We start from the raw sequence: 72,089 nt of genomic DNA on the forward strand, positions 1-72,089 counted from the left end.
AAGCATTTATTATTTGTGTGATCGATAACTATGGAGTTTTTCCAATCATACACAGAATGCGTAATGCGCAGTCGCACGTTCTACTGGACTTTGTACCAAGTTTTGTGTGCTGCCCAAAGTAGGACTGGTTAATAGTTTTTGTTTAGAAAATGTTGGGTTTTCTAGCACCAGCGCTTTGTTGCGCTCAAATTTCTGTTTTCTTCTAGGATTTCTAGGTTCTGTGCAGGGAAGGACTAGGTTTTAAAATTTAGCAGTTGGTAAATTATACTGTTATTTGGAGTGTGCACCCCTTCTTCATTTGAAACAGTGCAGAAATATCAGGGTCCGATTATGACCTTAGCAGATAGAATACTCCAATGCAAATGTGACAGATATCACTTTACCTGTATTACAAGTACCATAGGATATTATGGAATTGTAATTTGTTTGACGGAATATTAGTCTTGTTTGTGCCTGAGTAACCTTGTCCGCCAACATCGTAATCAGGCCCTTGGTAAAGCCAAGAGTGGGACTGTCTAGCATTTGTAATGAATCCCATAGCTGAGAATGGGGCTACTTTTTAGAAGAGTGAGGCTATATTGTGCAAGACCTGTGTGTAGAATAGTTCAACAGTTTAGCCTAACTCTACATCTACTTTCATTGAAGATATGTATATTGTTCAAGATACATATATGTGGAGTTACATATTGTAAATCTGAACTCAACTTTGTCTATTTTGGGTTCAATATTCTGCCTGCTGTGGCCGGAGGCCATCTTGAAATGTTATTTTTTCTTACATTGAAGATGACTATTGCAATAGGCTAGATGATAGCCAATTTGTAGCAGATTATTATTATTGTTTTTTTATAGTAATTGTTAAACCATTCCATGATGGTGTTACATTTAATCTAGGTGCAATGTGACTGTCATCCTAGACGTTCACAAAATAGCATTTCAAGATGCGGGAAAAGAACTGGCCTAATGATCAGAGCTTCCAGCATTGGAACTTGGGAAGCTGGTTCGAGACCAGCATTGGTTAAACATCCTGTGATTCTCGGGAAAACACTTGATCTCCCCGTGCCTTAAAAAAATGAATCAGGTGTTGTCTAATGCAATCTGGTGTTCAAGTAAAATAACCTATTGCCCTGAGGCGAAGTTTGTGTTACATGAAACAACCGAAATAAATGACCTACTACTGCAATTAGCTTTGCCAACGCTAGCACCAATCTTCTACAAGCATTTGAAAATACAGTTGTTGCAGCAAACATTAAATTTTAAAACAAGCCCCAATGGCTTTGACAATGCTTGTTTGAAGTTCTTACTTTACAGTCCCAAGCTCTTTTATTGCCAATGGAAAAGATGCCCTGTACAAATGAATTTACAAACTGCTGTTACCCATTGTGCCTGGGGAAACCTTTGGCTACTAATTCACAACTCATTTTGTTAGAGTCAGAAAGATCAGAGGCTCAATTCTGGATCAGTACACTTGAATTTATATTTGTTTGCATTCCACCATATTCCCAAAATTCGTACATGACCTTTTAATTCAAGTTTTTATTGAAATTAATATTCTTGCAACTAAAAAGAGATTTGTTGTAATTACCTAAAATGTAAGTTGGTACATTCCGTTTTCCCCCTCTGTTACTGCCCCGGTTGGGCTGACCCTTGTGCTGTCAACATTCCAAGACGCACTCCCTGGCAGCACCTGACTGGCAGGCTATGGATGTCGTCCTGTTTTCTATACTTGAATAAAGTGTTACTTACAAATGGTGTGTGTTCGGTCACTTACTACAAGATTCATCTTCTTTCCCAATAGAGCACTTAAAGACGCAACCATGGCAGATACAGGAAGCATTTCCAGTAACATCACCAATATTCTAGGTTTTAATGAGACAAAGGAAGACAATCTAGTAATTGAATCTGCCACCAGTTGCATCACTGCAGCTGGTTTCATTTTCCTTCTCCGCTTCTTTGGGATTATGGCAACAGTTTGGTCTTCTGGTATCTATGTTTTAAAATCTAAAGAACTAAGTACACCATATACATCATCAACCTTGCTGTCGCTGACTTAATCTATCTCATCTTCATCTCTGTGGTGATGTGCATCACAGTCCTTCTGTTTTAAAACAAAAATCAGCTGTGGACCCATTGACAGTAGTATTTGTGATGGAGCGAGGTGGCAAACACAAAATTTTGTTCACCCCTCTCGAAGTTAATGTCCCATAACGTTAATATTTACTAATTGCACTTTTTTGTGAAATTAACCAACCATAGAGTAAAATGCACACATTATTTTCTTTCTATTACACATGGGGATACTAATTTTGCTTGCATGTGGCAATAAAATCAGCTAATATGTATTGTTATCGTGTTGTGAACTAATGTGCAGCTTAGTCGTAAACAAACGCAATTTAAATGTGCTTGTTGTACACGTTTCTGTGTTAAGAGGTGGTCGAAATTGTAAGTATAAAACGCATTTATGTGGCTTATCTGCTAGGTAACAACTAATGGGAAATATTAGTATGGTGGGAGGTAAACAGAATGGGTTTTAAGTAACATGAATTTGTGTTTGTTTCTATTATAGTTCCAAAAGTGGCTTCTGAGGCCTATGGGTAAAATGGCCGCTTGGGTAAATTGTGAGCAAGAGTTGGACAGCGCAGGCGTGCCAAAACCTGCAAGTCAGAGTGAACTGCCTGTGCTCGAGGAGGTTCAAGGCTACCATGGCCCGGAACGTAGGATGGGTGCCAAGCATGGACGATGTAATGCTCAGAGCCTGAGAAAGTTGATGCATGTTTCAAATGCAAGGAAGCGCCTAGGCCACGGACTGACTTAAACAAAGACCCTTTATTTTCCCGCTGATACGTTGTGAAAATTATGCTGTAATGGTGAAGAGATGTTCACGCACCCCGATTTTGTCCAATCAGAAACCAAATAAGAGATGGTAGCTACATTTTAGATAGATTAAGTTAGGTATTTAGGGTATAAAAACCCCTGGGTTTGTCTAGTTGGGGTCGTCTTTTCAATTTCTATCGGAGATGCTGCCCGATTGCTGACCGATTCCTGGATGTAAGAACTTTGATGCTTTTTACTTGTTTGCGTTGCAGGATTGAAAGGATAAGATGAGGGTGTTAGGGATGTTAGGAGAGAATGATTTTGGAACTATCTGTTCTTTACTAAACTTTAACTCAATTCTAAAATGCAACTTTTTCTGACCTCAAAATAAAATGATCATTTTGAAATAAAGTTTAAGATTTTACTGAATAAAGATTGATTAATGCTTAAATGTCGGACATAATAAAGTTTTGCTATTAATAAAATTGGGAAAATGGAATTTTAAAAGCTGGTCTTGTGATTTTCCTACGCCTAATTTTCATTCTAGTAGATCCATTGCCACTATGGTGGTGTGTCTGAATAATTAAATATTTGAATATAACCATGGTTAAGTGTAATATTCTTCAGGTGTAAATAATAAATAGTTAAATAGGTTTAGACACTCCACCAAATGTTACAGCATTTCTCCATTGCGATTCACCAGAGCCTTGAAGCCAAGTGTAAGTGAACAGGGTAAATGCGCAGTGTTATGGGCCCCACTGATGCATGAGTTGTGTGTTTTAAGGTTTCAGGGAAATGGTGAGTATTGATTAGAAATGATTTCTGGAGCCACGCTGTAGCAGTTATATCTTGGTAGCAGAGTAGTGGTTATAAGGAAATTAGCTAGGGTTATGTATAAAGTACTATATAGTTTGATGTACAGAATTATGACTAACATCTGTTGAGTTTGTATTAATTTATATGTAGTCCTGGAAAGGCTTCCAAGTGTTGGGTGAAGCCAGTGCCTCCGTCTGCAGGTGGAGGAAGTGTGGCAAGGTAGTCACACAGTGAATTAGTCTGTTTCAAAAAAGGAGGATCTCCGAATACTGCGGTGGTATCGTCGTTTATCACTGTTTAGGGACCTTAGGTGTATAAGGATAAATGTATAGTGAGGACAGTCTCTGAAATTTCAGCCTTCAAGTATAGGGATCATTCCGTTCTTCCCGATTAAAACTTACTGCTGGGTGAGTAATAGGTCTTAACCCGAGCTTGATTGAAGGGTAAAGGGAGTGGCGTCTCTCTTTTGCTGACAATAGAGGAATTCTGTGGTGGGATAGATGGACGCGCTGCCTACTGATAAAACAGAGTTCATGTATATATGAATAGGGTTTTCCGTATGAACGTGTGTAAATGAAATTGCAATACGTGTTCAAGTGAAACTCTGGAATTGGCTCTAAGGAGGTGAAAAAGATCTCTGTATGTGCTTTCCTAGAGAAACGAGATTGTTATTGCCTGATAGAAGGGTAAAGCCAGTACTGTTGCTTTATCGGCGAGTCTAACATTCTGAGGAGATAAGCGCCGTCTACTCCGGTTACAGAATACTTGTGCGATTGAAAATTCTATCACTTTATTAGCGAAACAGATTAGTGGAATTGTTTTGTGTAAGTTACTAACTGACTTTGTAAAATATCTTGTAAATACGGCTTCTTGAAAAAAAAAGCTGTAAAGGAGGGGTCAGTTGTCGCTGCAGAAGCCGGAGCGCTGGTGACGTCAAAAGTGTCGCGCTGGGATTGGTCCACCTGACCGAGACAGAGTAGGAGCTGATAGGTTCATCGCAGAAAGCAGCAAAAGCTATTGGTTAAGCATTATAGTGACGTATCATGTTCTAACTGGTGCATTAGCGCGATCTTTTGAAAGGAAGGAAAAGTTATCAAAAATGTCATACTACTATTATGATGATGCCAAGAAGAAATCTTCGTGGTTCAAAAGGCTGAAAAACGTGTTTGTAAAAGACAAAGAGGTAGTTACGAGAAAGGGAAAAGTACTTCCTTCACCGAAAACACCTGCTTCCTATATGTTGACGAAATATGGTTATCATACGTGTGTTTGGTTGGAAAATTGGGTACACTATACTAAGGATGATGGTGTGTTAGATTTTCCAGAAGGAGGATCGTTTGACGTAGCAATTTTGAGAAATTTGAGACACAAAATGATGAAACTTGAGCCGAGACCCAGACCAACTCAGTTTGAAGCATTGGTTGAATGGGAAGATGAGATGCATCAAATGGAGAGTGAGAGGTTAAGCAAGTATCTTAGGCCAAGAGGTAGAGGTAGAGATTTGTGTAGAGAAACACATGAGACTAGAATGCGAAGATGGAGGGATGGAAGTATGTGTGATGGCATGTATCCCGTCAGATTGGTAGAAGAATATGAGGGACAGAAAAGTACAAAGAAGGAAAAAGAATACTGAATTAGGAAATCAAAGCTAGGGTGAAAGCGAATCAGAGGATGCTGCTTTAGAAGAAACACTAAATAGGAGACCGCCCCCATATCAGCTCTTTATGGACCACCCCAAATGCCCCGATGACAGAAGAAAAAGTAGATGAAACGCCAAGACAACCATCAAATTTCGGAGATTTCCCTGAAAGAGTAGAATCAAGATATATCCCGAGTACACCAATAGGAGAAGCTAGAATTACAGGTACTCCTGTACAAAGTAGTGACTCACACAGAACTGTGTTAAGTCCAGAAAGACGAGGTAATGAGCAGCCGAGTATGTCTGATTATGAGCGTTCAACACATGAATTGATTCAAAATCTTACTAAAAATATGGAAGCTGTAACTGTACCAGTAACGATAGGACCTGTGATACCAGTATTTGATGATCAGAAAATAAAAGAGCCAAGATTAACCAATCCGTTACAACAAAGCCTACAGAGAGCGAGAGAAAGTACTTATCTCGATTTGTGAGAAATAAGGCAGAATACGAGTGTAGATCCACCAGAGTTAACTTTTAATAAAAATTTGACATGCGGATTCCCGACAGGAGCAGAATCTGACTCCGTAACCCCAGAGAGGAGTGCAGACAAAATAGATTTAACACAAACGCCAATGGGTCCATCAGATAAAGAATTGAGTGAATGGATAAAAACGTTGAAATTAAAGGAGCAGGAATCTAAAGTGCTGGATGTGGCCAAATTAAAAATAGATATGGAGGAATTATGAATTGGAACAATTGGGACAGACAGATTAAAAACTTACCAGGATGATGAGCTCATGTTTTTATGTAAAAGTATAACATGGAGAGCTAAGACAATGTATGATCAACTAGAAGAAGTGGCAAGTGACTGTGGAATAGAATTTTCTAAAATAAAATCATTGCAGAAAATTTATCGAGTAGATTTTGCAGAAAGGGACATTGAAAACATGAACACTGCAGGAAGAATACTTCAGATAAAAGAATTGATTGTGTTGTTACGCAAATGGGGTGATGTAGGTAACTGGAGAGTCAAGTGGGCAAAGAAGAAGAAAATAGTGATAAATCTACTTTAGCTTTCCCAATTAGAGAAAAAGGAAAAGTGGCAACTGAATTCCCTATGAGAGAAATACCTAGAGGAGGGTATGTACATGTGCCCTGGAGCAGTCAAGATATATTGTCATTTACGAATGATTTCCCCAGATAAAGAGAAAAGCCAGTAGAATGGTATAGGCAAGTTGACAGATTTGTAAAGGTGTCAAAGGTACTGTGGATTGATTTGGATGGATTGTTTGACATAGTTTGAAAGCGCCGGGATGCCCAAGGGTAACTGCGCGCTATATAAAATTTTAATAATAATAATAATAATAGTAGTGCCAATGGATTTATGGACAGAATATAAAATATCTGTGGATTGGCCAAGGGAAGAGTATCCCAGAGATGAGAAAACAGGAGCCCCATCACCAGACATGATGAGGAAGTATGAACAAGTGATAGTATGGTTGAAAAACAAAATACCTCCAAAAGAAACTGATTGGGTAGAGATAGACAGGACTACTCAGGAGCCAAAAGAAACTGTGCATTCATTTTATGAAAGGTTGTTGTTAGTTTTCAAACAGTATAGTGGCTATGAGGAATTAAATGAGAAAGACATGAGCCACTTTGTGTATAGATTTGTGTATGGATTGAGAGCAGAAATTTTAGACATGATTAGACACAGCATGATGGATTGGCAGTCGAGTTCAGTAGACAAGGTACTGAGACAAGCAAAATGTTGTAGTGAGGATATTGATGCTAAACAAAAGAAATTAAAAGAGAAAGCCATGTGGGCACAAGTGAAAGTGGCAGAACAACAAGTAGCACAGATGGAGTGTGTTATGATGTGTATCTTCTCTATGACTCGTGTGTCCTCGTGGATGCACTGTGGTCTCGTGGATGCCTGTGTGCATTCTATGTTCTTTTAGACTGTTAGGCTGACGGCACTCGAACAGTGGCAGTTGCACTGGACTGTCGAGGTGGTCGGATGCCAGGTTGTGCTGTTTGATACTTACAAATAAAACCTACCTTCAATCAACGCTGATCGCGTCTATTATCTGCACGAACCATCACAACATTTTTGGTGACGATGTTTGAAACGAAACTTACGGCGGTTCCTGTTGTTTCTTCTTCGGTTGCTTGCACAGCCTGGTAATCCTCATAATTTTTGGATTTCCGTGTGGTCTTCACGTTCCGACATCTCCTGGGGTACTGTTTCTGTATATTTCGGCTTTTGAGCTGTGTTCCTCTTCTGGTTTGTGCGGAGCGTAACCAACGGCTGAATTTTATACTGCACGTCACCTCTTACGTCATTGGAACGCACGTTTATCGTGCAACGCAGCGCTCTTCAGCCATTTTATTTCTCTCAACTTGTGGCTGGCATGCGTAACGCTTCACGTCATCAACGTGCCTCCATTTTGTTTTCTTTCAGCGGTGACTTCACACGGAATCCAGTGTTCTTCGTTTGTTGCCCATCAATTAATTTGTGCAGTTGTTTCCATGTTTAAGGTACTGTAAATTTATTTCGCTACAGCGCTCAGTTCCTTTTCAAATTTTGTTCAATTTAGTTTTTTTTTGAACACCTATTTTCCTTTCGGATCGAACTTTGAACTTTGTTTGATTTACACGTTTGACTTTTTCATCGCTTCTCAAGAGACTGCCATTGTCACACTTCCTCAACACTGAACTTCGGTTTCTCACGGTGATTTGCACACCCTTATTTGTGCATATTTGAAATCTGGTCTCAGCACTAATTCACTCAGTAATTTCATTTATTGTACTTATATGCTGTAAATTTACACACTGAATTTGCTCATTTATTTTGTGCTCACAATTATTTATCCACACAAGTTATTTATCTACATGCTGCCAAAATTAATACTAATGTTGTTACCCCTCCCATGTTTTTATCTCTCCCTGGTACTCCTTCTATTGATTGGGAAGATTGGGTTGAAATGTTAGAGAATTACATTGTTGCACTGGATGGCAAAAATTTCCATCCTGAGAGGAAGAAAGCTTTACTGCTTAGCACCTTGGGTAATGAGGGCCAGCGCATTTTCAAGTATTTGCCTGTAGCTATGGGTCCAAACGGTCAACCCATGGATGATGTGTTTAAGGAAGCTCTTACAAGGCTTGAGACTAGATTTGCCAAAGAAGTCAATCTAGTTATGGCAAGATACAGATTTTACACACAACCGCAAGCTGAACACGAGACCATAGATGAGTTTGTCTCTAGGTTGCGTGAATTGTCTATTAAGTGTCGTTTTGGTGTCATGAATGATGAACTTATTCGTGATCAGCTCATTGTTCAATGCCGTCATAGAAAGATTCAGGAGAGACTCTGGGTGGCTAAAGACCCTTAGTTGAAGGATGCCATTGATATGGCAAAAGTCATTGAAGAGTCACAAAAATGCATTAAAGAACTTGAGCGTCGTGACAGGAATTCTTCAAATTCTTCTTCTTCACAAATTGGCAATGTTGAAATATCCTCTTCTGAAGACAATTCTGATGTGAGTGTAGTTGCAAAACGTACTAACAAAGTCTTTTCAAATCCGAATTTTACTTCTAAACCTAAAGGGAAAGAGTGTTGGCGTTGTGGCAGCCAGTTTCATTTGGGAGATTTTAAAAAATGTTATGCTATTGAACAAACTTGTAGGAAATGTGGCAGAAAAGGGCATTATTCAAGGATGTGCAAACAAAGCGATAGTACTGACAAGAGCAAATCTAAGGTTAACGTTTTACAGTCTCCTGACAATTTCCAAACTTCTAATAGAATATTGGTCATTCCACATCATGATCTTGTTGCTGTTGTTACTGATAATAATACTTGGAGACTCACGCGTCCCTCCGTAGAATTCACTGTATGCGGCCAAAAAGTGTTTTTGATGGTGGATTCAGGTTCTCTCTTCACTATCATTCCTGAGTCCTTATTCACCAGATTGTGGAAAGATGTGTGTTTGTCCGAAAAGGACATCAGTCCAGTGGGGTATCAAGGTCAAATTATTGATATTCTTGGCTACATGTTTGGAGTTATCACTTTTGGCTCCAGGAGTGTTGAAGGCAAAGTATATATTGCCAAAGATGGTCCACCAATTCTTGGTTGGATGCATCAATTTGACCTACACATTGTAATTAATCCGAGGTCTCCCAATTGTGTCATGGTTGTGGACGATGACTTGTCAATTGGAGATGTTTTAAATGATGCTTCTGGTGTTTTTGCAGACAAATTAGGTTGTGTCAAGAATTATGTCCACAAAATTGTCCTGAAACCTGATGCTACACCAGTACAACATAAACTTAGAAAAGTGCCTTTGTCAGTTAGGCAGGGTTTGAAAGAATTACTTTGTGATCTACTCGATAACAAAGTGATTGAACCAGTTGAGGTTTCCCCTTGGATCTCTCCTGTAGTTTTGACGCTCAAATCAGATGGCCGTCTTAGTTTCTGCATTGATGTGAGATCTCTCAACAGAGATATAATTGTTGACACCTTCCCGTTGCCTAATATTAATGAACTTTTGCAATTGATAGGTGGTAGGTTCTTTTCCAAAATTGACCTCAGAAGCACCTACCACCAGATCAGGCTACATCACGACTCAAGACCTCTTACCGCATTTATTACTACTGAGGACACATTTCAATTCACTCGTATGCCTTTCGGATTGGCTTCGGCATCGAGTGTATTTCAGCGCATGATGTCCAACTAGTTTGAGGGATTGGTGGGTGTCGTATATTTTCAGGACGACATTTTAGTCTCAGGAAAGTCCGTTAGGGAACACAATACCATTTTGCGTCAAGTGTTGTACAGGTTAGGAAATACTGGTTTGACTGTCAACAAAAACAAATGCACCTTTCTAGTAGAGGAAATTGAATATCTAGGTTTCACCATCTCCAGTGGCGGTGTTTCTCCTAAGAAAAACTTACTGTTGGCCATTGAGAGTGCTCCGCGGCCTACAGATAAAGATCAACTCAGGTCCTTCTTAGGACTTGTCGAATTTTATTCCAAATTTGTTCCTAGGTTTGCGGATATTTCTGAACCTTTGAGAGTTTTGTTACGGAAGGGAGCTAGATTTACGTGGCAGCAATCACAAGATGATTCCTTTTGTCATATCAAAAATGAAATTTGCAATGCGGGGATTCTTTCTCCGTTTAATCCCTCTTGTAAGTCCTTCATAACTGTGGATGCTAGTCTCATTGGTGTTGGAGTGGTTTTTTCTCAGTTACAGGCTGGCACCGAGAAAACCATTGCTTTTGCGTCTAGGACGTTAACTCTAGCGGAAAGAAACTATTCTGTGATTGAGCGGGAGGCTCTTGCTGCGGCGTGGGGTGTGGAACACTTCAGGGTGAATTTGTGGGGTGTGAAATTTGTTATACGTACTGACCACAAGTCCTTGATGAACATTTTGTCAGCTGGGGGTGCAGGGAAGGGTTCCGCACGTTTAGCCAGGTTCGCAGCCAGGCTTCAAGAGTATCTGTATGAGGTGGTTTTTATCCATGGTTGGGGTAATGTTCAGGCGGATTGCTTGTCCCGTTTGCCTCTTGATTGGAAGTGTGTTGATGAAAACTTGTTGGTGGATTTGCATAATGAGGAAGCTGTGGCTTCTGTCGGTGATGTTTGTGGGGGTTCGTTGGGTGTTTTCTCCAAGGCCCAGTGGGTATCTGAAATGGAGAAAGATTCCATCTTGCAAGGTCTCGTGGTTTTGATTAAGAATGGGGCTCCACGTGAGAGTTCAGTCCCGGTCTCTATCAGGCCTTATTGGAAAATTCTTGATGAATTGTCAGTGTCCTCTTCAAATATCATCATGAGAGGTGATCGTTTTGTACCACCTTCTGGTCTCAGGTTACACATTTTCAATCTTGTGCATGAAGGTCATTTGGGCCAGGGTTTGACCACTAGGAGGATCAAACAAGAGTTTTGGTGGCCAGGCTTGGATGGACAGGTCAAAGATTGGGTTCAAGCTTGTGGTGCTTGCAAAGACAGTGAGAAGAGGCTGAAGATTGGCAGTCAAAGCATTATGGGTCATATAGTTGATCCTGGCAAACCTTAGTGCAATATTTCTTTGGATTTCATAGGTCCTTTTTCTGATTTGTGCGAAGATATGCGTTTTGCCATGGTGGTTGTGGATATTCATTCGAGGTGGTTGTGTGTGGAATTCATGCGAGACATCACAACTAGGTCTACAATTTCTGTTCTTGAAGATCTTTTTATGCAGGAAGGAGTTCCTCAAATGATTTTGACTGATAATGGCACTCAATTAACGTCTAATGACATGAAGTGTTTCTTTGACAAATGGGGCGTTAAGCATTCTTGCACGTCTTTGTATAATCCCATGGGAAATGGTATTGTTGAGAGGACTAATAGAATGGTTAAAGGCACCATTCAATTGGCGTTAGCTAATGATTTACCTCCGAAGAAAATTGTTCTCGATATGGTGTGGGCCTATCGCACCACTGTTCATGGTGTCACAGCAAAATCACTAAGAAACAACAAATAACTGTGGGTCTAATGATACGTTCAAGACATGCTATGTATAGCTGGCTATGTGTCTGCTGCTACTGTTTGTGTAGAGGACAGACTGGACAATCAACCACTGTGAAAAATGTCCATCAGTTACTCATTTTCGGGCTCCCAGTACATCATTTGGTCTACTCCACAGTAGTATGACCACCACTCTAACCCCATAGATATATATCGGAGAAATATAGTGGTGGATGAATGTCTGGTAAGTTTTTTTATATATTTTTGTGAGTAACGGAAAGCAGTGCATAAAAAATAAGTGCGAAGGGAAAAATATAAGTATAAGATTAGATAGTGCATACAAACATTACTTTATTCTAAGGTCATGCACCTCCAATGTTAAAAACAACAATAGTGCAAAAAAGTCAGATGATTCAAACAAATAACTTCTGACTGGGCTATCTGGTCGACATGTTTCTGCGGGTAAAGGTCATATATTATACCAACCGCTTCCTCAGGACCCATAAACTTAATTGCTACTGCATAACGTGATAATGTGTGAAACAACAGGACATTTGTGAACAGAAAAAAGTGTCACCTGTACACTTCCATTTTCCTCCTTAATTTGTAAGGGGAATTGCCTCACCTCACCTGGCAAACAGCTCAGGAAAATGAAGCCCCGCTCTCTCCGTCGGTACTTCAAACAGTCAGCCGAGCCAGCAAAATCTCCTTTTCAGGTCGTGAGGGGACGTGTTCCTGGTTCTCGGATAGTTCCTGGTTGGCTTAAGATTTGGATTTCCTCTGATGGTGAAAGTGCTCCTGTTGTCATTGGAGATAAGATTGAAGTTGGTGATTGGGTGAAAGTCAAGTCTGGTAGGGTTCGAGCTGGTTTGTGAAAGTTCAAGGGTCCATATCGTGTGGTTAATGTTGGCAAGTTTTTTGTCATCTTGGATGGTGGTAACAGGTGGAACTTAAGGAGAGTGGCTTTGTATCAGAAGGGTGGTTCTGTCAAACAGGTGGTTGAGGATGAAGGTTGTTCTGGGGTTTTGTTAGAGGCTGGTGCTTCTTTGGATCCTGCTGTTCAGTTGTCTGATGATGAGAGTTTGGATGTAGGTGCTGGCTGTGGGCACAGCATAGTTATTCAACAGGATTCTCCACCTAGAGCACGTAGACCTCCCAAATATCTCAATGATTATGTTGTTTATTAATTTCTGCATTTTGTTTTCTCTAGTTTTATTTCTATTAGGGAAGAAGTTGTGTTATGATGTGTATCTTCTCTATGACTCGTGTGTCCTCGTGGATGCACTGTGGTCTCATGGATGCCTGTGTGCATTCTATGTTCTTTTAGACTGTTAGGCTGACGGCACTCAAACAGTGTCAGTTGCACTGGACTGTCGAGGTGGTCGGATGCCAGGTTGTGCTGTTTTATACTTACAAATAAAACCTACCTTCAATCAACGCTGATCTCGTCTATTATCTGCACGAACCATCACAACAGAGAACAAGAGTGCAGGGGATCAAAGTGGGTTCAAAGGCAAACCTAAATTGGTAGGGAACATTGATGAATTGAAAAAGAAAATGACATGTTTTAATTGCGGCAAGATAGGGCATTGGAAACGAGAGTGCAAATGTCCGCCTAGAGTTAATGGGGAACATACAAAATTGAATCCACAGGTGCAGTTTGAGGAAAATCAGAAGCAACCGCAGCAACAGCAGATAGCAAATCAGCAAAGTCAGGTGCCGCAACCGCCACTGACCTACAGTGGGAATCAGCAAAGATACAGTGCAGAGACAGGATTCAGCGGAGGTGAGCAGGTAAAAAGGCCGCAAATAGCAAATGTGTGTCCTCAATATTGGTTGCAAGAGGAGAATGGCAGTGAGCCGGATGAACGTTTCTGACGGTGCCTGAGGGAGGAAGAAGAGTGTGTGCTTGGAGCCACTCTTGAGGTAGATCAGTCAGGTCCATTTGTGAGCGGAAAGGTGAATGATGTGGAAATAACTTTTCTAGTGGACACTGGTGCTACCCGTTCTACTGTTAGATCAGTGGAAATTCAAAATCTTCCTCTCTCGGGTGAGACAATCCAGGTTGTAGGTGTGGCTAATATACAAATAAACACTCCTTTGACAAAACCAGTTGAAATAGAGATTGGGACATAAAAAGATATGCATCGGTTTGTGGTCTGTGACAGCAGTCCTGTTAATTTGTTAAGCAGGCATATATTGTGTAAGATGAACTGTGCCATATATTGTTCACCGGATGGCATAGAGTTGCAGACTCCAGATGAAGATAGTTTGTATAAATTGACAATGCTCATGATTGAGGCAGAACAAGATAAAATGTTTCCTGTTTTTGATAAAGAGAAAATTCCTGTTGAACTGAAAGAGGCAGTAAAAGAAAGTGTGTGGGACTTCACTGGGAAGGATATAGGTTTGATGAAAGGAGTTGATCCTGTGAAAGTATCCATTAAAGAAGGTGCAAGTTATCCGAATATACCTCAGTATAAAAAGACTGCAGAGGTAATTGAAGGAATTACTCCAGTGATTGACAAAATGATTGAGCAGGGAATTTTACGAGAAATTGAGAGCAGTCCTTGTAATTCACCAATTATGGGATTGAAAAAGCCAAACGGGACATTTAGAATTGTGCAAGATTTGAGAAAGGTTAATAAAATCGTAGTCCCATGTTGTCCAATTGTTCCGAATCCAGCAGTGATTCTGTACCAAATACCACATGATGCAGAGTGGTATACAATGAGTTCTTTAATGTTCCATTGCATCCAGAAAGCCAACCAATGTTTGCGTTTCGTTTCCAAAATTGTATCCTAGCATGGTGTAGAATTCCGCAAGGGTACACTGAGAGTCCATCGATTTTCAATCAGCTGCTAAAGAAATCACTAGAAAATGTGAGCATGCCTGGATAATCTGTGTTAGTGCAGTATATTGATGATTTATTGGTTGCATCAAAGACAAAGGATACTTGTGTAGCAGACACAGTGGCCTTATTGAATCATTTGGCAGAGGAGGGACATAAAGTGTCTCCATCAAAATTACAGTTTTGCCAGAAAGAAGTACAGTATTTAGGTCACAAGATTGCCAAAGGAATTAGACAGGTTACAATTGAGAGAATTAAAATGATACAAGGAATGCAGCCACCTAAAACCCAAAGACAGGTAAGAATGTTCTTGGGAATGGTAGTTTATTGCAGACAGTGGATAAGTGGATTTTCATTGATTGCAAAACCATTGCAGAGACTGACAAAGGTAGACATCAGAGACCCTATTGTTTTGACCAAGGTATAATATAGAGATGGAAGCATTTGAACAGCTAAAAACTAAACTGTGTGAAGCATCAGCTTTGGGAATGCCTCATTACAAAAAAGAATTTGAACTGTATTGCAGTGAGCAAGAAGGATGTGCTCTGTCAGTATTAATTCAGAGGCATGGAAGAATTAGAAAACCAATTGCGTATTTCTCAGCTGTTTTGGACCCTGTTGCAAAGGCTTTGCCAGGTTGTCTGAAAGCAGTAGCAGCAACCAGTGTAAGTCTGGAACAAAGTGAAGGAATTGTGATGGGATTTCCTGTGAGGGTGTATGTACCTCATTCAGTGGAGATTCTCTTCACAAGAGCAAAGACTCAGTAGGTGACCAACAGCAGAATGAATCGTTATGAGAAAATAATATTGGGAGCTGAAAATGTGACAATTGCAAGGTGTGTGAATGTCAACCTATCGACATTGTTACCTGACACTATTGAAGCAGAAGTGAAAGGTGAGCTTGATCACAAGTGTTTGGACGTTCTGGAATATTGCACAAAGCCTCGTTTAGACATTAATGATGAACCTTTGCTAGAATCAGATTTTGTAATGTTCGTGGATGGATCATGCTTGAGAACAGAGAGTGGTGTTCTAAGTGCTGCATATGCTCTCTGTACAGTGGCAGAAGTATTGGAAGCATCTTGTCTGAAAGGAATTCATTCTGCTCAGATAGCGGAGTTGATTGCTTTGATACGAGCATGTGAGTTGGGAAAAGAGGTGAAAGTAACCATAGTGAACGATAGTCAATATGGTTACGGGGTTGTTCATGATTATGGACAGCTTTGGTCCCAAAGAGGCTATTTGACTTAGATATGTTCTTGTGATAATCTGCTTGTTCTCTCGATGGGTAGAAGCTTTCCCCACGCAAAGGAATGATGGAATAACTGTTGCAAAACTGTTCTTGCGTGAAATAATACCACGCTTCGGGTTTCCGGTCACGATTGAATCGGACAGAGGCCCGCATTTTCAAAATGAGTTAATGCAGATGATTTGTGAAGCTCTGGACATTCGCCAGAAGCTACATTGTGCATATAGACCTGAGGCTTCAGGAGTAGTTGAACTAGTGAATGGAACGTTTAAAAACAGGATTGCAAAGATGTGTTTGGCAACAGGAATGAAGTGGGCTGATGCTTTGCCACTTGTTTTAATGACACTGAGAAGTATACCTGACAGAAGAACTGGATTAAGTCCACACGAGATCTTAATGGGCAGGGTGATGAGACAGGCCTATGTACCAGTTAATAAATTGTTAGTTATTAATGATGGCATCATACTGGATTACTGCAAGAATCTATCTGATGTAGTAACTTCCGTGCTCCACCAGGTGGGAACTGAATCAAATCACAAAGAGAAAACTCCAGCTCATGATTTAGTCCATGGGGACTGGGTAAGAGTGAAAGTTCATCGCAGAAGGAATTGTTTGGTACCAAGGTGGCAAAGACCACGTCAAGTGATCTTGGTCAGTAATACTGCAGTTAAGTGTGCTGGATTGAAAAGGTGGGTTCATGCTAGTCACACTATCCGTGTGCCTGAACCTGAATACCCATACGACGGTGAAAGTACAACTGACTCTGATTCTGAGGGTGAACCAGAAAAGGATCCAGATACTGAAGATCGACAAGAACGTGGACATCTGGAATTATCAGAAGCCAGTTCTGCGTCTGAAGGTGAAGGTGAAAGGGAGATTGTTGAAATACCAGATTCGGAAGATCAACCTGAAGATCGAGAATCGGTAAAAACAAGCACCAGTAAAGACGCAACAGAAAGTGAAGAGAAAGCTGTTGAAAAGGAGAAAACTGAAACGCAAACTGAAAACTCTGGAAGCAGGAACGGAAATCCTGAAACTGGGGAAGAGGAAGTAACTCACGACAAGAATGAGATTCCAAGTACTAGTTATGAAAAAGTTCCTAACAGAGTAACAGTAGAGAAAACTAAATCTGATGAAGACAAAGACATTGTGAAGATCATAATCAATGATACAGTGGAAGACACTGAAAGTGAAACAGATGACAGTGCAGATGAGACTCCATTCAGAAAAAGCACAAGAAAAAGAGCTTGGAGAGTATAGCATAACACTGTAGAGCCAGAGATAAAGAAAGTCTGTAAAGGGGACAATTAGCATAAAGGGACTGGAGGATTAAGATTAAAGATAGTGAATACGACAAAAGAACAAGAAGAGCTAGTGAACGAAATTACCAGTCAGAAAGAAACACTGGGAAAGAAAATAGAGATTGTTCAAAGGCCAAAAAGAGTAAGACGTCCAAATCAGGGATACAAATCACCTGAGTGGACATATATTGTTTTTCCACCAATTGTTGAAGTAAACAGTAGTCAAGAAAATCTGTACGACCCAAAATCAATTGGGAAAAGTGAGTCAAAAGGTCATCTAAGAGAAAAGATAGGTGATCAAAGTATATTATATTAGAGTAAAAAGTCCGAAGTCCTGTGAGACGGTTTTTGTAAATATAGAAGAGGTCGGAGTAGACACATGGTCGAAAAAAACTTGTTAGAAAATCTAATTATAGCATTATTTAGAATAGAAATTGACACAAGGTCGAAGAAAACTTGTTAGAGAGCTGTGTTGTGTGAAAATTACAGGTGACATAAGGTCGAAGAAACAGTGTTAGAGAAAATGGCAAAGAATAACCACAAGACGAAATGTTCTATTTTTAGAAAATGGTGCAGATGTTTTACGATATGGATGGGATTGTTGACTATATTATGGATAATTTTAGCTATTGTGATTCCTTTCCAAACTAATTTAACAAAATTAAACCCGAATGTGAGTTCAAGTAAGCCAATTGACCGTCCTGATACCATCGGAAGCTGTCGCTCCCACGCTCCCTGTCCTGCCTGGGTATCGTTGGAACTTACTTGCATTGCCTGCTTACAAATCGAATTTCTACCTGCCTAGACCGCTGCCTGCTCAATGATAACAGCGTGTGCAACTTAATTTAAACAGCGCTTTACTGTTATTTTATCTCTGCTGCATTATCATTGCCTGCTCGTTTTTCTCATTGTGCGCATTGGACTTTGCTAGCGCTTTCACTCCCCATTGCTCCATAGCGCTTGGTGCCCCAACCTGATTCGGTGTTGTTATTGTTGCCTTCCATTTTGTTGGTTGTTGTCCTGCCTCAGAGCCCGTCCTCTCCACCCCGCACCCGCCTCCCAGCTGCTCCTCCCACGCTCCGCCCCCTCCTCTATGCACTTATGTCAGAACAGTCTATGCGCAGCGGTCATGCGCTGCGGACGCGCCCCTTGCGCGCCGAAGGTGCGCCAAAGGTAAGCCCGTCTACGCCCGTCCATGCCTGGACCGCGCCCAGCGCCCGTCCCCCTGCCCTACGCCGCTCCCAACCCCCCAGAGTAACTTATGATACCGTTACTCTCCTCGCCCTCAACGCAGGACGCACCCCACTATGCTGCGTAGCTACCCCAGGACGTACCCACGGCCCATTCTCCTGCCTCTCCTGTAAGTTCAACTGCTGCAGGACCCTCACCAAACACACTTCCTCCACACTCAGCTCCGAACCCAACGACTTGAAATGCATCCTACTGAACACCCGCTCGGTCCACAGACATACAACCGAACTCTGGGACCTAATCGACACTGTGTCACCTGACATCGCCTTCCTCACTGAAACTTGGATAAACGCATCTTCTGCCCCCGACATCGCCATAGCCATACCGGACACTTACAAGATCATTCGAAAAGACCGCACCATTAAAAAAACTGGAGGAGGCATCGCCATCGTCCATAGAAACACCATCAAAATTACAACCAGCTCTGACGACAATCTTGCAACCGCCGAACACCTCCACTTTCAGATCCACACCGACCCCAGGACCACCCTCAGAGGAACCCTCATCTACAGGCCCCCAGGCACCCGATCTCAATTCAGCGACGACATCACAGACTTCGTCAGCCCGCACGCTCTCGCCTCCGAGAACTACATTCTTCTAGGAGACCTCAACTACCACCTTGACAACATTCTCGACAACAACACCACCACCCTCCTGGACAACATGTCCAATCTCGGACTCAAACAACTTGTCGACACCCCCACTCACACAGCCGGACACACGCTCGACCCTATCTTCACCTCCAGCAAGCACATCTCCTTCGATCACACTACAGCTCTCCACTGGACGGATCACAGCTGTGTTCACTTCAGCTACAAAACAACCCTGACCCACAACCGTCCACAACCCATTCCCCGAAGAAATTGGAACAAAATCACCACCGACCAACTCCTCGCATCCCTCAGCCAAAACACTCCCACCCTAACAACGGACCCAGACCAAGCGGCCACAAACCTCAGGCAATGGATTACACACAGTGCGGACGAACTAGCACCCCTGAAAAAACACCAGTTGAAATAATTCAGCAAAAAAGCTCCCTGGTTCAATGATGACCTTAAAAAATCCAAGAAAACTTGCCGCATCCTGGAGAAGAATTGGAGAAAAGAACCAACCTCAGACAACATGACCTCCCTCAAGACAGCCACCCGCAAACACCACCAACTGATTCGTTCCGCCAAGAAATCAGCATTTAAGGACCGTCTCGACAACAACTCTCATAACAGCAAGGAACTCTTCAATATCGTCAAAGAATTCACCAACCCTCCCGCAGCATCCAACGACATCACTAACTCCCAAGACCTCTGCAATGCGCTATCCTCCTTCATCTACAACAAAATTGCCGACATCCACAACAGCTTCAAGAACACTCCCAATGACCAACTCACCCCACCCCCCTCTGATCCCACCCCTCCAACTAACTACCTCAATTCCTGGAACCCAATCACCATTGAAGATACCATTCGCCTCATGAACTCAATCCACTCTGGCTCACCTTCTGACCCCTGCCCCCACTACATCTTCAACAAAGCTGACTCCATCATCGCTCCCCAACTCCGCGATGTCATCAACTGCTCCTTCAACTCAGCCACCTTTCCAGAAGTATGGAAACACGCCGAACTCAGCGCCCTTCTGAAAAAACCAACAGCAGACCCCTCAGAACTGAAAAACTACCGACCCATCTCCCTCCTCCCTTTCCCGGCCAAAGTCTTTGAGAAAGCCGTCAACAGCCAACTCGCAGCCTTCCTTGAATCCAACAACTCCCTTGATCCCTCACAGAACGGCTTTTGAGCCAAACACAGCACCGAGACCGCCCTCATTGCGGCGACCGACGACATCCGAGCACTCCTGGACAACGGTGAAACAGTGGCCCTCATTCTCCTCGACCTCTCCGCCGCCTTCGACACTGTCTGTCACAGCACCCTCATACAACGCCTCAACAACATCGGCATACAAGGAAAAGCCTTGGACTGGATCATCTCGTTCCTAGCCGGGAGAACACAGAGAGTCCGACTTCCCCCTTTCTACTCAGAGCCCACCGAAGTCATCTGCGGCGTACCTCAAGGCTCCTCACTCAGTCCCACCCTCTTCAACGTCTACATGAGTCCCCTCGCCCCCATCGCACGTCGACACAACCTCAACATCATCTCCTACGCCGACGACACCCAGCTGATACTTTCCCTCACCAAAGACCCCAACACCGCCAAGGACAACCTTCACAAAGGTATGAAAGAAGTAGCCGAATGGATTAAACAGAGCCGCCTAAAACTCAACTCAGACAAAACTGAGGTGCTCATCCTTGGATCCTCCCCCTCAGCGTGGGACGACTCTTGGTGGCCTTCAGCTTTGGGATCAGCGCCCACACCCACTGACCATGCACGTAACCTTGGCTTCATTCTAGACTCCTCTCTCTCAATGTCCAGACAAGTCAACGCCGTATCGTCCTCCTGCTTCAACGTCCTTCGCATTCTCAAAAAGATCTTCCGCTGGATCCCCCTCGAAACAAGAAAGACTGTCACCCATGCACTGGTCACGAGTCGACTGGACTATGGCAACACTCTCTACGCCGGAATCACAACAAAATTGCAGAAAAAGCTCCAGCGCATCCAAAACGCATCAGCGAGACTCATATTAGACATCCCGCGCCAAGAGCACATCACCGGTCACTTAAAAAACCTCCACTGGCTTCCCGTCAACAAAAGAATTACTTTCCGCCTTCTTACCCACGCACACAAGGCCCTTTATAATCTAGGACCAGAATGCCTCAACTCCCGACTGTCCTTCTACTATCCCACCCGCCAACTAAGATCATCCATTCAAGCCCTCGCCGCAGTCCCGCGCATCCGAAAAACCACCATGGGCGGCAGATCCTTCTCCTTCCTGGCTGCCAAGACCTGGAACTCACTCCCCACCCACCTCCGCCTTACTCAGAATCACATCTCCTTCAGAAAAGAATTGAAAACTTGGCTATTCGATAAACAATGAACCCCTCCCTCTAGCGCCTTGAGACCCTCTGGGTGAGTAGTGCGCTTTATAAATGCTTGAACTTGAACTTGAATTGAGAAAGAAAAAGTGCATGAGGCTCATGTGTACAAGCCAGAGTTGCAACAAGATAGGTCTATTAGTGACTACACCAAGAATACTTTTTCAAAGTTATTGCTTGAGTATATTAAAACTATGAATATAGATGATTGCTATGTTTGAGTAAAATTGCCAGCATCAGTGTCAGAAGGGGTGACCTATCACCACCTTCCTCTTACATATGGAGTAACTTGCAGTGTAATTTCAAGTTTGTTTTACAAGACTGGGAAATTGGAATATCATTATTCCAATGTAGATGAAATATTTGCAAAATTGAAGATTGATGCCACATTAAATAAAAGGAAACATGCAGAGGTGATGGGAGAATATTTTCTAGAAGTAGATGAGTTAACACATGAGTATGCCTTTAATCATAATTTGACATGTAAAATGAGAGTTGAGGAAAAGGCATTTTTAAATATGGTTGAGGAAAGAAGAATTGCTTACAAGCGAAATGAGAAAATGAAACATGCAAAATCTAAATATTACACATTTGATGATGAGAATATTGAAGATAAGAATGTGAATGTAGCAATTAATATAGATGCACCAATGTTGGGAAAATGTTGTATTAGAAGAGATAATTCAATGTATGACAATTATGTTGTGGGTGCAAGTCAATGTGAAGACACCTAAAGAATTATAGGGGGTTGGGGATTTAAAGGAGGAAATGGTCCTGTTTTTCCTGGAATTTATTTCATTTGTGGGAATAGAGCCTATTATAGACTTCCAGACCATTGATTTGGGACATGTTATGTGGGTTTGGTCTTTCCTAAAATTTTCCATGTAGATAGAGGTACTAATGGAAAGCATGAGATAGGTAAAGTTCTAAGTAGAAAAAGATGAGAAACTGTGTTAGAAATAATAGGTGATGTATTTGGAGCACTGATACCAGCAGTGGGAATTTCGTTAAATGCAAATAGAATCAGAAAATTGTCTACAATAGTTGATAAATTATCAACAGATACAGCAGGAGGATTCCTGATGGTCAATACTGAAATGGTTGCTATGAGAGCTATGGTAATGCAAAACCGACTTGCCCTTGATATAATTTTAGCAAAAGAGGGAGGAGTCTGTGGAATTTTGAAAGGTCAACATTGTTGTACTTATATTCCAGATAAAAGTCAGAACATTGAAAAGTATATTATAAATATTACAGATTTGCATAGAGAAATTGAACCACTGGAGGTTGAAGGTGTCCTTGTAAGGCTGGGTAAAAGTTTCTCAGCAATTAAGCATTGGTTTCAAGAAATAGGTAGTTCAATTATAGGTAAGATACTAATTCCAATAACAGTTATAGTGATAGTGATTTTCTTTATAAGATTATGTTGCATACATAAAGGTAGGAGAAATTTTAGACAAGCTGTAAAGAAAAGAAATGAAGAAAAGTTGGCAAGAATGAGAGAAAACAGTGAAATAGAAATGGAAGAAATAAGAGAAAAGATTTTCAAAGACTCTAGAGAAAAAGAGACAAAAGTATAGATGACATTAACAAAAAGAAATTGAAACATGTTCTGTTAAAATTTCAAAGATTTTGAGAGTTATTTGGTGATAGAATCACCAGATGAGGGAATTGATGGAGCAAGGTGGCAAACACAAAGTTTTGTGTACCCCTCTCGAAGTTAATGTCCCATAACGTTAATATTTACTAATTGCACGTTTTTGTGAAATTAACCAACCATAGAGTAAAATGCACACATTATTTTATTTCTATTACACATGGGGATACTAATTTTGCTTGCATGTGGCAATAAAATCAGCTAATATGTATTGGTATTGTGTTGGGAACTAATGTGCAGCTTAGTCGTAAACAAACGCAATTTAAATGTGCTTGTTGTACACGTTTCTATGTTAAGAGGTGGTCGAAATTGTAAGTATAAAACGCATTTATGTGGCTTATCTGCTAGGTAACAACTAATGGGAAATATTAGTATGGTGGGAGGTAAACAGAATGGTTTTTAATTCAATAATTAACATGAATTTGTGTTTGTTTCTATGATAGTTCCAAAAGTGGCTTCTGAGGCCTATGGGGAAAATAGCCGCTTGGGTAAATTGTGAGCAAGAGTTGGACAGTGCAGGCGCGCCAATACCTGCAAGTCAGAGTGAACTGCCTGTGCTCGAGGAGGTTCAAGGCTACCATGGCCCGGAACCTAGGATGGGTGCCAAGCATGGACGATGTAATGCTCAGAGCCTGAGAAAGTTGATGCATGTTTCAAATGCAAGGAAGCGCCTAGGCCACGGACTGACTTAAACAAAGACCCTTTATTTTCCCGCTGACACGTTGTGAAAATGATGCTGTAATGGTGAAGAGATGTTCACCCACCCCGATTTTGTCCAATCAGAAACCAAATAAGTGATGGTAGCTACATTTCAGATAGATTAAGTTAGGGATTTAGGGTATAAAAACCCCTGGGTTTGTCTAGATGGGGTCGCCTTTTCAATTTCTATCGGAGATGCTGCCCAATTGCTGACCGATTCCTGGATGTAAGAACTTTGATGCTTTTTACTTGTTTGCTTTGCAGGATTGAAAGGATAAGATGAGGGTGTTAGTTTGGGATGTTAGGAGAGAATGATTTTGGAACTATCTGTTCTTTACTAAACTTTAACTGAATTCTAAAATGCGACTTTTTCTTAGCTCAAAATAAAATGATCATTTTGAAATAAAGTTTAAGATTTTACTGAATAAAGAATTGATTAATGCTTAAATGCCAAGGTTTGCTATTAATAAAATTGGGAAAATGGAATTTTAAAAGCTGGTCTTGTGATTTTCCTACGCCTAATTTTCATTCTAGTAGATCCATTGCCACTATGATGGTGTGTCTGAAAAATTCAATATTGGAATATAACTATGGTAAAGTGTAATATTCTGCAGGTGTAAATAATAAATAGTTAAATAGGTTTAGACGCTCCACCAAATGTTACAGCATTTCTCCATTACGATTCACCAGAGCCTTGAAGCCAAGTGTAAGTGAACAGGGTAAATGCGCAGTGTTATGGGCCCCACTGATGCATGAGTTGTGTGTTTTAAGGTTTCAGGGAAATGGTGAGTATTGATTAGAAATGATTTCTGGAGCCACGCTGTGGCATTTGCACTGGAGATCATATTTGGCCTTGGAAATAAGTTGCTATGTTTTTACGGACTGCCAATAGTGTGGAGTGATGTTCGGCCATCTATCACCCCATCTGGCATTGTTCCAACCATCCATAGTTCCAGTTCTTGCTTTCATGTATTATAAGTTACATTTTTGTAACTCTGGTGGACAATGTAGGTTGTCCACAAGAGCTATTTGGTACAGTGACAGTGCTGTGAACCGCAGTCCACACATTTTTATCAGTATTGGTTTCAGGGACGGCCGGTAGGATTTTGAACTGCTGGGGCGTATGCAGACCAAATCAACGTATGCAAGCGAGCGCAGCTAGTGAGCCTGGCGGCAATTAGGGCGGTTTGGGGGGGGGGTCCTTCCCTGTGAAGAATTTGTTTACAAATTGCCATCTTTTTGGTGCGATTTTCAGCACTATTTCTGTAATAAATGGACTAAAAATTCAGTTCCTCTAGGCATTCATAAAATAAAAATTGTATGGCAAGAGTGCTGTGAGGCCTCACCAGTGACATCTGTGCGCTATCTACACCACAAGTGCCAAACTTCCAACTTTCTCAACACTCGTTCCTGAGTGTTGCAGTGTCCCTGAAATCACATCCTGCTAACAAATGAGTTGGCCTCTTATACAGCAAAAGCAGAGAAACTGTAAAGACATTTAACAAGACCATGGGATACAGAAGATCCTGACTCACCTGTCTGGAGATAGACCACCTCCAGAAGCCCTCAGGAGCATCAGCGATTTTAAGATGCGAACCCTCCTCAAAATGGGCTCTTCCAACCTAATAGCAGTAGCAGAAATCTGGGGCTTTGTGGTATGCTTTCTGCTAATCTCAACAAAGTTGATTGCTGTTACTATTATTATGTATAATGCAAAGCAGCAGGCAGCATGCCTGCCTTTAAAATGTTTCCAGGATTCTGCTAAATTTACTTCTGGATTACAGGCCCTAAAGTTATGTTTGTGCCCTGCTGCCCATCTGGCTATGTTTGTCGTGTGTAGATGCCTTTGAAAGTGCAAGAAACTGATGTCATAAAATAGCAATGAATCTTACTGCACTGATGCTAACAAACATTCACTACTAAAAGATCCCATAAGAAAGAACAGCGTTCATACACCCTTCGGAGTCCAGTTGTGCTGGCTGTCACTGTGCTCATAACTACACTACTGACAAACATATGCCACCCGCTGCAGTCTACCTGAATACATTGAACAGAACACGTACTTACCAATAACACCTACCACTGTGCAACAACAAGCACAAATGTCCAGCATATTGGCTAACTCTTTTCAATTCAGACTTTAACCCATTCCTCTATGCTTTGCTTAGCAAACGGTTTCAAAAGGCATTCTGATCATATGAAATACCAGAACAAGACCTGCACAGTTGCTCAGTTGCTTAAAGCTGCGCGCATACTTAAAAACCTTGAAGTGCACGATTGTCTCAACCTAATATAAACTTTTTTTGGCTTGTACTTATGTTGGTTGTCAATTTACCTACTCATATACTATTGTGCAACCTCCTCTGATGTATCTGTAAAACATAACTTTTATCCCAATTTTTTGTCCAGAATTTTTACCTTTTATCCTGAATTTTTGTCCTGAATTTTGATCTTTTGAATTTTAAGACCCACCATTCTGAATTTTTCAACCCATGCCAGTTGGCCACCCTATACCACATGGTGGCCATGTCTATTCTTGAGCAGAGAACCCAAGGAGAGTGTTTACATATTCAATATGCATGATTCTTAAAATAATACCAGCTCATCCAGGCTACCCCTAAACCTAAAATTGTGAGACCTGTTGGAGTGTGATGTCAGCAGTTATTGTGGCACTGGCATGGGCAGCGGTGAAAGGGGCAGCATGTGGTGCAAGTTGCAGGGCTCTGCCGTGACATTACATAGGCCCTGGCCCTTATTCTTAATTTACAAGCTAAGCACTGTTTTCTGTCTGTGCCTGAACGTGCAACCAAAGGCAGGTGTGCTGCACTTTATTGACTGCTATGCCTGTATCAATACCAAGCGTTGAAGTTTCCAAGCCCAAGCCGTGGATTGTACAGAGAATTAAATCTGCACATAATGAAGTATTTCTGCTGGTTTTATCGTCGAAGTCTTGATCTAAATTTCATAACAATGAGGTCCGTAATGGTCAGAAAACTTTATCTGCTGCTATAAATTTTGAGCAGCTGCATTAGAGTGGAGGGATGTAAATCTTGCTCTGTGAGCATCCTCTACTCCTGTGTGCCTGCAGCCTCATCTCTGCAACGGGATAAGTCCAAGGAGGTAGGGTCAAATTCCACCTCCTACCCACTGCTTCATTACTGTCTCCTGAAGGGAGACACAATATTGGCAGCTGCGACTAGTCTTGTGTCCAGGCCAGCCAGGTCAAGAGATGAAAACAGGATGTGATTTGTGTAAGGGGGATGTATATACTATCCATGGGTTGGTTTAACCCACTACTTCCTGTTTTTCTCTCCTGGCCGGAGGTGGAGTACACCTCAAAATTAATAACTGGGAATAGAGAACATGGGACGTAAAGATAATGGGTAAAACTGATGTTCTTTATGTTTTTTTCCATCATGCAACACAGAGAAGCTACTCATAGATGACTTGTCGATTCTCATACACTAGAATATACGTTGTTTCACCAACCACTTTATTGTATGGCTCCAAGTCATTTAATTAAGTTATTATACATAACAACTCAGTGGTAGCAGCTTTGTCCCTAGTAGAATGAGCTTGCGGTCTTTCCGGGTTTTGTCATTTTAGCAAATGCTTAGCAGAGCTAAATGCAGGGCATGAACCAGTGGCAGATGGCTCTCTTCTGCACACCTTGCCTTGTTTCACTCCAGAGAACCATACAAAGAGCTAATCATCTACCACGTTTTTCTCTGGTAGGATCTATGTAAAAGATAAGCTCAGCACCCTCTTGGAATCCAAGTAATGGAGTCTCTCCTCCTCCCTAGAGGGTGAGCTGGTAAGGTGATGTTCTGGCCAACATGTAACATCATGACAACTTCAGGTAGGAAGGATATCTGTGGTCTCCCATGCCCAGAAAATGAGCTCACCTGGGAAGGAGGTGGTGTACAATGGGTTAACACAGAGTGCTTGAAACTCACTCACACGCCACAACAATGATACGATGACGAGGAACACTTTCTTGAGGGTGAGAAATCGCAAGGAGCAGCTGTGGCTCGAAGGGAGGGTACATCAGAAACATAAGGACCAACTTAAGGTCCCACTGTGGCATGACGGATATAGAGGGAGAAAACAATATTGTAAACCATTCAAAAAATCTGAAAGGTACCATTTACAGTTTTCACAGTAAAGCCTTGCAAGGCTAGGGATAAAATAAATAAAGAAGCATCAGATAACTCTCCCCCCACCCCCCCGGGTGGTGGCAATCTGCCACATATAGCACTAAGCCACAAATTTGTTCAAACAACAAGCATATACAATTTTTGGCGAAGAATGCCAGGCTGCCAAAATGACATCTGTGGTAAATAAATTATTACCCTGGCAGAATTTCTAGGCATTAACAAAGTATCATGCATCAAGTGAGAAGCAGAGTCCGTGGTATCTGAGTTAAAATGGGCTTTATTCCAATAACTCGAGTCAAAGGGAGAATTAGTTCCATCACTACAGAGGTTCAGGAAGAGTCTTCTAACATTTAATAACAAAACATTATATTATATACTTTTTACTCCTTGTACATAGGAGCAGGCGCAACACAGAAAATGAGATAAGAGCATGTGGGCGTGCATGAGGGTGTGTACTTTGATGAGTCATAGGTGTGTGATAGGTAGGTGTCATAGGTGGGTGGGTACTTAGAGGAGGAGTTTGCATGACCAGCTCGAACTGTGCCCTAATTGTGCAATTTTGAGCATGACGTGCAATTGACGTGTAACTGGGAGGAGGCTGACTTTCAACCTAGCAGAGAGATCTCTTATGTCAAGGCGACCAGCACATCTAGTACAACTGATATCTAGAGTCAGCAAGCAAAAGAAGCAAAGGTTGTTCGTCACTAAAAGACAGAGAGGGCATATTTATTCGTTGCATGAGCCTTCTATGGGTGCAAGCACTGTGATTTACTTAAATGGAGACAGAATGGCTAGGCCTATCTCCCTCGGACGGGTTCTGTGTACTTTTCCTCAGATAACTGTTATTCATAATACTGTCTTGGCAGGCCTCTTGCGAGGTCGGAGGGACGTAACTGCAGCTTCAGTGTGTCAGGAGTCATGAACTGCAAATACATGGGCCTTATGCTACCTTAACGTTTGGGAGACTTTGATGACTGGCATTTCTAATGCAGGACATGATTGCAGGGGCCTAGTGATTCAGGCCACTACGGGAAATATGCATGGGTGACATGCACACACATGTAACATAGGGTATATGTAGTGGACATATTTGGTCAGGCAAAATATCATTTTCCTCATTCCCTCCTTGTCCCCTACATAACCCTTTAGGATACATCTATATTCATGAGACCGTATAGTTCATCATACAGAATCATTTGTTCATCTTTAACTCTTTGTTTACGTGGATGGGGAATACAGGCAGTGGCACACAGGCCGCAAATCGCCGGGCCACACTGCAAACAGAGACAGCAACCAAATACCATAAGTAGGGCCATTCCTAGGAAGGACATAACTTTCCATCCCCATGCAGATATTACACCCCAGAACCAACTGGACCAAGTCCATGTGCCTGGATCTTGATGTATGGCATGAGCAATCTTGTGGAGCCTTGTTATTGCTTCGTACACAGATGGTGCATTATCTGGGATGAAAATGCAACAACTAGATCGGATGACTCTACAAGCTCCGCCCCTATCCTCCAAGATGACGTCTAGAACGAGGCGGTTTTGAAGAACGACAAGTCTAATAGCAGACTGTTCCTGGGTCAAGTTCGCCAGGGCAGATGCAGTTATATTTACAACTGTTTCAAGAGTCCTTGTTAACCTGCGTATCAGTTTACTGTTTTGGACGGGACCTATGAAGAAAAAGAATCCTCTGTTGAAATCTGTATATTGCTCCCATGCTGTTTCAGTCTGATCGATACCTGCAGAATCTGTCTCTCTCTTTTGTCTAACATGTTCTAGTCGTGAATCTCTATGATAATTTGATGGGGCTAGAAAAACGGGTGGCAATAAGAATGCTATATAACAAGTCCCACCCCAGTCTAAGGGCAGATGTACGTAGGCTGTCTGACCGCAAATGAAATAGGTATGGCGTGATGTTTTGAAAGAAGATAGTCCTTCATCATTAAACTCTACTACAGTGTTACACTCGCTGTGTCCCATATGTACTGAGCCTTTCTTACTAACACATAAATCACCTTTTGCTGACAGGACTGATATAAACGGTGGGCCTGTGTTTTTTGCTTGGGCTGAACGTTTAACATTATAAAATTAACAGATGCATTTCCCTGTTCGTACTCTTCATTCTCTAAATCGGTTCCCTTTCTTTGGGGGAATCCGTCTTTGTCTGGAAAGCATGCTTCATTCATTACTTTATTCAGGTTTCCGTATATCCAGCCACCTGGATAAGCTATGTACCTTCTATCTATTGAGGTCATTAGAGCAAACCATGCTCCACACGAACCATTGTGTGAGAACGGTAAAGGGTAGAATGGCAGAACTCCCTTCGTTTCTCGATAAGGAGGCAGTTGGCCACATACCCAGCAATCAGTCGCATTGCTGGTCTGGTGAGAATGGTGTAACATTCGAATAAATGTATTGTTACGTAGTGCAAGTCGATATGACAATTCATGGGGAGGCAGGTCGCTAAATGTATGCTCTATGGTACTGTTACTGGAAGAGTGTATATGTGAGGAAATGGGAAAGAAAACATGTAGCAATAAACTGACACCAATTATAACAATGCACAGAATAAAAAGAATGATTAAGGTAACTATACATCTACTGCGTAATCTCTTGCAGTATTTTTCCTTCTTATCTCTCTTCTTGCTATTCTCATATGTGATCTTATACATGTCAGAAATCGAGTCTAACCGATTCACCACCGGGTGGGCTTAAACAATTAAACTACGTCTGACTTACTAGTTCTTAATCTAGACCTATACTCTTGCTGAGGGGTATTTTCTAGCAAAGGTCAGTGTTCTTTATTAAAAGTTTCAAAGTTCCAAAGTTCCAAAGTTCCTTTTGTAGTGATGAAGGTGAGTTCGGCCTTTACGTCCTTCCACCAACTTCGGCGTCTTCCAACGTGGTTCAAGGGGACTTGAACGATCAAAGATCCTGAGGAGTCCAAATTCTCCTGGTGCTATGGCATGTTCCTTGACCTGGGTGTTGTCAGGGAAGGCGGCAGCAACCTGTGAATGAAAAGAGAGTAGTGCAGAAATCAAGGAAGCCAGGTAATCTGTTAGCATGTTACTGTCAACATCAGTTATTTACTTAAGCATAGGTGTACCCCACATATATACTCCATAAGGAGATAGGCCTGTTCTGGAATGAGCTACCATACGCATGTAAAAGAGGGCAACCGGCAAGGCAACCATCCAATCCACGCCTATTTCTGTACAGATCTTAGCAATATTTGCCTTGAGGGTCTGATTATGTCTTTCTACAAGGCCTACTGCTTCTGGGTGTCTGACACAATGGAATTTCCATGTATAACCTAACAGAAGGGACACTTGTTTCATTAGTTCAGAGGAGAATGGCTGATCGTTATCTGAATAGATCACATGAGGTAATTCATATCTGGGGAAGTACTGCGCACTACTTGTCTGGCTGTTGTAACAGCAGTATAATCTGGAACTGGATATGCTTCTGTCCATCTAGACAGTGCACATACAACTACCAAGACGTACTTGTAACCTCTACATCTGTCCATTTGGATATAATCCGTCTGGAGAACTTCAAAAGGGTGGTCAGGAGGATGAAATCCGCCTTGTTCCACCGGAAAGCCTTTACCTGGATTGAACTGACAACAGATCGTACATGTTCGTACTTTCTGCTTCACTGCTGCACATAGGTGCTTGTTAAACCAAATATACTGTAAACAGTCTATCATCATCTATCATCTTCTCTCCTACGTGTGTTGGACTATGTGCTGAGAAGAAAACAATGTACCTTTTCCCTTAGTCATCTAACCTTGGTTAGTCTGGACCCCTCCTTGTTCAGTCCATTTCTTTATCTCATCTGCAGTGGCATGTGTCTGTATGTCGAGTACATCTTGTGTGGGATCCCTGACTGTCATGCTTTATGTCAGTAATGGTACCTCTGTCCTTGTCGTGTCTGTTGGTGTCTGGGCTGTCTGGGCTGTTTGGGCCATTACCCTGGGTAATGGTGTCTGTAACTTTGGTATGAGCTTTATATTTCAGGATAGAAATGGCTGTAGGTATATGTATGGCCTCTAACAGGGCCTGAATAAGCTGGCCATGCTGAATCATGGTCCCATGGGAGGTCAAGACTACGCCAAAGGCATATTGTGAACCTGTATAAATGTTTACTTTCAAGTGCTTTGTGTCAGAGCAATGAGCTCTGCTGCTTGAGCAGACAGTGTGTCTATTTCCTGTGGTCACAGCATAGGCTGCTACTATTTCTCCTGTACTTGTTCTCATGCATGATCCATCTACATAGAGTGTCAGGTCTGGGTCTAGAAGTGCAATATCTGTCAGGTCTTGTCTTGGTTTATTCATTACTTCCACACAGTCATGTGGTGATGCATTTACTGTACTTGAGGGCAAAAGCGTTGCAGGATTCAGAATGTTACAACGTCTGATCTCTATGTGTGGTTGAAATAATGTCAGTTCATATCCTGTCAGTCTCGCTACAGTCAAATGTAAAAATAAATAAAAATAAAAAAAAGCATAAAATGTTTACTGTGACATGGAGTCGCTAAAGCTGGCGCGTGACATAATGCTCTTTTTAATTCCTCAAATGCCAAGGTGTGTTCTTGTGTCCTAGGGAGAACAGTCAAAATGGCTGCCTCCCGTGTAGTTAACTGTATGAGTGGTTTGGCTAGATATGCATACTGGGGAATCCATTGCCTACAGTAAGAAGTGAGGCCAATAAAGGCACGTACTTCCTTTTGTATCCTGGGCTGTGAAAGGTTAGTAATGAGCTGTATGGTTCTTGTGTTAGCTGTCTACCGTGTTAGCTGTATACCTGGTGTATACTCGGATATATAGCTTTGAATCAACTCCAAGCCGGGCTACACTGAGATCTACAATTGAATGACTGCCAGATGCTGAACTCATTGCAAGAGCAAGACTCCTGCCAATTATTCTGTTTACACTACTGGGGGAATAACTATCCATTTGCAAGCGTGACATTATCTGAAGTCAACGAAGCTGGCTGCAAGGAAGAGCCTGACTCAGCTGGAGGACAGCCAATAATTGTCCGCGGAAAAGAATTGGAGGATGGCCAATATCAACAAGAGAGGCACTCCAAGAGAGAAAAAGCCCTCCCTTTACATAAACATGATTTACTGGGAACAAGGCCATCTCGGACGGACGGTGTCTCAAGGTCGAAAACACATTCCTTGTACTTCAAAACATATCTGTTCCCAGGCCGGAGCTTTTCTAACTTTAACTGAAGCAAAATTTAAAACGTGGTAAAAAGTAAATTAATAAAAACATATATATTTTTTTTGTAACTAAGTGACATGCTAGCATTTTAAAATAATTCTGTACTGCTACTAGCTGCAAGGGAAAAAATAAACAGAACAAAACAATCATGGCATGGAAACACACCATATTTTACTTTTTTGAAAATAACATGTCGAACTTCTTAATTCTGCATTGCATAACCAATATTTTTATAAGTGTGCAAGCTTTTCTATTCTACCTATTAAAAGGGCCAGATTCATATTTTTTCAAAAGGCCATGTTTTCTAATTTTAGTGGGGACTGTTCTCTGCACATATTAATTGAAGCAGCCTGTCAAAGTACATAGGTGAGCCTTGAAACTAGATGAATGCAACTTAAACTAATGTAGGGGACTCTTAGCAATGCATTAAGATGGTAGTGTATTATAGCTATCAAAAGGACCACGTTCATTAATTTACAAAGAGCCATTTTCCTAAGTGAGTGTGCTAACATTCACACGCTATTCTAAAGGGCAGCTTGCATTGGGAAAAATATTCTGTAGAAACATTCCTATTTAAAAAACACACTGTTCTATTACACTAATTAAAAACGCATTCTATGAAGGGTCTGATTTATATTTTCTTGTCAACCCTGAAAACATCTAAGCACCCTCCGTGCAAAACCCTTATCTCAATCCGACTGGTTTATTTACAACTATACCGACCTCTGAGCCAAACACATTAAATCAAGCGTTCCAAGGCATTTACCATTCAATCTGCAAACTGAATACGCCCATTGGATAACATGGCAATTCGCACCTCCACACAAAACATGCTTTTTCCACCACTTCCACAGCTCTGATCCTTTTCAAATTTGCCATCACAGTAGTCCAAGCTATTCCCTAAATCCTCACCAAAAAGCAACCAAATCCCTCCACTGGAACGGGTACGAATTTCCGCTCAAAAACACGCCCCCCCCCCGCAAACACCCAAAAAAAAACGCCAAAATTCCTCAACACCTTGTTAAAACAAATACTGCCTTCTCAATAAAAGATATTAACTCTTTGGCAGCCGAAGCACAATCATTCCCCAATGACTGCAGTACATGGGAAAGTCATGAACTCATCTCTCCACGTTATCACATAACACATACGCACATCTTCAAAACATTTTCTCTAAGCACTTGAAAGAGATCCAGCTCTCTCCTGCCTAACGTAATGGCTAGGGACCTGATGATAACATGCTCTGCACAAGCCATAACTACATGGCGCTATTTACAAGCCATATTTACAAGAAACTCAACAAGTCACAAAAATGACACGCTATTCACAAGGCATATTTACAAGGAGCTATACTTAAGAACATTCAACAAACTACTCACAAGTCTTAATCTCAAGTCGCTATTCACAAGCAACTACAAGCCATTCACAAGGCGTTACACACATGGATGTAACAAACTATTCACAAGTCTTAAGCACAAAGCGCAATTCACAAATAAACCAACTAGTTACTCACAAGGCACTTTCGCAGTCCAGAAGGGACTCGTCTAGATACAAGGAAATGAACTCTTCAGATGTTGTTGGCTTTAATTCTACATACTCTAAAGGGTACAGGTGGTGGCGTTCTCTATCTACTGGGTCTTTCTGAGGTGGTCACTTTAGCTAGTTTTTCTGACAGAACGGGATAAATACCGGTTAACAACGGCATTTCTTGGCTTGTTTAGTTCTCTCTGCTTTATTGAATTCTTTCTCTGTTCTCCTATGTCACTCTTTGCGCCATAACTCAATGGCATCTTTCTGAGAGGGTCTTGACTTCTTTTTCCAAATGGCGTTTAGCCCATGCTTATTATACATAAAATGACCAGGTGTGTCTCTAGGCCGGATTTTAACTGTCTATTCTAGTATACCTTTTCTGGTCCCTATCTGACGTAATCTTGAAAACAGAAACCAATACAATGGAAACACAATACACAAAAATAGACTGTAACAATCAACAATCATTCACACTAAACAATTTAAACACTGAAACAGATACAGATACAACCTAAACTGATACAGAGAGTTAAACATGTACTTGAAAAACAGTTTGTGCACTGAAAATACAGTACAACCATACCGGTCCCAAAAAATTGAGACACGTCTTTACCGGGCCCACGTTTAACTTAACCGTGGACCCGTCTTGACCGTTCCCACCTTTTACCGTGGGCCCGTCTTGACCGTTCTCATTTAAAATGAGCCCGTCTTGAAACTTGATACATTTCCCATAGTGGTACTCACCGGGAAAGCAGAACTTGAAACTTGAAGGCCTCGGAAACTTGACTTGATTACGCTTGCGCCTTGGAACAGGTGGACCTCTGGAGACCTCAGACCTTGCTCTCTCACGGGCTGGGCCTCTGGTTGAGACGATCCGCATTCCTCACTGCCTCACATGGATGCGTGGTCGCAGTCCGTCCTCCTCCGTGGGCTTGAGGGAGTGGCAGGAAGACCTGCTGGTGCGCTTTGAAGTCCGTCACGGCTGTAGAAGGGGGCAAAGACTAGACCCACAACTCCGGCGAGTGGGGAAAGGGATATGTTCCTATTCGGGCGCCAAATTATGTGGTAAATAAATTATTACCCTGGCAGAATTTCTAGGCATTAACAAAGTATCATGCATCAAGTGAGAAGCAGAGTCCGTGGTATCTGAGTTAAAATGGGCTTTATTCCAATAACTCGAGTCAAAGGGAGAATTAGTTCCATCACCACAGAGGTTCAGGAAGAGTCTTCTAACATTTAATAACAAAACATTATATTATATACTTTTTACTCCTTGTACATAGGAGCAGGCGCAAGACAGAAAATGAGATAAGAGCATGTGGGCGTGCATGAGGGTGTGTACTTTGATGAGTCATAGGTGTGTGATAGGTAGGTGTCATAGGTGGGTGGGTACTTAGAGGAGGAGTTTGCATGACCAGCTCGAACTGTGCCCTAATTGTGCAATTTTGAGCATGACGTGCAATTGACGTGTAACTGGGAGGAGGCTGACTTTCAACCTAGCAGAGAGATCTCTTATGTCAAGGCGACCAGCACATCTAGTGCAACTGATATCTAGAGTCAGCAAGCAAAAGAAGCAAAGGTTGTTCGTCACTAAAAGACAGAGAGGGCATATTTATTCGTTGCATGAGCTTTCTATGGGTGCAAGCACTGTGATTTACTTAAATGGAGACAGAATGGCTAGGCCTATCTCCCTCGAACGGGTTCTGTGTACTTTTCCTCAGAAAACTGTTATTCATAATACTGTCTTGGCAGGCCTCTTGCGAGGTCGGAGGGACGTAACTGCAGCTTCAGTGTGTCAGGAGTCATGAACTGCAAATACATGGGCCTTATGCTACCTTAACGTTTGGGAGACTTTGATGACTGGCATTTCTAATGCAGGACATGATTGCAGGGGCCTAGTGATTCAGGCCACTACGGGAAATATGCATGGGTGACATGCACACACATGTAACATAGGGTATATGTAGTGGACATATTTGGTCAGGCAAAATATCATTTTCCTCACATCAACCACATCCGGAGGAAGGTTAAAGGTGTTTGGTAGCTGCCGCACCATCTCTAAGCATAAAGGTGGAGATTCCAAAGGCCCGGGTGCAGAACCCTGCCTTGTTGCTGCGACAGCAGATCATCCTGGAGGGGCAGCCTGATTGGAGGACAGATGCTCAAGCCCAGATGTTCTGTATACCATACTCTATGTGCCCAATCCAGAGCCACTAGGAATGACTTGACCCCAGTTAATCCTGATATTCTTGAGAACTCAGTGCAGTGGTGATATTGTCAGATAGATATACAGGATTCCTGAGTTCTACTCAAGGTGGAATGCGTCTCTGAGCGAGAAGAGATTTGGAGACTCCAATGAGCAGATCTGCTGACCTTGCATGTTCTAAGCGGTGGAACATCAAGCCAAGGTTCTCCCCATTCATGAAAGAGACCTTGCGCCACCTCCAGGTGGAACTGTCACATGTGATTTGCAAGGCACCAATGAATTAACATACGACCTGGTATTGGATGAAAATTCCTTATTGGTCAAGCCATTTCCAGAGGCTCAGGGCCTCCCAGTAGACTGTCTGACATGAATCATGAATTCAGGTGGAGACCAGAGACCTCTGATCTCCACCTCTCCCAGAGATTCACCCAAACCCAGAAGCAATGCATCTGTCATCACTGTTTGATCTGAGGGGGGGAGGGATTGGAGTCTCCTGTTGACCCTATTGCGGTCCATTAATCAACACTGCAGATCCTTTGCAGTCTCTTTCGAAATCTGAATGTTGTCAGAAAGGTCATCTTGATGTTAGGCCCACTGAGACTTCAGAGCTCATATATGCTAGCTGGCATGCTCAGCCAGTAGGATGCAGGAGACAATCAGTCCTCGCAGACTCAGAGTCAGCCTCATTGAAATCCATGAACATAGCTGAAAGATCAGGGTCATACCCTGAATGTCCTGAACTCTTCACCAAAAAAAAAGCAATAAACCGGAGAGTGTTCAGAATAAAAGGGAGCATCTGAGATGGAATAAGGTGTGTCTTTAGCACGTTGATAATGAACCCCAAATATGAAACCTGGTTTGTGGTACTCTGGAGGTGGTTGATGACTGCCTTGGGTTGGCCCACCTTCAACAGCCAGTCATCGAGGCAGTTGACAAATGGAACCCCTGACCTCTGAAGGTGGGCTGCCACCTCGCCATCACTTTTGTGAACACCCAAGGGGCATTGGTGAGACCGAAGGGGAGCACAGCAAACTAAAAATGCTCCTATCCCAAAACTAACCACAAATAGCACAGATGGGCCTGTAGGACAGGTGTATGAAAATAACCATCCTGCAGGTCTAACACAGCCATTTAGGCAGAAGAGACCTAGACCTTTGCAAACATTTTGAATTACTCCTTCTGGAGGACGGGGTGAAAGGGCACAGGTCTAAAACAGAACAAAGGCCTTTGTCCTTTTTCGTCCCAAAAAGTAATGAGAATAACACCACGTCCTATTTCTAGTACAGGCATCCTCTCGATGGACCCTTTGCCCTAAACGGCTTGCCCTTCCTGCAGCAAAAAAGAAAGATAGTCCTGCGTCAGGCATTGGGGGGATGTTAGAAGGTGCAGCAGCATGGAAAGTAACAATAGGGCATACCCCTACTGAACAATTTGCAGGGCCAACCAGACCTAGTTCATGGCCTGCCAACCCGGCATGAGTTATCAGATCCTGCTTCCCTCTGAGTGGCTGTGCTTCACTAAGGGCGTCAAAACACAATGGATGGAATGCTTGAATCAATGTCAGTCACTGGAAATCACTTGGGGCTGCATCCCAATCCATAATTTGTTTCCCACCATGCCACCTCAATTTGGACCCAGTCATATGCAAACCAGTCTTGACCCTGCTTTAACAGGAACAGTCCTGCCTAAAATACCAGGCTAGGTCCTCCTTGAACCACAACACAAGCAGCCCAGGATTGGTTTTGCCCTTATTAGAGCTCATCACAGACTGGAGCCAGAGGCTGCCCCATAGAGGGTGCAGGAAATCCAGCTGGCACCAAAGGTGAACCCGCCGCAGTCATACAGGTGAACAAACTCTCTGGTATGTGAGTGAGGGCAAGGGTGTTGAGTCCCACTTACATTTCTTGTGTTTTTTCTTCAACTTACTCGAAGGCTTCCTCAAGACAAAGACATAGCTCTGGAATGACTCCTGTGATTTCTGGGTCGCAAACTAAAGTTTGACATGTTCCAGTCTCATTGTGGAGTCTTCCAGTGTAGTGTATGTCCAATATTACCCTTCATGCAGGACATACGCATTTGCGGATAACATATACTGTGGGCTCGGTGGTAAACTGACTCTGTAAACCCCCACCGAATATGTCATTCGCATTAGCTAGCTCGCAGTGCTACTAGAATCTCCTGTTATCAGAGAGATTAGTTTGTGCAACTTTCAGAACATAATAACCTCAGACGCGTGGAAACAATATACTACTTTTCACCCAGTCACTCGTGCTTGCTTTTTTTGATCTCAGAGAGATACATAGAAAAAACAGTCGAGCATGTTTACAATAAAAATGTATTGTACCATTGTTCTTCTCATGTAAAATAAGTGCGCTGCTATAACTGTAACACAGTAGCAGAGATATAATATCAGCAGTATAAAAAGGAATAGTATTGTTCTACCATTTTGCAATAGTCATGAACCTATACATGAATATAAAATGCATTTATAAAATAAAGTGTGTACTCTTAAGATGCCTGTCTAGATGTACCTAAATGTACCTAGCATGTGAGTAGGTGCTAAAGAGCTAATAAGCCTAAGATCCTTTATAATCTAAGAGCCTAGAATCTGAGAGCCAAGAATCACGCTAGGATGTAGTCGAACCCCCATACCTGAATAGTGAGAGTGTGCACTTCATCCTGGACTTGAGTGGGACACCCCGCAAGGGATGGTTAGACCACTGTCAGCTGGAGCGATGGCATGCTGGAGCCACAACGGCTCTGGTCAGTGTGTCTTTTTTCCCTCCTGCTTACTGATAGCAAGAGGTGCTATATTTATACAGTCTACGTATGCATGTTACCCATTGTTCAGTATGAGGATGACGTTGGGGATAAAACTTTGTGCGTAGATAGTAGAGGTGAAGTATGCCCCCCTGGAGAGTGTACTTATAAATTATTCATATGTGCTAAGGATGACATCTTAGCAATATCGATCGGGCAGAACCCACCCTCGTCATGAACTATGTGAAAGGTTTAGTCCTTAAAAGGAGACAGTCCTTATAAGGCGTTCAGTCCCTATAATGCATTCTGTCCTTATTTGCAGTTATGTCCTTATAAGGTTTGGTCATATGAAATGAAGGGGAGGCGATGTAGGGAAAGAGTATAATGTTCTCTAAACCTACATCAGGGTACCTAAATGAAATATAACACTGGTGCTTAGCAATGTAGAGTTTTGCCGTTAGGTCTCGTATGGCCTTATGGTTCTGTGGTTGTGATAGAGTATCTGTGGGCCAACAAGCTGGCAAGCATACTGCAAGCAAAATTAACTCCTGAGTGGACAATTGGAGTAGGACCCTCCCTGACTCTGCTTGGACTCTGACATCAGTGGGGTGCCTAGCAGGGGAAGCTGCTGACTGTCTGTGTTGGATCGCGGCAAGTGGTCGGGCCTTGCTGAAGCCGCAAGACAGAGCAAGACAGCATATATTAAGCTGCCAACAAATTACCACAAATTACGGCTGTGCTGTCGGATAAGGACAGGCGGCCGCGGACCGACGTGGTGGAGAATACAGCACAGTAAGGGTTCTATGCTTGGTGCCCCCTGGACCACTTCATAGTGGCAGCAGCTGCAGCGGTGGCAGGAGCACAGTGGCCAACCCTAGGTAAAGAAGATGATTCTGATGCTGGTTGTTCCTGCACATTAAACAGTTAAACAGTAAGCTGGCAATTGGATTTGCTTACAGAGCAGCACCAGCACTTGGGTATGAGCAAGGCTGGGGCTGGATGAGCTGAGTGGAGAGGTGCAGTGGTGCCAATGAGTAAGTGTTTATCCACCATATGAAGATGGAATTTGAGACATCCTTTGGACCAACCTCAGTTTGAGTATCTATTGCTATTGAGTCTACAGAAGCAGCTGGGGTGCATGTGCTCCACAGCTCTAGCACCAGTAGTTAAGCCCATGAAGGTACAGTTGGGTTCTCAACCTCCTGACTGGCACAGCTTACCGGCCTTCCCTCTGCTCAGCCTGATATCATGGAAGCAAAGGCTACTGATGTTCCCAGGGAAGGGCAGAGGGAGTTGAGGGTGATAGTTGCTATTTTGCTGGAGGCAAAAACAAAGGGAAGGGCACTCATATTGCTGGTGCAGGTTTGCTGGCAGCCCAGGAGCAGCTTGTGGTTCCCCCAGCTGGGTGTAACAGCTAGCTCCAGCAGCGCATCTAGCAATAGGCCCTTTTTTCCCAGCACTCTTGGGGAGGGGGAGTAGACATGACAGTCAAGAAACTTCATTTCAGGAGGCTGGTTGATTGACAAGCCTGAAAAAAAACTAACGCCAACCCCCTGAAAAATAAATCACTGCATGTGAAATTCCCTGAAACAATTTAATACAATTTGAAACTTTTAACTAAAAGGGACACATGTAGCAACAGTTTGGCCTTGGCTGAGTCAATTCCAGAACTTCCAGTAGAAGCCGAATCTTCCTTTGCACCTATAAGTCATTGACACCCGATAGTATAGAGGGGGCTTAAGGAACATGTGACCTTAAAACATATGGAATAGACAGCTATCAACAAAGAGTCTACTCTTCCTGGCTTAGACATTGATCCAAGTCAAAATCAATTCCAAAGAATAATTTTGGATTGCCTTCCTGGCATAGGAAGACACAGCAGGCATCCCCCAAGGTCTTTTACCCAGGATGTAGTTCTTAAGCAGGTGAGAGTTTCCCTACCAACTCTAAGGGGTCTGGTACCCCAGAACTGCATTTGAGTTCACAGTCATCGTGTAACTACCCCAAGAACTATGTTCAACTTTCGTAATCTCTACATTGTTTAGAAAGAATCTTGTCAACAATACTAGCTCTGCTGGAAAAATCAATGAAAAACTTTGATCATGTCTTGGATTCACTAATCTCCTTATCTAAGTCCTTCATCCTGGAAAGAGATCTTTATTGGAAAAGGCTACCTTCCCCTGACTTCAACTCAGGAGGCTAAGAGTGGTAGAGGTTGCCCAATCTGGCTTATATTTAAGTAAACCCAATGGAGACCTCTCTGTTTCCAACATCTGTTGTAAGTACTCTGGCCCACCACAATGTTGGTCAAGAAATAATGAGAGATGGAGCCCTTTGGGTAGCCAACAGATATATTCTTTACAAAGCCTGTTTGAACCAAATGTCATGGAAGAATGAACTCTGCCTTCAATTTCTCTTCCTGCTAGAGCAAAGTAAACTCTCCTTTTTCCCATGTTTGAAAACAAAGAGGATTCTGTATTGATGAGACCCACAGAGGAAAAAAAGCAAGAAGACAATAATTGAAAGACTGCCAGGAGAAGGAACCAATGCAGAATCTGCAAAAAGCATGCAAAAAATATGCGTTGACCCTAATTCTGTCCTGGGCACAACAACAGAGTAGGGTTTAATTGAGGCATTTTAATTGAGGAAAAGGTAGGAATTTCCCCCTCGCAATTTTCCCAGAAATATTTCCCAAATCTCCACCAAATCTACAAGTAAAGGACAACTTATAGGCATTGGTCACGCTCCCAGCCCGGATCTCCACCTACTAGAAGACCCTACATACGTTTTGAACCCCTAAGCCAAGATGTTCACTTCTAAAGTGGGGGACAAATTTGTCTATAGTTAAGATGGGAATAGTCAGGGACAGTATCTTCTATAATTCTCTGAAAGTTCCTTTGATTTTGGAATTTGTAGCTGTTTTTGGCCAACAAATCTATCTTAATAGGTCTTTCATATTGTGGTGTTTAGTGCCTTGGGTATTATCGAGGTCTCTAACCCGTGGTCTAGTGATGTTAGTGATTGAGTGTGGTTAATTAAATTCACGGCGCACTATGTGGCAGTTAACGGTTACATATAAAGACGTGTAAAACGGAGCTTCATCGGTGGTTTGATTCATTTACATGCTACAAGGCTGGGGAATAAGCTACAACTGACGAAGAGGAGGGGATAGTTAAACCCTGCAAGTGTGGAGAGTGCTCTTCCAGAAAGTTTGCTCAGTCGAAGGGAAGAATCAACGGTTGACGTGTGCAGAGTCAACATGCAACTCCAGCCAGTATGAGACCTTTGACGATAGTGAAGGCCTCTCTGAAAGTTTCATTTATCATCGGTCAGGAGATGCAAATATGAACAAAATAAAGAAGTGTGACACCACAACGTACCACAGAGGTGGTATTCATACAGTGTGGAACCGTCAAAGACAGTATCAATGAGGTATAGTAAGAGCTGGAAGCGGGGTCAACCATATGTAAGAGAATGCTGCAAGCAGAAGTCGATAAGCATAAAGAAGCACTAAGAGGCAGAGACGAGCCAGGTCTAAGAAACCAAGAAGAAACGCCAAGTGTGGTGCGATTTAGATGCAAGAAAAAGGCATCTACCTACCCAACATGTAGAGTAAAGAGAGTCATCCGATCTCAGCACAAGGCATAGCAACCCAAAAGTAAGCACAGGGCTGTGATTACAAGGCCATCAAATCCTGCTTAACTGACAAAAGAGGCCATGAGCGGCATTTGAAGCAGTGCAATTTTTTATCTCTTCCATGGGTGCTGAAGAGAGTGCCGATACAGCGCTGCCATCATCCTAAAACAATGTCAGAATATTGGAGCGAGATGGTCCATCTGGATCAAAGCTTTCAATGAAATTATGGATGTGCTGGAAGAAGCAGATGACAAAAAGGTCATCAAATATCTCAGAAATTTGGCAGGTGATGGGAGGAAGTGGGTGATAAAGCAAATACCAAGAGGCAAAGAAACCTCATACCATTAAAATAAAGAAGTGCTAAACACCAAATTCAATCCAATGCAGAAATTTGAATATACAAGGTACATCGTCAAACAGCAGAGGCAGAGAGATAGTGAAAGGATGAATTTGTTGAAAGACTTGAAATGCTCATCAATCACAGTAATTTCAATGAATTAAATGACAAAGAAGCCATTCGGCTGTGAGTCATAGATTGTTGAATGTCTGGTTCCTTTAGACCCCGAATGCATAGAGAGATGCTCAGTCTGGAACTTGTGCTTATGGCAGCCAGAGCTGAAGAATGTGCTGACAGACAAGCCACTGACATTCATCCGGATGGGTCCAGAGTGAATCGGTGTTGAGTATGAAAAGCAAGAGAAGTGAAGTGATGTCTTTGAAGAAAAAGAAGCTGTATTCTCGATGTGGATTTTCCTTTCAACATGAAGATAAACGTTCAGTCATTGGACAGTTGTGTAAAGGCTGCGTGAAAGAAAAACATTTATTGACAGTTTGCAAAGCGAGAGAAAAAATGAGTGTGTCACGTCGTGAAGACAAAATGTCTGCCAGAAAATTCCAGAAGTGTACTAGCAATGCCCACCAAAGTAAACAGCATCACCAGTTGAGGCAAGTAGAAACTGTACAGGTCGATTGTCATGGTATGTTATATGATTTTGTAGAGTAAATAGCTTCCCAAGGGCTTCCCAGCGCTATGAGTCAAATTCGGTACAATTAGCGAGAGGGAGGTTTAATAGTGCTGATGGAAAATCCAAGTTTTCAGCTTTTTCCTGAAGATTGATTCTGTTTCCAGAAGTCTAAGTTCACATGGTATTGGATTCCATAGCTTGGGTGCCAGGTGAGAGAAGGATCTACCTCCCCATCTGGCTCTTTTGTTTCTAGTCATTTTTAGTAGACATTCAGCGCAGGATCTAAGGCATCTATTGGGGACAAATGCACTCACCAAATCTCTGATTTTGCCAGGGCCCCTATTGTGTATGGCTCTTTGTGTCAGGCAAAGTGTCTTGAATTTGACTCAAGCCTCGATCGGTAGCCAGTGTAGTGCTTTTAACTGCTTTCCCACTGGTTTCTGAATTCGGACCTTAAGTAAAAGTCTAATTGCAGCATTTTGCACGGCCTGGAGTTTTTTTATAACAAATTTTGGTGCCCCCATGTATGTGATACTGTCTTTCTTAGTGGCAGATGGATAAGCTCCAGAATCTTTCAGAGCATTCTAAGTAGCCCAAATCAGGTACCAGCTAATTTTTTTGCTTGGGTCATCTAATTCTTCATCAAGAGGTTCTTCGTGGTCACAGTGAAGAAAATGGCTATGTGATGTTAATGCAAACAAACTGAAAGATGTGCACATGAAGCTTTCTGCAAGGAAGTATACAAGTTGAAAAAGAATAGCCAAGTAAAATCACAAAATTGCTTTCGACACTGTCCCAAAATCAAACTGAAAGTTAATGGGTGCTATATACTAATCGTTATAGACAGTGGTGCGTCAATAAACATCATGCCAGCCAAAAAGTACAATGAACTGTCTCAAGGGCCTCATCTCACATTGATAGCCAAAGTATACTCATGGGCAGCCTCTACACCATTGCAAAGTCAAGGTTCATTGATGGCGACTATGAAACATAAAAAGACGCAGGAGCAAGCCCCAGTTGAAGTAATTCAGGGCACTTCAACAAGTGTATATCTACTCAGTTTCAGCACTGCTGCTGACATGGGACTAATTTCTGTGCATTACAATATCAATGCTCATCACGACATAGTGAATCAATTTCCGTCCTTGTTTCATGGATTGGGAACACTGAAGACCATGAAAGTGCAACTTTATATTGATATTGATCAACAACATCGTTGAATTGCCTTTAATCTACTAAGCTGTTGATTTTTTATTTTATTTTGCTAAAACATGATATCATAGAGTGCTCTACTGGTCCAACACCATAGATGCAGTCGATAGTGAGGGTACGTAAAAAGGACAGTGGATGGTCGGTGCGTATTTTTAAGTTGACATGCATCAAGCAAACAAGGCAATCGTAAGAGACCAACATCCAGGTCCACACATTGCCAATATGATTGCCCAGTTGAATGGTGCCAAAGTCTTTTCATGCCTTGAGCGGAATAAAGTATATCATCATCTCAAATTGGAAGAAAATTGCAGGTGTATTACTACTTTTCAACTGATGTTAGTTTGTTCAGATACAAAAGATTGAGTTTCAGAGTGTCTTCAGCTGCCAAACTTTTCCAAGATATCATTTGTCTCATTATGCAGCTTGTCACTCATGCTTTCAATTATAGTGATGATATACAAGTATTTTGGGCCACACAAAAAGAACATGAGAACACGATAGTGCCTTTACACAAGTGTCATATTGAATGCTGAAAAGAGTGAATTTCACAAAACAAAACTGAATTTCTATGGGCACATTTTCTCGAAAGGGGGAATGCCTCCAGATCCAGCCAAGGTTTAGGCTTTGTCATCTACTTCCCTTCCACAAGATGCAACCATGCTGCGTTCTTTTCTAGATATGGCCAGTTACTGCTCCAGGTACATCCGTGACTTTGCCGCTTTGTGTGCCTCATTGAGAATGTTTCATTTCCCGGGTCACGGGAGTGTGATCAAATTTTCTAGATGATTAAACAGTCAATTGAAAATGCTACTGAAATAGCTTCCTTTGACACAAAATTGCATGCAGAGATTGCTGTGGATGCCAGCCCAGTGGGTTTGGGCATGATTCTTGCCCGACAGAGTGGACATGCAAATGCACAAAAGTTTATGGTAGCTAATACCAGCTGAAGTTTGTCACAGACTGAACGAGTTACACGCAACTTGAGAAAGAATGCCTATATGCTGTGTGGGCTTGCAAGCATTTTCATGTGTTTCTGTATAGGAAACATTTTACGCTTCTTACTGATCACCAAGCACTGCTCATTATTTCTGTCATTCCAAAGGCCAAGATGCCTTCTCCCATTGAGAGGTGGGGGTGCGACTACAAGAGTATGACTACACCATTGTGCACCCTCCGGGAAAAGATCAAAACCTTGCTGACTACTTTCTCGAGTGCCCATACAGTATCAGGGTACCCCTTCTAAAATCGTTGAGACCTACATTAACTTCATTGTTAGATCTAGCACTCCTGCAGCTGTGTCAGTGGAGCAAATGGGTGCTGCTACCAATGCAGATAGGAATATGCTCATCCTCAAGGACATTATTATGCATCAATCCTGGAGAACACATGCTCGACCTCTTGTTCGTGAATATCAAAAATTCATGAATGTGCATGATTAGCTCTCACTGTAGAAAATTGTTATTCCTGAAAGTCTGCAACAGCATATCAGTGAAGTGGCACATGAGCGACATTGTGGAATTGTTGCCACAAAACAGGTCCTCCGCAGACATGTTTAGTTCCCTCATCTAAATGAGTGAGTTGTGAGAGAGATCCAGGTTTGTCATTTGTGTAACTGCTTATCTCCCAAAACAATATAGCATCCTTTGAACATGTTGATCTTCCAAAACATTTCTGGGAGAAAATGACCCTTCCCTCATAGTAATCATAAATGAATGCTCCCAGTTTCCTTTAGTTGAAAGACTAGAAGGCATATTTGCAACCTGGGGATTTCTGTCCATTTTAAAATCTGACAATGGTCTGACTTTCAAAGGTCAGGAACTCCAAGACATTCTTATTCATTTGGATACAAGGCATCAGAAAAGTATACCTCTAAGGACACAGGATAATGGCATGGTTGAACATTTACATGAGCACTCAATAGACGTTTGTCCAGTGCACTGCGCTAGAAGGACTTGAGCTCAAGTTATCTCTTCATTCTATTATTTGCGTTTACAGATCTACCCTTCATTTTACTACAGGCAAAAGCAGTGCCACCATGATGTTTAGGGGAGCCCTGGTACCAAGCCGCCCCAGTGGACCACCTTTGACACTAAGAAAACTGCAGAATGAAGACTTATGCTGACAAACAACAACATGCTCGGGACATCATGTTTCAGAAAGGGGATCTTGTCCTTCCTTGTCAGGAAGAGGTGAAAATACAAATCTGATGCTCCATTCGATGCGGATCCATTGAAAGATGTGATCATTTAGGGACAGATGGTGACTGCTCACCATCCTCGAAAGTCAATTACAAGGGATTTCTCACATTTCAAGTACCTGCCTTGGAGTCTGTTGGCTCCAGGCAGCTGGAGTGGGACTTTGACATCAGTGGGCCAGGAGAGTCCCAAGACTTTTGTAGGTACTTTTCATTTAACAAAGGGGTAGATGTAGGGGCTTATTTTCAAGTCCTATGATCCACCGGTGCAACACTTTTATGATGCTCCAGTGGCTCGGAGTACAGACCCATATCTACCAGGCCACGCAAAGCCACTTAGCATGGCTTTTCATGGCTTCGTAACTACATTTTAAGGCAACGCAGCGCAAGTCACTGCATTGCCTTACACTGCATGGGCGTTCTATGGGTGATGTGGTGGGCACTGTCACGCAACACCCATGGGAATTGATGCATTTCCAGATTAACAAGGATCTGCAAACATTGGAAAGCATCAAAACTGTAGGCCTCCCCATGGCAGGAGTAGCGAGGAGAAATATGTTTATTTCTCCTCCTTTTTTCTTCTTTCTATGAGTGCTGTATTCTGCAGCACATATAGAAAGAGGAACACATCTCCATGGATTGTTTTTGTGCAGGAAGGGACACCTTCCTGCACAAAAACAATCCTGCCAACTATACAGGCAAGAGTGCCTGCAATTGGCACTAGGCGCCATATTGTGTACTGGCGCTGGCAGAAAGGATAGGAATTCAATGCATCTCATTAACCTGGTGCATTCCTGACATTTCAAATTGGCGTAGGGCAGCCGAGCAACAAGACTTGTGATTCTGCCCCATGCCTAGTCATTGCAAATGAGGCCAGTGGTGTTTTGTACATTATAGAGTGGGACCCCTAACGTCCCTAATGGACTCCATAGTCTAGTGACATAACTGATTGAGTATTGGTTATTAAAATTCATGACACATTGTGGCAGTTAATGGTTACACTATGATAAATAAAGATCCGTAATATCGAGCTCCGTGTGCGTTTTGATTCATTTACATGCAACCAGGCTTGGTAGAATGCTAAAGGGTGTTTAGCTTATATACCTGAATTACATATAGTTCAAAGCAGTAATCTCTCATTAGTTCAAATTGTGAATCAAGGGGTAAATTAATTGTAAGGCTAGAGTAACCTGTAACTCCAAAGTGGTCTCTAACCTAATATTACTAAATAGTGACAAGATGCACTGTTGAGGTATTGATGTAATTTCATGACAGGAAGAGATGGACACTCTTCGTTTGTTTTTTAACTGTCAATTGACTTGCGTTCGGAGAAACCAAACTAGTCCTCGAGTCGTCAGCTGAGGAGCTTCCCTCACAGGAATCCGCCCAGTCTTTGCTGACATTGAGACTTTCCTCTGAGGAGTGATCTGACATTGAATAGAATTTTTCTCCGACCTCTAGACTTTTCCCCCTTGAGTGACTAAATATTTCCAAAGTCCCAGTATCTGCCACCACCTCTCCCATATCATTATCTTCGCTGTTCCCCTGGATCTGGGACTCATTTTGTATAGAGTGTGTAATGACATTTGGCTCATTTGGCTCGTTTAGAGCTTCGTCTTCGGCTTCGTCGAACGAAGAGAGGCCATCAGAATTTTGCTGGGAAGGGAAACAACTCAGCCACTAAGGCTAAAGAAAAGAGTGGTAGAAAGGATTTAGAGCCTTTGGATGCTAGTGCGGTAATTATAGATAAATGCAATCCACAAGAGATAACATTAGCAACCATATACGAAACAATGATGAAACACAGGGAGGAAAGTAAGGCTGAGAATCTACGCACTCAGGCTATGTGTTGTAAAGTTAAAAATGCGGTGAGGAAAGCAATAAAGAACTGCGCTGAGACTGCAGACAGGGTGACGGAAACTGAGTCTAGAATTTCTGTGTTGGAAGACGAGCTGGGCGCTCAGAAAGTGGAATTGGACTTAGTAAAGGGACACAGAGATGATCTCAATAATAAGCTTATGGAATTGGAAAATCAAAGCCGTAGGAATAACCTGCGTTTAACCTGCGTTTTCTGGGGGTCCCTGAGGAGAAAGAGGGATCCGACACACGGAAGTTTGTGGCAGAACTGTTACAGGAAGCCTTTCCGGATCTGACATCATGGGATTGGACGAAAGAAATACAAAGAGCTCATTGCTTCCCGTTTAACAAGAAGCAAAATCGACAGGCAGAAGAAAATTTTCCACGGGCAATTCTAGTATGCTTTAATAATTTTTTTGCACGGGAAGATATTTTTTCACGAGCTCGCCCCGACAAGAGGGCGCTAGCTAAGGGCTGTAGTTTCTTTGTGAGACCTGATTTTTGTGCAGCAACAGTTTCTAAACGGTGGCATCTGCGCCAATTGATCCCACAATTTCAGAGCAAAGGGGCAGTGGCTTACCTGCAGAATCCGGCCAAGCTAAAAGTGTTGTTTAAAGGGCAGATGACATTCTTTTTTATGGAGAGCAAGGCCAAAGAATACTTAGAATCAATCAGTGGAATGGTGTAATAAGAAAGGTGTATAGAGCATAGAGCATATGCTAGAAGACTTAAGACTTACTCAATATCATGCGGGGACTAACAGTCCCTGGGCCTCATGTGTGGGGGGGGGGGGTGAGGGACGGCTGGGTGGGGACTGTGGGGAGGGAGTTGGTGGGGGGATCAGGGGGGGCGGTGGTGGCAGAGTGAAAATTCAGCATTAGAGCACAAGTGGGTTTTGAAAGCTCAGAAGTATGAGAATTATACTTTTTCGTTAAGTTTTTTAGTATTGCTTGAAGAAGAGGTATTGTTTATGGGCAAGCTGCTGGGGATAGAATTCTTTTTACCTTAATGATGAATAAAAAGGTGAAAATATGTACGTTGAACACTGCTGGTATGAATAATGTTAAGAAGCAACAAATGTTGGCAAAAATTGCTCAAATACTGCAAACTGATATATTATTCAGCCCCATCATAACTGTGGTTTATCTTCAATCATCACCCAACATTCTATGGTGCATCACAGTGCAGAGGCATTCCACTTGAATGCATGAAGTTGGTAAAGGCATGCAAAGGAATATGCAATAGGTAGAATATAACAATTGTGTCTGCAAGAGACACATGTGCCTTGGTTAAAAAAAGATCTTCTGAAGAATTTGGGTATGCAATTGGTTGTTTGTTCTAGACAAACCGGGATAAAAAGAGGGGTGGCTATACTGATGAGACATGGATTGGGCAAGTGTATTAACTCTGCTGCAGATAAATGGGGCAGGTGGGCTATAGGAACGTTAATGATCGAAGGCAGGACATTTACTGTCTGTAATATTTATGGGCCAAATCTGGATGACGCGGAACTGTTTAATTTTATTAATGAGGAATTGGCCCAATGGCCACAATCTGTGATATTATGTGGGGACTTGAATATATACATTCCTGCTGCTTTAAATGTTAGATCGAACCACAGATATACTGGAAGAAAAACTTTGATGTATAGCGCCTTACGTGGCTTAATGATGGATCAAGGCTTGTATGATGTTTGGAATGCTCTATACCCTGAGAATTCTGGTTATACATTTTTTTCTGCACCCCATACAAAGTTTGTTAGATTAGACTATTTTTTGGTCTCTGCCGACTTGTTGAACAAGGTCAATATAGTTATTCATCCGAAATTGGTCTTTTGATAGGAAGGTATTAGGGGATGAAGACTATTGCCAACTAATGGTTAATCGAATTCAGGAGTTTTTTTAGATAAATAAGGGCACGGCCTCGCAAGGGGTAGTATGGGATATATTTAAGTCCGTTATTCGTGGGGAAACACTTAATTTCTCAAACTATAAACGTAAACAATGGTTGAGCAAGCATCACCAAGATTTTGTAGAGGTTATGCGGAAAGAACATAAACTAGCGGAAGTAATATACCAAGGTGGAGATTCAGAATCAATAAAAAAAAGCCCAACAAGATCTAACTGTTATAAGGACACTGACATATTCCAATGTGGCTGAGCAGATAGCGGAGAAATATAAACAATACAAAGAAGAAGCATATGAGTATAGTGAAAATACGGGGAGATTTTTGGCAAAAAGGTTGAGGGAAAAGGATGTATATAGTGATATTGTTAAAATTACAGATATGAATGGAAGGCTACAAGAGGAAAGAAGTGGGATACTTTATGCATTTCACAAATTTTATCAAGCATTATATTGCGAGCCTGGAGATGGAATAAGTGGTGAGGATGAGTTAGATTATCTTTCTCCTCTAGTGACTAATGTATTGGCTGAACATCATAGGGTAATGCTATCTGCCCCACCGGTTTGGGAGGAAGTGGAAGTGGTGCTAATGGGTTTAGCACAGGGAAAAGCTATGGGTCCGGATTCTATCGATCTGGAATTTTATAGGACGTTTCGTACAGCAATTCAGAAAGAATTATTAGAAGTATGTCAACAAGCCTTTAATGGACACGCGCCAGATTCATGGTCGCAGGCTATAATAGTTATTTTTAAAAAGAAAGGGAAAAATGCATTAGAAATGGGCTCATATCTGCCCATATCTTTATTAAACGCAGACAACAAGATTTATTCAAAAATTTAGGTAACAGGTTGAATGACCTGATGCCAGAGTTAGTGTCACTACGCCAACACGGTTTCATACAGCTCAGAGATACTACGGATCATGTTCGTAGAATAATAGCTATACTGGACTGGGCTCAGAATAGTAGATCACCGGTCGGAGTGGCCCTGTTGGATGCCGAAAAGGCATTCGACAGGGTCACATGGCGGTTTTTGTGGGCAGTTCTAGCCTGGAAGGGCTTTCCCCCTGAATTCATAAGAGCTATACAAACGATGTATCTACACCCAACAGCTACACTTCGGATAGGGGGTAGATTATCGAAACAGGTGTCTATAGCAAGGGGCACAAGACAAGGGTGTCCCTGCTCCCCGCTCTTGTTTGCGTTGTATATTGACCCCTTTATTTCTATAATAGAGGCAGACAATAACATTAACCCGGGACAGATCAGGACACAATGTCATAAAGTTTATGCATATGCGGATGACATTGCGGTTGTTACTGCCAATATAACTGAAGCACTCCCCCGAATTATCCAAGCGGCTGAAGCGTTCGGGCGATACTCAGGGTATAAATTAAATGTGGCAAAAACTCAGGTGATTCATTCGCAGGCTGGACGACCTGAGAATATTAATCTAGATTCTGAGGCAACATATTTAGGCATAAAAATCACAGCCGATGTTGAGGATATTATTGCTAAAAGTCTCGACCCTATTATATCCTCGTCAAATAAAACACTGCAAAGAATTAATAACCTTCATTTATCTCTGTACGGTCGCTGCAATGTTATCAAAATGCTGATATTTCCGAAATTTGTATATGTTTTCCAGGCCATTCCTTTTTTAATACCGGCAGTATATTTTCCTCGTATTGAGAGAATGTGCTCACAATTTATATGGAGCTACCACCGGGCACGGCGGGCTATGAATTGGTGTATTCTGCCACGTGAAAGAGGAGGCTGGGGACTACCAGATTTTCAGCTATATCATTGGGTTGCAATCTTACAAAATATGGGAGTGTTATTGTTATCAGAAGACACAACTCCTGATCACGCGGCGCCCTCAATTTATGAGATGCTCTTGGGCCAAGAATCGAAGCAGTGTTTAAATCGTATAATTGAGCCTAGTTATTTTAAAAAAACGAGGTTTAAACCGGTAATAGCAGCCTCTACAATTTGGAGGAAAACTAAAAAGAGGTTGGGTATCGGCCAGAACTTGAATATATACACTCCACTACAAGGCTGCCCTATCTTACCCATAATATTTGCTGACTCGGTTATGAAAAGATGGTATAATTTAGGTATTTGTACTTTAGGGGATTTATTTGTAGGATTACAATTTATGTCTTTTGAAAATTTACAAAGTAAATTCAAGTTACCGCGAGGGGATTTTTTTAAATATCTCCAGCTGCGCAGTTATTGTGAGGGGAAAAAAGCTCAAAATGCAATTATTTTACAGAAAATTGAGATCATGGAGCTACTTAAAGCACGAGGTAAAATGGGTCTTCTGTATCAGTTATTTTTTAGCGAGATTAAAGATGATTTAGAGCTCCAGGAGGCAAAATGGGCCATTAAATTGGGCTCTGAAGGGGTCAATTTGACGAGAAGTATTGAAATTTCACGTAATGTTTTGATTAATGGCCCTCTGAAAAGCCAGCACTTCATGGCAATTTTTGAACTTTATTACACCCCGGGGAAACTGGCTAAATGGAACACAGGTAGAGGAACTAGTTGTAGCCGTTGTGGCCAGCATGCTGCTGATTCGCTCCATATGTTTTTCAATTGTCCTAAACTTAAAGACTTCATAAGGGAAATACAGACTTTTATGCAGTGCAATTTGGGAATCCCAGTACAAATAAGTGCATCTTTGGTAATTTTCGGATGGCAATGTAATGGGCGAAAGGTTGATGAGGAGGGGATGATATTCATATGCATGGCTCTGTATCGGTTGTGTATAACTTCGCAATGGCTTGATGCTAATCCTCCATCTTTTGTCAATTGGCAAAAAAAGTTGCTTGTAATATATCATCTAGAGATGGCATTGTATAGAACTAAGGGTCGACGGAAAAAAAGGCAAGGCTGTCGAATTTGGCAACCTATAACTACGTGGCTTGAATTCTAGGAATGTTATGTAATCAGGAGTGTATATAATTGTCTAAGATATTCTTTTTTCTTTAAAGTCTGTGCTTTTATTTATTAGTGCTGGCAGTTCTGCTTTGTTTTGCTTTCTGTATATATAGTGGCTGACGTATGTAAATTGTATTGTGTGCTCTAAGTGCTGACAAAAAAACTTTAATAAAAAAAAATTACAAAAAAAAAAAAAAAAGGAAGAGATTGACATCAGGACACCCCGCATAATACCTCATGTGAGTGTATCTATTGCCTTCGTCCCCCTCGAGTCGTTGTCAATTGAGAAGGTAAACAATTTGAGGGTGTTTTTTGGAAAAGGGGGTAGGAGGGTGTCCTTGCTCCATGGGAAAGAGAAGAGGAGTGGCCTGGACTGAGACAACGAAGCCGGTAGGTGGGGTAGGTTATCATGTGTCCTTAACTCTAATGTTTCCACTGGGCTAAACTGCAAAAGAATCACTTAGTAATGATCTTAAAGTGGTTTCTTGGAATGCGGCTAGTAGATTGACTGATACAAGTAAACGAGTATTCTGGAACACTTGGAGACCAATATAAAATGCATTCAAGAAACCTTGCTTATAAATGATTGGACATTAGAAGGATACTTTGTGATAAATTGCCCCGCAATCCCCTCTAGGAAGGGCCACACATAAGGAGATGTAGCAATACTGCTAAGTACCAACTATAATTGGACATTTAATAACTTCACCTAATCCAGGTGGGAAAAAAAGTTTTAAGGGGGAAGAAGATAATATTGAAACATTATTGGTGGTTAAATCATATATCCCACAGCAACCCAAATGGAAAAAGACATGTTTTCTTTTATCTCTAGTATTATTAAGAGAGACGTTCGTACATTTATAGTATTAGTAGGTGATCAAAATGCAAAAATCTTGACTCATGCTCCTAGGTCATGTGCAAATGATGCCAAAGAAGAAGCCTTAGGAATGACCCCTGTCATTTTTCCCTCCAATTGTAAAATAGATAAAGGAGGATTACTGTTGCTGGAAGGTTTAAGGAATGATGAATTTGTATTAGTAATCGGAAGAATAGAGAGCAACACCCCAGCCAATTTTATCCATACATCTTTTTCCAGTTGTTCTATTATTATGTGATTGTTCCATTTTCTCCTTTTAATATGTTCCCCGAGAAGTTTCGCTGAGATGTTTTGATAATCTCAACAGTGATCAAAAATTGCTTTCATGCTTGATTGATGTATCTTCAAATATAGAGGTCCATTAGGATGGCGGACGGACAAAGTCCGTCCGCCATCCCGTCAGGGGCCGGTACCATCCACCACAAGGGCAGAGGAACCGTGCCCCCAATTAGGATGCATCCACCACAGTGGCGGGTGCATCCCACATTTTATACATTGCGGCGGCCTCCGCAATGCAAAAAATGCACGTTGTACATTTCAATGCACTACATGGCAGGCACCGCGCGGTGCCTGTCATGATGTACATTGAAATGCTAGTGGGTACCATAGGTACCCCCCATGTGCACCCCCCACACCCACCCTTCACCCTGGGGGCCTGCAACGGGCCCCCAAAGCAAAGACCGTATGCCTTTTGCCGCCACGGAAAGGCATTCCTCTCCGGCCATCCTTATATGGCTGGCGGTGTCTGATAGACACCGCCACCATATCAGGCCTTTTCTGCCGTGGTCGCAAGCCGACCGCGGCGGAAAAGTGGCGGACGGTCTTCCCCTCCGCCACGGTCCCCCCCGCTCAACCATAATATGGCGGGGGGAAGAAAGGTGGCGGACAGGCAGGGATGGCGGACGGATCGCCACCGCCTGCATTGGGGTGGCGATCTGTCCACCATCCTAATGGACGCCATAGTGTGAATGTGGAATTTCAAAAATATAACAGTGGGGTTCAAGAAATCTAATGGCACAATATGTTGGAATTATAAGCTATCCAGTAAGCCAAATGAATTGTTGACATCATTCATAGGGTACCCACAGTTTATGTTTCCTGACCTATTACTTAAGCACAGAAATGACATGAAAACACTGGTTACTGTCAGTAAAATATTTAATCCAGTCACCCTTAGGAGATCATTTCCAAAACTTGTTATCTGAATAATAAGGGAGATAAATAGACTAAAGGGTATCCAATATTTTCCTTTACTGCTGAACGAAGTAAACTAATTAATCTCCTCAAAAGAATAAGGAACAATTTGAAACTTTCCCTAAAGGAAGAGAAGGATGATTATAACTGGTTCCAGCTAAAAGAAGCATCCTCTCATAAAGATACCAAATATACTAGAAAATGATCTCTAAAAAATGCTGCACTAGAGTAAAATTCCTTTCACTCTCAAGAAAGGAAGTAGAGTCGGGGGAGAACATGGCGACTGCTATTTGAGCAGCCGCTTGCACCCTGAAAGCCTGTCTCCTGTCCTGCGTAACTTTTCTTGCCTTTTCGCCTTACCATTGGACCGTGTGAGCTGCAGTCGATATATCACTAAGAGGAAGTTTGCTTAGCCTTCGTGGTGCGCTGGTTGGGGATGTGTGCAGGAGCTCCTGCGACCTTTGTTTCGTCTTGCCCACCACGCTGCTTCGAGGCCACCCTGGAGCTGAGGAGGGGCCGCAGAGCAGTGGCTCGCGGGCTCCTAAGGGTCAGGGAAGGCAGTGTCAGTACTAGCTGCTCCCCGGATCCTACGAGGCACAAAGGGGCTGAGCAGGAGCCAACCACGGGACCCATTGTTCTCCCTATTGTATTGTGTGCTCAACGTGCTGACAAAAAAACTTTAATAAAAATTTTTTTTTTTAAAAAGGAAGAGATAGACATCAGAACACCCCGCATAATACCTCATGTGAGTGTATCTATTGCCTTCGTCCCCCTCGAGTCGTTGTCAATTGAGAAGGTAAACAATTTGAGGGTGTTTTTTGGAAAAGGGGGTAGGAGGGTGTCCTTGCTCCATGGGAAAGAGAAGAGGAGTGGCCGGGACTGAGACGACGAAGCCGGTAGGTGGGGTTGGTTATCATGTGTCCTTAACTCTAATGTTTCCACTGGGCTAAACTGCAAAAGAAGCACTTAGTAATAATCTTAAAGTGGTTTCTTGGAATGCGGCTAGTAGATTGACTGATACAAGTAAACGAGTATTCTGGAACACTTGGAGACCAATATAAAATGCATTCAAGAAACCTTGCTTATAAATGATTGGACATTAGAAGGATACTTTGTGATAAATTGCCCCGCAATCCCCTCTAGGAAGGGCCACACATAAGGAGATGTAGCAATACTGCTAAGTACCAACTATGATTGGACATTTAATAACTTCACCTAATCCAGGTGGGAAAAAAAGTTTTAAGGGGGAAGAAGATAATATTGAAACATTATTGGTGGTTAAATCATATATCCCACAGCAACCCAAATGGAAAAAGACATGTTTTCTTTTATCTCTAGTATTATTAAGAGAGACGTTCGTACATTTATAGTATTAGTAGGTGATCAAAATGCAAAAATCTTGACTCATGCTCCTAGGTCATGTGCAAATGATGCCAAAGAAGAAGCCTTAGGAATGACCCCTGTCATTTTTCCCTCCAATTGTAAAATAGATAAAGGAGGATTACTGTTGCTGGAAGGTTTAAGGAATGATGAATTTGTATTAGTAATCGGAAGAATAGAGAGCAACACCCCAGCCAATTTTATCCATACATCTTTTTCCAGTTGTTCTATTATTATGTGATTGTTCCATTTTCTCCTTTTAATATGTTCCCCGAGAAGTTTCGCTGAGATGTTTTGATAATCTCCACAGTGATCAAAAATTGCTTTCCTGCTTGATTGATGTATCTTCAAATATAGAGGTCCATTAGGATGGCGGACGGACAAAGTCCGTCCGCCATCCCGTCAGGGGCCGGTACCATCCGCCAGAAGGGCAGAGGAACCGTGCCCCCAATTAGGATGCATCCACCACAGTGGCGGGTGCATCCCACATTTTATACATTGCGGCGGCCTCCGCAATGCAAAAAATGCACGTTGTACATTTCAATGCACTACATGGCAGGCACCGCGCGGTGCCTGTTATGATGTACATTGAAATGCTAGTGGGTACCATAGGTACCCGCCATGTGCACCCCCCACACCACCCTTCACCCTGGGGACCCGCAACGGGCCCCCAAAGCAACGACCGTATGCCTTTTGCCGCCACGGAAAGGCATTCCTCACCGGCCATCCTAATATGGCTGGCGGTGTCTGATAGACACCGCCACCATATCAGGCCTTTTCTGCCGTGGTCGCAAGCCGACCGCTGCGGAAAAGTGGCGGACGGTCTTCCCCTCCGCCACGGTCCCCCCTGCTCCACCGTAATATGGCGGGGGGAAGAAAGGTGGCGGACAGGCAGGGATGGCGGACGGATCGCCACCGCCTGCATTGGGGTGGCGATCTGTCCACCATCCTAATGGACCCCATAGTGTAAATGTGGAATTTCAAAAATATAACAGTGGGGTTCAAGAAATCTAATCGCACAATATGTTGGAATTATAAGCTATCCAGTAAGCCAAATGAATTGTTGACATCATTCATAGGGTACCCACAGTTTATGTTTCCTGACCTATTACTTAAGCACAGAAATGACATGAAAACACTGGTTACTGTCAGTAAAATATTTAATCCAGTCACCCTTAGGAGATCATTTCCAAAACTTGTTATCTGTATAATAAGGGAGATAAATAGACTAATGGGTATCCAATATTTTCCTTTACTGCTGAACGAAGTAAACTAATTAATCTCCTCAAAAGAATAAGGAACAGTTTGAAACTTTCCCTAAAGGAAGAGAAGGATGATTATAACTGGTTCCAGCTAAAAGAAGCATCCTCTCATAAAGATACCAAATATACTAGAAAATGATCTCTAAAAAATGCTGCACTAGAGTAAAATTCCTTTCACTCTCAAGAAAGGAAGTAGAGTCGGGGGAGAACATGGCGACTGCTATTTGAGCAGCCGCTTGCACCCTGAAAGCCTGTCTCCTGTCCTGCGTAACTTTTCTTGCCTTTTCGCCTTACCATTGGGCCGTGTGAGCTGCCGTCGATATATCACTAAGAGGAAGTTTGCTTAGCCTTCGTGGTGCGCTGGTTGGGGATGTGTGCAGGAGCTCCTGCGACCTTCGTTTCGTCTTGCCCACCACGCTGCTTCGAGGCCACCCTGGAGCTGAGGAGGGGCCGCAGAGCAGTGGCTCGCGGGCTCCTAAGGGTCAGGGAAGGCAGTGTCAGTACTAGCTGCTCCCCGGATCCTACGAGGCACGAAGGGGCTGAGCAGGAGCCGACCGCGGGACCCATTGTTCTCTCTATTGCTTCCTTTGAGCTGGGGGGGCTGCCGCTGGAGATTCCCTCCGGGCAATCACAGGGGGGTGCGTCAGTTGTTCTGGGAGCCAGCCAGGAGGTACAGGAGGCTCAGGTTTGACCATTAACACAAGTGAGAGCAGCATCTACCTGGGTGAGAAGGGGCTGCAGCAAAAAGAGTAAGAAGCATCTGGGGGTCACGCCGAGACTCAGGAAAGCAAAGTGGAGCATAAATGTGAGTAAACAGTTCGCCGAGGAGAAGTCCAATTACCAGGCTTCAGGAAGCACATCAAATGCAGCCATAACCATCAATAACTCTGCCTTTCAAACGTATCAGTTTAAAGGCAGAAGCATTCTGTATTAATCAAGGGGAAATAAGAACTTTTGGCGAACGGGGGAGAGGGGTGAGCCACTTACGGGCTCCAAACTGATAGTGACCAAGTTTGTAGCAAGTTGCCCCGTAGAAGCAGTACTCAAAGCCTCACTTTTCTTTGTGATGTCTAAAACCTCAGGTAATACCCTGAAATATGAATGTAAAGAAGGGGTGACCCTGATTTTGGTGTCCAAGGGGTTGCTTTTGGCCCTCCCCGGTACAGGGGAGGCGCCGGGACAGAGTGGCAAGCTTTATCGGTGGCTACAGCTCAGAGAAAGCTGGAGCAGCGCCTGGCACAGGGCATGGATCCGATGGGGCTAGGAGAGGCAGCATTAGTGCACTAAATAACTGGCAAGGAACAGAAACGAACGGGATTAATTGCGTACTGTGGCGGCTGGCATGGAGCTGGAGGGCTGAATGTGATCAAGGATAACTGCTATAGTATAGATGGCAGAGGACACCAGCCAGGACTGTCTTGATGTCTGTCCTGCGAGTGCAGCTCTGAAAAGTGGTGGCCCGCGTCCCTCTCTGCGTAGAATACGGATGTCTAGTTTGTAGGGAGACATGGACGTCTGGTGAGACATTCAGGCGGTGGCTCGGCAGTTACATGTATTTGTGGGGGCGGAGTTCACGAACCAAGAAACTTACACTGCAGGGGTCTCCAGTATAAGCTAAGCTAAGGAGGACAATAGCCGACCCCCGATCTGGTGCTCAGTTCAAGTCAGCAGCATACCACGGGCGAGTGGTACAGACAGCAATGGCGACAAAGCTTGATTCCGACAAGTCCAAGGGGGCGAGAAACGTGCAATCTAACAAGCTGGATCGTTACATGATGCCCAAAGGGTCCCCGGTGGAGCTTAGGAAAAGTCAGTCATCGGAGGAGACGCGCTTGGACCACCCACAGAGCCAACGCTGACGGATCTCATGGCTGCATTAAACAGGGTCCAATCTTCACTGGGGGGGGGGAACGATGGAGTCCATGGACAATCAACTGGATGCGGTCACAATCGAGGTTAACCTGATCCGTGCTGACCTGACTAAGGCTAGCGAGAAGATAAAGTTGCTTGATATTAAGACAGCTAGTTTAACGGACGACGTGACAGAACTTCAACGGGAGGTGTGCGCCCTCAAGGCATCTCGAGACGCCAAGGACCAGAAGCTCGATGAATACGAAGGCAAAGCCCGGCACAATAATGTTCGCATTCTTGGAGTTCCCGAGAGGTCAGAAGCTCCGGCGCCAGACTTGTTCATAGAAGGCATCATCCTTAACCATCTCAAGCCGAAGGGACTCAGCAATTTTTTACCATTGAAAGGGCCCACAGAGTGCCGGGGGGAGACCTAGACCCGGGGCGCCTCCTCGCCTGATGATTGTTAGAGTGCTTAATTTTCGGGATCGGGATGCTACTCTGCAAGCGGCGCGGGTGGGATCCCCACTGCGGTACGAAAACATGACTCTCTCCTTCCCGGACTTCACTCAGACGGTGCAGAGGCTGAGACAAAGCTTCCTCCCAGTGAAAAAGAAGCTCTGTGACACAGAAATGCGATTTAGGATGATGTTTCCGGCCCGACTGTGAGTGGAACTTGAGGGGAAGGCCTGGTTTTTCCATAATCCGGAAATTGCGTCCGACTGGATCGATAGTAGATTTGCAGCTGGGACCAAACGTCACGAGCTCGGAGAAGAGGTGGAGAGATTGAACAGTAAAGCTGTAGCCACAGGGTTGCATGCAATGTAGGAGAGACGTAACTCTTTGGGGGAGAATTTGTAGCAGTTTCTTCTTTGCCATGGCAGACTAAATAAGGGCTGTGAATAAGCTAAGGGCGCAAGATGTTATTCTGGAGGGTGGGGGTAGGGGTGGGGCAATGGTTACCTCCTTGTTACTACCTTTAGTTAATTAATCAGGGGGGTATTGGGGGACAGGCACACTGCGAGTTGGGGATGGGCATTTGCCATATGCAGGGATGCAGGGAGGGGGGGTGGAAGTTGGAGTGGGAGGCATGGTTTGGTTTTGAGATTTTATTGATTGTAGTATTATTTGCATTGTTTGGCTTATTTCTGATTTTTTTCTTATATGCAACAGATGGCCAAGCCACGGTTAGACGTTATCCATGCATGGTCAATTGTCATATGCAACTCTGTCAAAGCTTTTTTCTTTTATACATCAGGTGGTAAGGTGGCAGTGGACAACGCTTGAACAAGTTTGATGTTGTATGCTAGCCAGGGATCGGGGATAAGGGTGCTGAGCTGGAATGTGAATGGCTTGGGTGACAAGATCAAGAGAGGGATGGTGAATCAGCTTGTTAGAAGACACTCCCGGGTCGTAGTGCTATTGTAGGAGACGCACCTCATTGGTAACCGCTGCATGGCTCTTCATAAAGGGGGGTACAAACTGGTTGCACATGCGGGGTTTCCTACGGGGTCTAGGGGTGCCAGTATCTTGCTTTAAAATTCCTTTTCCTTGGCAATTCAGGCAACATGGTCGGATCACAGGGGCCGCTACATCGGCATCTCTGGGAAATGGGGAGGGAGGACGGTGACCTTTTTGTCGATATACGTACCACCCGGCCCCCATGGGGATACATTCGGGATCTGGGTGCAGTCTTCCTTTCTCTGCCCCTGAGCCTGTTGGTATTGGAGGGCGATTTTAATGCAGTTCTTGACGGAGAGATTGACAGACAACCTACGTGGGTCATTAGACCATCACAGAGGTGGGTCCCAGATTTTATTGAAACGCTGGGGCTTGTAGACAGCTGGCGGGTATGAAATCCGACGCAGGGACATTTCACGAATTTATCTGCTGCACACCATAGTATGTCCAGATTGGACTATGTGTTGATACCGGCGGTCATGGCAGCCACAGTTAGGGAAGCACGCTATCTTGGTAGGGGTATTTCTGATCACTCCCCAATGTGGCTTGTGTGAATTTGCCAAGTTCTGTAGAACTTGGGCAGCCGGCGGTGGGCAGAGTATCCCCTATCAGTGTGTGGCACCTAAAAGACTCTGCTACCAAAAAAGAGATAGTCATGCTGACGGATCATTATTTCCGGGAAAACATGGGTACTGTTGACTCTGCGCAGTCATTGTGGGAAGCATGCAAGACAGTGGTAAGGGGGGAGGTCCTGTCTTTGGTAGCAAGGAAGAAAAGGAGGCATCAGGCAGATGTTGTCAGGGCGGAGGCAGAAGTGATTGGTTTGGAGGAGAGGGTGGCGAGATCTGCCACTCCGGACGACCTGCATCTTTTGAAGCTGCGACAGGATGAATATAAAGGCCTAGCTAGAGATAGGGCAATTATACAGAATAATGCCATCCACAGTCGGATATATGAACATGGAGACAAGGCCGGTAAGCTGATTGTGTGGCTTGAACGTGAGGAATGGGCTTCGAGGTTGGTACCTGAACTGCAGGGAGTAAATACCGACAGGGTCACAGATCCGCAACCAGTGGCGGATGAGTTCGCTGATTACTATAGAGGGGTATACACCTCAGTTGGTGGATATACAGAGGTAGAGAACAGTGAGATGATCAGGGATATTAGTATGCCTGAGTTATCTGAGGACGACAGGGGCTATTTGGATTCCTCCAGAACAAATGAGGAAGTTGCATAGGTGATCAAAGGGGTAAAATCCAGGAAGGCTACTGGCCCTAATGGAATACCAGTAGAACTGTGCAAACTGAATGCCCGTAAACTCGCCCCGTATATCCGAGCCATGCTCATTGAAAGTAGGGAAGTAGGACGACTCCCGAATGACCAGAGAGTGGTGAATATCGCGGTGATACACAAGGCGGGTAAGCCTAGGACACTTTGTTCCTCGTACAGACCCATCTCACTGCTTAACGAGATTGGTTAAAGTGATCGCAACCTTGGTGCACCCCCGATCAATCTGGCTTTATGCCGCACCGCAACACGGCACTTAATTTGCAGAGGCTACAAGAATCCTGTCTGGCTCTCCGAAAATATACAAACTGGCGGAACTGGTTATCTTGGATGCCACCATGACATTCGATCGGGTTGAATGGTCCTACCTATTTGCAGTATTGGTGAAGGTGGGTTTTGGACCAGAGTTCATTGGTTGGGTACGTTTTTATACGCAGATCCCTTAGCCAGGGTAGTAGTGAACAACTGTAAGTCGGCAGACTTCCCATTGGGGAGAGGCACAAGACAGGGGTGCCCTTTGTCCCTGCTTCTCTTCGCTCTTGTATTGGAACCTCTGGCGGCATGGGTCCGGTGGGATTGGTCAATACAAGGCTTGCGGTGGATGCCGGAGTGGGAGGATAACCTTTTGCTATATGCCGATGATATACTGTTATATCTTACCCATCCCAGGGCGTCTTTGAGCGGTTTTCTTGATATACTGGCCATTTTCGGTAGATACTCCGGATTCGCTATAAACTGGTCGTAATCTGTACTATTCGTCCTCGTGGACGAGCCACCAGTAATCCCGCAGTCATGCCCGATACAGGTAGAACCAGTTGGGTTTAAATACCTTGGTGTCTACGTCACACTGGACCCAAAGCTGTGTTATGCCAGTAATTTGAGTCCTCCCTTGAACCGGTTTAAAAAAGACGTGGAGCGCTGGAAGGCTCTTCCGCTATCCTTACTGGGTAGGGCGGTGCTGTTTAAGATGATGGGACTTCCCCGATTTTTGTACGCACTTCAGAACACGGTGGACCCGGTACCTTTATCCTATTTCAAAGAAATAGAGGCCCTTCAGAGGAAGCTTCTATGGGACGGAAGACCTCATATAGCATTCGCCAAGCTCACTCTCCCATGGTACGATGGTGGGACTGGACTACCGGACCTAAGAAAGTACTACTGAGTATCACAGCTTGCAGCGGTGAACCATGTTGTGTATAGGCCCCCTGAAGACCCAGGATATGCCATGGATCGTGGGCTAGCGCCAGGTGGGGATATTACAAGGGCGCTCTATGCCAATCCCAGGTGGTTTCCGCTGACAGGCCCAACGGCGCACGCAGTTCACGTGCGGCATGCTGCGAGTAGACATCTTGCCCGGGAAGGGAAACTGACCTTGGCCACCCCCCTGTGGAACTCGGAGAAACTCAGGAGCTTGTGAAAATCTATGGGTTTGACAAATGGGATCTCATTGGAATCTCTCAGAACAAGGATGTCTCTGAAGAGGACAATGTGCATACCTTTGAATCCCTTAGGCAACAGTATGGCTTACACGATAACAAGCACTATCGACACATCCAGATTAGACACGCTCTACACACTCACATACCTAGAGGTGCCGCGCTTCCGGAGGCCTCTCCTCTCAAAGACAGAGTATTAGATGGGCACCTCCCTGAGACAACTATCTCTTTAATACATAAAAATCTTGTTAATCACACGGAGAGCCCCCTGGGACTTATCAGAACACAGTGGAGTGCTGATGGCATAGAACTAGACGACGAAGACTGGACGGAGGCGCTCTCTTCCCCGAAGGTGGTGGCGATTCAGAGACTTAGACTGGTGCAATTAAAAATCCGTCACAGGTTGTATGTTACAGGACCTAGATTGGTGCGTATGGGGCGAGTGGAGAGTGATGAGTGCCAGAGAAGGTGCGGAGAGTTAGGCACCTTCATGCATATTTTGTGGCACTGCGTGGAAGTACAGGAATACTGGACGAAGATTCATGATGAGATGAGAGAGGCCTTGGGGGGGGGTAGGTGCGACCAGAGGCCCGGAGGTGTATACTAAATGTGTGGGAACCCACGGACCTGAGCGTGTATCATAAGCAATGGGTGACACTGGCATGTATGATAGCTAAACGGAATATTGCTCAGCCGTGGGGAGCCAGCCAACCACCCCAGGTTTCAAAATGGGTGGAGGACTTGGATTGGTGCATGTTTAGTGAAAAATCTGTCTATGTTGCCTGGGGTTGTACGGGAAAATGGGGAAAGATCTGGGGGGCATGGAACAGCCATCGGGGTGAGATTTGCACGCCCCCGGTAAGACAGTCGGTAGCGGAAGCACAGGGTTCCCCGTGATCCCATAAAGCATATATTGTATTTACACATTTTGATCGAGTGATGTTTGATTTGTTTAATGTGGAAGCTGTTATCTCGCCTGATGTTGTATAATTTTTTTTCTTTTTGTCTATTTGTTAATAAAAAGATGTTCAAAGAAATGTTTTACATTATTACACTGCTTAAAGAATCTTTACAACTCGAGGAGTCAGAGGCTATCCTGAGGAATGATATTCTGAGAGTTCACAGTGACCCATTTTGCAGGAATACTAATAGAACCAAACTAAGGAAAATTCTTGTCAACTTTCTTACGTATTCACTAAAGGAGAAGATCCTCAATTTGGCTCTAAAGGCGCAGTCATTAAGAGCCAGAGACTTCTCCTTCGAAATTCGGTCTGATCTTTCTAGAGCAACCCTTGAAAGGCAGGAAGATGGATGACTTTAAGAAACTCAGTGCTGTTGTTCATTTGAAATTTCCTGCCTTCCTAAAAATTATGCATACATAGGGACAGTTCATGAGGCAGATGAGTTGCTGGAGCATATCAGAGAGGAGGTCCCTTAGCTTTGAGGAGGAATAGTTTGACTTCCTATTTTTGAAGTTTTTATCTTCCTCTCTTTCACCTCTAATTGAAATTAATATTACTGGTATGGAGGAGGACTAAAGTACCACATGTTTATGAGATGTATTAAATTTTTTCTAGCAAGTTCTAATTTTTTTTCACTTGATATATATAATCCTATATTTTAAGGATGGGTCAGAGACAGGGGATTCCGGGGTGAAACACCTGGACTACACATGTCCAAATCAATGGGGGAAGGGTTCTCCAGGAAGAGAGGGAGAGTGGGGGAGGGGGCCTTGGGGAGCACGGGTGAAAAAAGAATAAAAAATACCTCATTCGCTTCAACCCAGAAAAATATTGTTGGACTAGGTGTTGGCGGCTTCCCGGTTCTGAGGGGATCTGGGGCCTCCAATTCATACCACCATAACAATAATTCAGATATTATCATGAAATGTCAATGGCCTGCGAGTGAGATCTAGAAGAGCTAAGATCCTGCAATATTTAAAAGAATCACCTGCGCAGGTCATTGTCCTCCAGGAAACACATCTCCTAAGGGAAGAAACTAGTGAGATTTAAAAAAAACAAATGGGTGGATTCCTTTATATATACAAACCAGACTGCCAACATCAGAGGGGTTCTTATCCTCTTTAAAGAACATGCAAATGCCCGGATTTTAAGCCATTTGGAAGACCCATGTGTCAGATGGGTATTACTGAAGGTCACTTTAACGGGCTTCCTGTTCAATTTGATCTGCAATTATGGCCCTAATCAAGATGACCCCTCCTTTCTTAAAACCATTTTTCACATCTTCTTGATTTCTCAGATCTGGTTATTATGGCCTGTGATTATAACATAGTTCTGAATCCAATTCTTGATAAATCTGTGAGTAGTAGAGCAGCTGTCCCTTCTAAATATAGGACTTATTTACAGACCATGATGGCGCAAACTGGCCTTTATGATGTTTGGACAAAAAGATCAGGTCAGCAGCTTGGTGTCTCATATTGTAAGAACAAGTACCGACACAAATCAAGAATTGATTCGATTCTGGTCAGCCATCTTTTAAGGGGCAAAGTCAATGACATAAAATATTTGACATCACATCATTCAGACCATTCAAGTATATTATTAGACCTTGAATGGGGGCAGAGTCAGCAGCCCAGAGTCTGGTCGTTTGACCGAATGTTACTTCTTGAGGAAGAAGAGATGTATTTCTTAACCCGGGAAACTGAATACTTCCTGAAGGTTAATTCAGGCTCAGCCATGATTACTGTGGTCTGGCATTCCCTTAAAGCATTTCTAAGGGGCCTCATCACTAATCGTATGTGCTTCAGGAAAAAAAGGTATAGAGGGGAGATTGCATCTTTAGAGGCAGAAATGAACGTTGTAGAGATGAAAACTTAATGGTCAGGTTGGGTTGGGTAAGCAGCAAGAAGAGCTGGGCAAACTTAGTAAATTAAAGGAGCAGTTGGAGAGTATTCTTCAAACAAGGCTCATGCGCAAAGGGGAGGCAAGTAAGATCGCACATTTTGAGTATGGGGAAGGAGCAGGAAAACTTCTGGCATGGAGGTAAAGGCGGATAGGCTTCGTAATCATATTTGGAAAATCACCATAGATAACAGGGGACCAGCCTTATCCTCTGATGAGGAAGTCATTGAGGCCTTCTTTGCATTTTTTCAAGATCTATATCAAGAAGATCGTGTTGTAGACAGGCTCGAAGCTAAAGACTTGCTGGTTAGGACCACAGTGACATCCTTTGGTCCTAAACAGCAGGAAGAACTAGAACAGGTTATCACACAGTAAGAAGTAAGGAAGACCTTAACAGCCTGTAAGAGAGGGAATGCTGCAGGGACTGATGGGATTCCAGCTGAATCATATAGGTCCTTGGGCGAGGTTATAATTCCGGTCCTGACTCAATTTTTAACAAGATCTTATCATATGGCCTTAAGCCCTCAGAGTCTTGGAATGATGCTACAGTCATTCTAATTCTGAAACATTTTAAAAATCCAGCGAACTGTGGGTCATATCGGCCCATTTCGCTGTTGAACACAGATTATAAAATCTACACCACAATTTTGGCAATCAGGTTTGTTTCAGTGGTGAGTGACGTTCTTCACACTGATCAGAAGGGGTTTGTTAAAGGCAGACATCTGCAGGTCTTACCTATGATCATATCAGAGCGGCAGATAACGCAACCACTTATTTACTTCCTCTTGCGGCCTTGACAATTGATGCAACCAAGGCTTTTGATAGGGTCCATTGGTTATACCTGTCAGAAGCATTGGGGAAGTTTAACTTGGGCAGGAAGTTCTGTCGGACTATCAGGCTAATATATCAAGATCTATCAGCCAGGCTGCTGGTCAATGGCAATCTGACCAAAACCATCAAGATCACTAGAGGAACCCCCTCTCCTTTTTGATCTTTATATCAAGCCTTTTGCTCAGAGGCTCAGGGAAGATCCTAGTATCATGCCCTTTAAATATAGAGAGTAGGAGAGAAAGGTGGCCCTGTATGCAGATGACACCTTGGTTCTCTTTGCAAACTTGGCTGCAACTTTCACGGCGGTGATCAGATCGGCACAGGAATTTGGGCAGGTTTCTGGGTATTAAGTAAACGCCAGGAAGACTGAGGTCATGACTTGGAATCTGGAGGGGAGTCAGCCACAGGTCAACCCCAGTATGCGATATTTGGGTGTAAGAATTGTCCAGGACATTGGTAAAATCTCAGAAATTAATTTAGCACAAGTGTCAAGGGAGTGTCAGGGACAGATGAAATCCTGGTCACATCTCCCTATAACCATTCTTGGAAGGGTGAATTTGGTTAAAATGGTGGTTCTCCCTAAGATAACCTTTCTCTTTAATTCAGTCCCCCTATATTTTGAGAAATCAGCCATTACAAATTGCAGCAGTCCATAAATTCCTTTGTATGGGTATATAGAACTACCAGAATAGCATGGAAAAAGTTGAGGCGTAGAAGAGAGAAGGGTGGGCTTGCTCTTCCTGATTTATAATATTATGCCTGGGCCTTCCAGCTAACACACTCTCGGATGTTGTTAAAAATGCCAGAAAGTTCTGGGAGTGGAGGTATGATCCTGGCTATGTTAACCACATCGACGCTGATGACAAGCTCAGCTCGTCATGAGGTACACCTCTCGTACGCTCATGATGAGCTGAGCTCGTCATGAACCACGGGTTTTTTTAAAACTTCAGCGCACAGCGGGAAAATGCGCCGCACCGATGCGGTTAAGATGAGCTGGCCTACCTGAAGCGAGCTTTATGTTTAAATTCAGGGAACCCAAATTCTTCAAGGAGGTTGGACTTAAAGTCCTCCAGGCAATGGTTAGAACATGGGCCAGATTAAAGCGTCTTGTCGACCTTAATTACTTCACAAGTTTAGCCCCACTCTAGTGTTCACTGGGTGTACCTGAATGTCTGAGGGACAGACTCTCCTTACTTTTTAGAGAAGCTGGTTTGACGTTTTGGGGAGACCTGGCCTACGAGGGTACACTTATCTCATGGGCGCAACTTGGAGAAAGAGTAGGTGAGGGCCTTTCAAAATCTAAGTATATTCAGCTACAGAGCTGGGCCCAAACACAACAGAACCTGAAGAATCCCATTGGCTGGGGTAATACCGTGGAACATCAGTTAGTAGACAGGCCACCGGGGAGAAGCGAGATCTCTTTTTTGTCTTGGTCTATAGAGGAGGACGTGGATGGCGAATTTAAGCTCGCAGATGAACAATGGGGCAAACTCTTACCAAACGAACAGTGTGAGCAACTATGGCTGGACTCATTTAAGACTCTCTTTGATATAGTAAAACCGGCCTGGTTAAAGAGAAACTACCTCTTTACCGTACATAGGGCCTTTCTCTCTATGCTAAGACTAAATAAATTAGCGAGGGGGACTCCTGCCAGCTGTGAGAAATGTGGGTTGGTTACAACCTCGGATATTCACATGTTCAAGGATTGTCCTGTCATTGCATTTTTTTGGGTTAAAGTTGAGAAGTCTTTGGCGGATATTTTGGGCTTCCCTATTCATCATCATCATCATCATCATCATATCTTTATTCGGTCATTTGTAGAAAATCCATAAAATTATACAAGGAATAAAACGTAAATATTTCTACAAATAAAATAGTATTAAACCATTTCAATCTCAAATATAAATGATATCTCAAATCAATTTAAGAACAGAAGTACATATAGCATCAATCTAATCATGCTTAGGAAGGGGTGCAATACAATCACCAAGCATGTGAGAAGTAATCCATGTGAATCAACTAAGGATATAAAATACATCTATATCATGAAGGAATAAAATAGAAAAAGTTGAAAATGGTGTCATAACCAACGAAGTAATTTTTTTTTTAATCAATCAGAAAGATAGCAAAAAACGACTAAGGGAAAAAATGATAGGGCCAGAAGTGTCTGTTTTTAAAATTCTGAACGTGATCTGGTACTTCCTAACACTCATGTTAAGGCAGATAAGTCCAATCCATCTCCTGCATGACTGTCTGTACTTGGGGCAAGCGAACAATATATGTTCTTCGGTTTCGTCAGCTACGGAGCATGACGGACAGGTGTCTATGGTTCAGCCCCTCACCTCTTAAAAATTTCAATAACAGATTACCATACCTAAACCTTATGTACAGGCTTTTGGCAAGAGAGGGCGATATCAGGTCAAGGAACGGTTCAAATAGGGAGCAGGATTTTATGATTAAGAAATTTGTTGTTAGCTGCGCACTCATTGGATTATTCATGTGGTGCTCCCTCACCACCTTCCAGTAAGTAGCTGTTAGAGACAGAATGTCACGTCTGGTGGCCCTTTCTGAGTACCCCCATAAGCTCATTAGGTTCAATAGCTTACACCATGTAATGATGTGCTTAAACCAAAGAAGTTGTTATGCCCCGTTAAGTGCCAGGATCTCCTGTAGAGAGTTATGATATTCAATTAATTGGGGAGTAGTCCATAGACACAACCAATAGGTTAGGGGTTTAAGGGTAGCCAGTTCACCAATTATTTTCAGCCCAAAGTCACAGAAAAGTGGAATGAGTGGTGTTGTGACAGGTAGTGCGATCAAAGCCCTTGCAAAGTTATTTTCACAAATCATTAGCTGATTTACAGGAGTGAATTCCCAGATCTCTGCTCCATACAGAGCTCCGTTTTAGGCTTTTGCATGGTATATTTCAAGAGCCTGGAAGAGGGGTTGGGTATAGGATTGTTTAAAAAGTCTTAAAACTGATTTCGATCTCTGACATAGGGTTAGGAGACTCTTCCTCAGTTGATATTCCCAACTAAGCTACTCATTTAGGCCTATGCCCAGGTAATCAAAATCGTTTACTTGTTCCAGGGGTTCATGTTTGATCTTGACCTGTCGTATACCACCCCAAGATTTACCGAGCACGATAAATTTTGTTTTCGTGGTGTTCAGTTCCAGTCTCCTCTCCTTACAAAAGCTCTGGAATGTATTCAATATAACTTGTAAGCCCATAGGGGTAGTGGATATTAATAACGAATCATCGGCAAAGAGCAAAATGAGTAGTTTTGCATT

The 72,089-nt window shown here is 43.0% G+C and overlaps 1 pseudogene; it reads left to right on the forward strand.

Moving 5' to 3' along the window:
• The first annotated feature begins 1,814 nt into the window (after positions 1–1,814).
• On the forward strand, positions 1,815–41,853 carry LOC144761676 (mas-related G-protein coupled receptor member D-like; annotated as a pseudogene).
• The last annotated feature ends 30,236 nt before the right edge of the window (positions 41,854–72,089 follow it).

This window comes from Lissotriton helveticus, chromosome 1_1 (genome assembly GCF_964261635.1).
Source record: "Lissotriton helveticus chromosome 1_1, aLisHel1.1, whole genome shotgun sequence".
NCBI lineage: Eukaryota > Metazoa > Chordata > Amphibia > Caudata > Salamandridae > Lissotriton > Lissotriton helveticus.